General features: G+C 39.3%; 1 protein-coding gene across 2 annotated transcripts; it reads right to left on the bottom strand.

Annotated features, from left to right (window-relative positions):
* Window positions 1-29,764: 29,764 nt before the first annotated feature.
* On the bottom strand, window positions 29,765-31,847 carry LOC111906393 (transcription factor bHLH18). Of its 2 annotated transcripts, XM_023902155.3 has the most exons (5): window positions 31,728-31,847; window positions 31,558-31,628; window positions 31,020-31,448; window positions 30,494-30,886; window positions 29,765-30,145 (listed from the first exon to the last, which is right to left on the bottom strand). In XM_023902155.3, exons 2-5 carry the CDS (start codon window positions 31,588-31,590, stop codon window positions 30,083-30,085), a joined length of 918 nt encoding a protein of 305 aa, XP_023757923.1. In that variant the 5' UTR covers window positions 31,591-31,628; window positions 31,728-31,847; the 3' UTR covers window positions 29,765-30,082. The 2 variants fall into 2 exon arrangements, with proteins under 2 accessions (XP_023757923.1, XP_023757922.1); XM_023902154.3 differs by having other exon boundaries at window positions 29,765-30,886.
* Between the last annotated feature and the right edge of the window lie 40,242 nt (window positions 31,848-72,089).

The following is a 72,089-nucleotide window of genomic DNA, read 5'->3' as shown; positions in this document are numbered from 1 at the left end:
TTCCACCTATGGAGACATTTCCATAGTCCTATTTGACTATCACTTCCGAACAAGAGTTACCTCTTTTCAGAAAATGTCGATATGGTCCTACCAAAATTAACACTAGACTTCCAAATGTCCCTGAGCAACCAATCTTTGGCGAACCTCAGATTGTCCTCGACAATTGCTTAATCACTTTAGTCATATCCAGTTCTAGACTTTTCCCTTCTAAATGCCTTAAGCATTTGGAAAATTTAGAAAGGATGAATATTATAGCACATGAAATCGATCCTATATCCGAAGCATATGGGATACTATTCATGATGTTTGACATAAAGACATGACACTAGACCAGTCTTTTGCTACAATATTTTTTATTTGCCATGTTTTCAAAATTTAACTATGAAGAGGGATGCCGTAATCATAATCGAATTTTGAAAATGCAATATATATAGAATTTCTTCAAGTTGAACCATTCCAACACAAAATTCACATATATTCTTGACTAAAGATGATTAAAATCTCAATCTAAGCTTTAGAATTGACATGAAGTATAATTTCCTCTCCCTTAATTATAGCAAAACAACTTTTCAACCCCTGCAACTTCACGGATTGAAACTTTGTTTTCTATAATTAACATTGCTAGCTTGCAATACTAATCATAATAGTCATGCTCCCACTAACATGATGATTATCAGCATAACACTTATGCTCCCACTAGCTCTGACACATTTCCAGAAATCTGTTGGACTTCTGAAATTTAGATTCATACACCCTTTCTTAGATAGCTCACATGTGTGTCTAAACAATTTTCAGAACTATGAAAAGGGATGCCGTAATCATAGTCTTAATTGCTTAGGCATTTGCCATTTCTCACAAGTCCATGTTAGTGTGCCGGTTAACCACACGCGCTCCACTAATGACTTTTGAAAATGCAAATGACACAATTGATATCTACTTAAAATCTATTTAGTGAAAGCATTTCCTCACCATCATTTTCATGAATCGGAGAGAAACCTTATGACACTTAGATTTAATAGTGTATGAGTTCCTATCCATGCGAATTTGTCAAAACCATAATCACAAGATAAGGTTAGTGACAAATTCAGCCCTACATGGATTAAACTTATTCAATCTTAGTTTCTTGTCACCTTGGTAACACAAGGCCCACCAATGCTTCCAAGTTGAACTCTGATAACTCACATGTAAATTCAACTTATTTGAAGTAGGTACAGAAATAAGAATTATGTCAACACGATAGGTTGAAAACCTTAAGTCGTGTGCTAGTGATAAATTACAGGTTTTACTCTTGATTAAATCTTGAAACTCTTTCAGGATCTTTAAGGCTCCCACTGTCCCCTTGACATATAAGTTTTCCTAGTCAAGAACCATTCCTTGATAAAACAAATATTCAAGGGATAGTGCGGATTCTTATCAAGACTAACACTTCACACAATTGGTCTTAGTTGGTCTTTGTCTCATCCAAGACATCACAACTTACCAATCTCAAATGTACAAGAGTAGAAAACATTTTACTCTTACATTTGATAAGTGTTTTAAACCTTCTTTAAGACATGTCACTCAAATTACAATCTTGGAGTATGACTCCAAGACTTGTATTGGAACGAAGTATGATTCATCTTCTTGATTTAACCATTTCAACAATTTCAAGATCCCTTTTTCTTAGTCATAAGAATGCACTAAGACTTTCTTAGAGAACAAATTTTGATATGGTTTCTTAATCATTAAGATGATCACAAAGCTGATACTAAAGTACTCTCCCGTCCTTTCAGATTTGAGAAACTTTTATCTTTCTGCCTAATTTGATTCTTCTTATTCGTTTTCCAATGTTACAAAATTATACTTAACCTTATAAGTATAATCATATTTACTAATCTTTAGTAAATCATGACAAATCAATCTTTGTGGTGGACCTTGACCAGCGCACACCCAGTGTACCTAATTCCTTAGTCCTTCAATTGACTCACATATACATGTGATCAAAGAATTAGTCTTAATTTTTCAAAGATGAAAATTCTCATTCATCATACAATACAACTTGTATGATTCCAAGTTTCTGTCCAATTGAAACTTGGGTGATGAAAAACTTTCTTCATTTGGTAAATTCAGACACTACCACAAATGAAAGAATCAAATCCACTTTCCAATATTGCTATTACTGGAAACATATAAGCAACAATTTTCCACCGATGCCATTGTAAGGATATTTTTAAAATAAATAAAATTAAAACCTTTTTTTCTTTTATTTTAAAACTTTGCGGAAAAACTTATCCTTACAATCCACATGAAAACCTTGTTGTTATCTATTCACAAGCAATATATTATAACTCTTAAGCAACAGCTCAAAATTCTGATTACCGAACCATGCGATCGAAACCCATCTTCGCAATCAGAATCAGCATATACTTACTTTAAGCTTCCTATCTTTTCTTTGATTCTTAAAAGACATCAGCATGTGACCCATTCACATTATGTAATAAGAATCTCCAAATAGGAACTTAACAGAGTTATACAGTGTATTTTACCCGAAGTAGAGTCAAACCTCTTGACTTGATCAACCTTATGACCTTTCAGGTAAATAGGGCAGCTTCGCAACCAATGCCCCTTTCTTTGGCAATATAAACATATGGAGACCCTTTGATAATGGCACATGAGACTATTTCAGACTTAGCCTTTCTCTTTACCATTTGGTCAACCGAGTTGACTATGGCCGATCCCTTTCCATTGGGAAGAGAAATGCTTTTCTAGATATCCAATGCTACCATTGCCAATGTCCATTTAAGGTTTGGGAAGTTGATCTTCTAACAAAATTTGCTTTACTAGTGTTCCAAATCATTGCTGATTCCACAGCACAAAACAAATAGATAAGATCATTAAGGCTCGTGTCATAGTCTGTCTCATAGTAGTCCCAAAGTGACCCGCTATGTTACTAAGAAAGTGATTGAACATCCAACTTTCACGAGACTTTGACACCCAACTCTCCCGTCTTGTCAATATGTGACTACATCTCCAAGATGTGACCACACCAAGACCTTAACTTGCCAATAGGGCTTGAGTGACTTTAAACTTTTCAAGAACTTGTGGGTGAGGGAGAATAATTGGAGGAGATAAAGGAAGTGAAGCATGATGTTGAGGAACATCATCTTCAAGAGATTTGGGAAGATCATAAATGTCTAAACCAGACATGTTTTGGGAGATATTCAAGATAGTTGATTTAAAGTCCTTAATATGACACCCAATATGAAATATTAAGGCTAGGACCCAACAAACTATTTTATAACTTAGAAGAGGGATGCCGTAATCCAAGCTATAAAATATTTGAAGGTAGGCGAATGACGATTCACCAATTTCCACCATGAAAAACGAAATAATTTATTAGGTTTTAATTGGATTTGAAATTCCTAGATCTTTTGAGATTCATTGAACTTTTCAATGGCATGTTTCAATCTCGAGTGTGCCCTCTCAAATTTTGTGGCTGGGATGCCGAGGATCACAAAACAAGGTGTGAATAACCATACCAATTCACTTGGTATCCTTAATATTATCACCTAATCAATGTGCCGGTTAACCACACACGCTCCATTGATCTATGACAAACATTAAGTCACCCTTCGTGGTCCTTACTAGTCCAAGTTAGTGTGCCGGTTAACCACACACGCTCCACCAACGACTTGGTAAGGTACAAAGTGTGAATTCCATGGGTTAGCACCAAATTCACATTTTTCCTAAAGTAACTAAGATTGGGAATTATTAAGATTTTAGTTACTTTAGTATTTATCATTAATACTTTTAATGAAGGGAGAATTTAAAGTCATTGTCCTACCCGTTCGGCTAACGACCCTCCACCAGTCAAGCAAGCGGTGGGTGAGAGTAGACACCCATTAAGTCGCCATTTTATAGGCAACAACCTTATACCCACCTTATAGACCGGCTTCGTGAATGAGGCCTACTAACGGTAAAACGACTTGTTCTTATATATATATAATAATTAACCATTAATGTTATAAATAGTATAAGTGTTGAATTTTAATTTTTTTTAAAATTCTAAGGGCTAACTTGGAATTAAAGTATTCATAAGTGAAAACTTTTCAAATTCCAAAACTTGAGGGCAAGTTTTGAAACTATTCAAAACTAATTAATTCCATAACTTATGTGTTTAAAGTAGTTTTAATCCAAAAAACTCTTCAAGTTCCATAACTTATGGAAGACTTTAAACTAATAAAAGAATTAATCTTTTCTTTATTTTTATAACTTATGGAATTAATTAAGGTTACACTTTATTTATTTATTTATTTATTAATGAAGTGACTCTTGAATTTCCATAACTTGAGGACAAGTTATGGTGTCATAAAAAAAAAAAATTCAATGACACAAGACTCTTCATTTTGTAACCATTACCAACTTTTATGAGTTTTATGAGTCTTTAATGTGACTCTTCATGTAACTTGAGGACAAGTTACACAAACACATTTTGTACTCAACTCTTAGATTAAAATGGATTGAAAACAACTATTTCAATTAACTTTTCTATTAATCTAAGCAACTCATAAGAACAAGATAATTCATATCAAACTTCTTCATGTAATTAGTCTAAACCTTAAACTAATACAAAACATGAATCTATTGACAATTATCTTTGAAAATGGATTAACATGAACATTACCACATTAAAAAACAAGTTTATAAGTTCAAAAACAACGTAGGGTAATGTTCCTAGTCCATTTCTAGCCAAAAACCTCGAAAATATGCTGTCTGGGGTCCAACTCGTCGAGTGCATGAACATAACTCGGCGAGTTGGATGAATTTTGCCTTGGACTCGTCGAGTCCCTTCATGGACTCGGCGAGTCTGCTGGGCTGACAGCATCACAACTCGATTTTTCAGCTCCATTTGCAAGTATAACAAGAAAACATGCCTAGGCTCTGATACCACTGTTGGGTTTTGAGCATTCTAACACTCCTAAGTGTACATGCAACCCTAAATACCTTGGATCTATGTTTTCTCTATTATACATGCAAATAAGAATATCCAAGGTATCATCCTAATCTATCATACAAAACATGAATATAACAAGATAAAATACATACCTCTTTGATGTATAAAGTCTTCATGAAGCTTGAGTGCCTAGCCCCAATAGTGTGGAAGCCTCAAATGGAATCACAGTTATCAAAACACTTAGAATAACTTGAGAGAGCTCTACACTTCATGAAATCGGCTAGCCCTCTCTAGAATAATCCTAGTGGCCGATTTTTGTCAAGAATAAGATCATTATATAGTGTTACAATTAGGGTAAATCCTTAATTGTCATGACTTTCCATTTCCTTGGATCCATGGGTTCAAATACACCATGGAGCACCCATGGACCATCCTATGGGTTTTAGCCCAACTTGATTATCCATGGAGCATTAGCCCACTATATAAGTATGGATGATTTACACAATCAACCCACATATTTAATTAGTCTTCTTTTGATCACTTAATTAATCCTAGATTAATTCTTGATCAATACTAATTAAACAATCTTATTATTCTTATTATTAATATACTAGAACTTATAATATATTAATAACCATAAGTGTCTTATTTCTCTCATTATAGTCTATCTAAGTGCATGAAGGTTTGCAACCCAAATGGACCATGCCGGGTCGGGTCAAGTCTTACCAATTATAGTTATGGACTTAGACATTAATCCAACAATACCGACGTGCGTGGGCCCTTTAGATCCACCACAAAGGTTGGGAACCGCTTCTACGTGACTTTCACCAATGATTATAGTAGATATGAGTATATTTACTTAATCAAACACAAGTCAGAAACGTTTGAAAAGTTCAAAGAGTTCAAACATGAAGTGGAGAATCAATTGGGCAGGAAAATCAAGATGCTTCGATCCGATCGAAGAGGAGAGTACCTAAGTCTTGAATTCCATGACTATCTCAAGGAATGCGGAATAGTTTCGCAATTGACGCAACCTAGGACACCACAGTTGAATGGCGTTGCAGAAAGGCGTAATCGAACCCTGTTAGACATGGTTTGTTCTATGATGAGTCGTGCTTCACTACCTATCTCATTCTGGGGGTATGCCTTAGAGACTGCCGCCCATATCCTTAACCGAGTCCCTACAAACAAAGTTGCCAAAACACCTCACGAGATGTGGACAGGGAAAGCTCCCTCGTTGGCACATATCAAGGTTTGGGGCTGTGAGGTTTTCGTAAGACGAGAAACTCACGACAAGCTCGAACCTCATAGTGAGCTGTGTATTTTCATCGGCTACCCGCAGAAATCCTTTGGATATCTCTTTTATAGGCCGAGTGACAATATTGTCTTTGTTGCGAGGAGAGGGGTTTTCCGAGAGCGAGAACTCATAAGCCATGGAGACAGTGGGAGGCAAATCGTTCTTGAAGAGATTCAAGAGTTGAGTGATGATGGAACCTCTAACGCTGGCGCTCAACCCGAGGAGGAAACTCTGGTTGAACCGATTGACGAGTCCTTACCTCTTAGACGTTCCGAAAGAGTTAGTGTTCAACCACAGTTTTATGGTTTTCATATTACTACCGAAGGGGACACGTATATTAGTGATGGTAAACTAATAAATCTAGATGAACCTGATAGCTATAAAAAAGCCATGGCAGCCCCCGAGTCTGTAAAATGGAAAGAGGCGATGGACAGCGAGATTTAGTGCATATATGACAACCAAGTTTGGAATTTGGTTGACAATGTGACCGGACGTAGAGCAGTTGGGTGCAAATGGATCTTCAAGAAGAAGACCGACATGGATGGGATTGCGCACACGTATAAGGCACGATTGGTGGCGAAGGGCTTTACTCAAGCTCCCGGAGTTGACTATGATGAGACTTTCTCGCTAGTTGCTAAGATAAAATCTATTAGGGTGATGCTAGCCATTTTATGCGTTTCATGATTATGAGATATGGCAGATGGATGTCAAGACCGCTTTCCTTAATGGGAAGCGGTCTGAGGATGTTTACACACCTCAGCCAGAGGGTTTCGTCGATCCGAAGCATCCCAATAGAGTGTGCAAGCTTGAGAAGTCCATTTATGGACTTAAGCAAGCGTCTCGCAAATGGAATCTTTGCTTTGATGAGAAAGTCAAAGAGTTTGGATTTGTAATAAGTGAAGATGAATCATGTGTATATGTCAAGGTCAGTGGGAGTATATTTAGCTTCCTCGTTTTGTATGTCGATGACATACTGCTCATAGGAAACGATGTCCTGACTTTGCAGGAGGTTAAGTCCTGGCTCGGGAAGTGCTTCGCTATGAAGGACCTCAGAGAGGCTTCCTATATTTTGGGAATAAGGATAGTGAGAGAACGAAGTAAGAGACTAATAGGACTTAGTCAGAATACTTACTTGGATAAAGTACTAAAACGTTTTTGTATGCAAAACTCGAAGAAGGGAGAACTACCAATACAGACTAATGCCAAATTGAGTAAGACTCAAAGTCCGAGTATAGAAGTCGAGATAGCTGAGATGGGCCGAGTACCCTACGCTTCCGCAGTTGCCTCAATCATGTACGCTATGACTTGTACGCGCCCTGATGTGGCCTTTGCTTTGAGTATGGTCAGTAGATATCAAGGGAACCCGGGTAAAGCTCATTGGATTGCGGTCAAGAATGTACTTAAGTACCTTCGGAGGACAGAAGAATGGTTCTTAGTCCTAGGAGGGAGTGATGACTTAAAGGTGCGAGGGTATAGTGACGCAAGCTTCCAGACCGACAGGGACAACTACTGTTCGCAGTCGGGCTGGGTCTTTACCCTGAATGGAGGAGCAGTGACTTAGAAGAGTTCCAAACAAGAAACCGTAGCTGATTCAACGTGCGAATCAGAGTACATTGCGGCGAGCGAAGCGTCAAAGGAGGCGATGTGGTTGAAGAACTTCATTGGTGTTCTTGGAATTGTACCTACCATAAAGGAGCCTATGGAAATTTTCTGTGATAATGAGGGAGCGGTTTCATTGACCAAGGAACCGAAGGATCATGGTAGATCTCGACATATCGACATAAAATATCACTTTATTAGACATCGAGTAGAAGAAGGATACCTATAGTAAAGAGGGTATCGTCGGAGGATAACCCAACAGATCCGCTTACGAAGGGACTGAGAAGGGTTAAGCATTTGCAGCACGCTAGGAGCATTGGGCTGAAAGACGATATTAGTTTAGATTAGATAGTTTTGGAAACATGTAATAGATAAATGTAATTGACATTTGATGATTAAATAAAGGAGTATTATTTATAAGTAAAGCTACTGTCTTATGTTAATTGTTTAACTATTGTTTCACTTTGCATGTTTTGACTTCCTGAATATTTGAGTTATTAAGAATAATCGAATTATTCGAATGGTTCACAATCATTCCTATGTTGGAAGTAGGTATGAATGAAGATTGTCATGAATTGGTATGTAGATTGTCTAAAAGGTATTAGACATAGCAGAGGTTTGTTGCAACGTTCATGAGTGCTTATGAACAAGTTTTGGGCATTGGAATAAACCCGCGCTTGCTAGAATCACTTTATGGAATGAGACGCAAGTGATCGCAAGACAATAATATCATATGGTCTTAAAACCAAGATATATGATTTATTGTTTATTAATTGGTTGTGCATCGATAATGCAAAACCGCATCAGTAAATTGATGTCATAAAACACATTGTTGTGTATGATTGATTAGTAAATAGTAAATGCATATAAGTCGAAGTTTATCTGTTACCTTTATCCTAAGAGGGTAAAAGCGATATCAGGGCCCCTTGATGATTTGATTTTAACTTATGTGCGGGGCCCGGTCAGGGCTGAATTGATGTGTTCAATTAAGTTCTATGTCAAATGAATCTGAGATCGAAAAACCAATTGCTGGACAATAAGTTCCATAGGATTGTCCGCATAATATCTAAACAGAGGACTGTACGATCCCTTATCTAAAGGACAGGATACTAATAAGATCAGAGTTTGACAGCGTCTTTGAGAGCTACGATTGCTAATCGGATTGTGTTTGCATATATAGTTACTAGACTTATCTAAGTGGGAGACTGTTGGATTAGTGTCTAAGGCTATAACTTTATTTGGTAAGTACTTGACCCGGTTGTGCATGGTCCTTTTGGGTTGTCTTCACCATAGCAACTTGACAGGATGATTTGTTAAAAAAGAAGAGATATTATTCTTAATATATTATGAGAATAATATATTAAAGGAATAATAAAGTTATTTGATTAATATAAGTCATATATTAATTGAGAATTAATTTGATGACTTAAAGAGGTTAATTGAATAAAGGGGCATAAACTGTCAAATGTGTGATAGTTGTGTTTCAGGCTATGTATCCTTATGGATATAAGGGTGGACGGATTTTAAGGTTGGAGGACCATAAAATCGTCCAACCCTAGTATCTAGGAGGATCTTGGATTGCTTAGGGCCTAAGTTATTCAATTAGGGTTAAAGGTGAAACCCTGGTAGCTTATAATATAAATAGATCCCTAGGGTGAGGGAAATCGGCACTCATGTAAGGCAAGGAACCCTAGAGCCGATTTCTCATTCTCCTCTCTCTCTCTCTCTCTAAAGATCATTCTCTTGCTAGTTGGTGTTTGTAAGCCATTAGAAGAGTGACAATTGTGACTCTAAGCTCCAAGAAGAAGAAGTATCAAGCATGTAATCCAAGGTATTGTTCTAGATCATAATTCATTTGATTAGAATCAATTGTTTACATTAGATCTAGTATTGTAAGTCTTGGATACAATTCATGTTCAATTAGAGAAACCTAGATCCAAGCAATTTGGGTTTGCATGTGCACATATGAATGTTCTTATGGCTCAAACCCATCATTTTTAACGTACAAAAAGGATAGATTAACCTAAAACAATTAAATTATAACTAAAATAAGTCGTTCTCTGGCAACGACTCCGAAAATATGATGTGAAATTTATATACTAACAATTTTAAATTTATAAACCTGACCTACTTACTTAACTAATTCCACTTAGGCAATGTGCCTAGTCAATATTATAGAATCGTTTAGGCAAGTCAGGTGTGTTGAAGCAATAAAATAATGATCGATAGATTCAGAATAGTTTAGTTAAATCAAACAATAAGAACAAAGATTGAATGTCATTGAAAGTGTTCCGAGTGCTTTATTATCAATATCTTAGAAGAGTTCGAATAGAACTTTTCTATAAAAACATGTAGGGATTTTAAAACATTCACCCTAAAACAATAATGCATGTTATATTTATAGTCTTACCCTAGCACCATAATGACGGATGGATAGACCTAATCTGATAATAATAAAGACTAAACACATGCATAATCAATATTAACACAACACAATAAATATCCTAAAAGTATCCCGCTTTGTGTCAATAAGGATGGAAGATTCTTCAGTGTTGAACACGCTTCGGAACCTTGAAAAGTTTTGGCATTAAACCAAGAAAGGTGTTGCCAACTGAGTACCACTTTATATTATCTGCGAAGCAATTTTTATCTGTAGCATCATTTTCCTTGCATTGACCAGTTATCCCTACAATGTACTTCAAACAAGAAGAAGAGTAGAGATGTTTGTCCGGCAAAGAAAATAAGCATTTTTGAACATTGGTACAATCTCTAGCACTTTGCTGAAACACCACACTCAAGTTGTCCTTTTCAATTTTTCCAAGCCTCATCTTGAAGACACCATTTAGTGCTTCTTTTGGTAGCACAATGGGTTTCTTTCACAAAACATCCGCTATCTCCACATTTATTTTTGCAACTTCGTGAATGTAGGAGATCAACATCCTTTTAAGATGTGCACGATGGGTTTGAATTTTTGTTCATCCTTTAATAAGAGATGGAACAAGGAAATCCAATCGTAAGGATTATGGCACGAAAGACCAACAAGAGTGAATTCAAAGATTGAATTTCTTGCCCCTTGTGATGCTTTAAACCGAATATTAATAAAGCTCTCCATTTCAATCGGACCAAAGACCTTCACAGAAGTAATCTTCTTCGAAATACAAGTTTGATATTGGTGCTTTCCATGCTTGAGATAAATGGAGAAAAGTGAATGGTTTACGTCGTAGTTTGTAGTGGGAGCTTTGTCAATCTTATCAAAACAACAAAATAGGAATGCATTCGGAGTAATTGGTAGATCAAGCTATGAATCCAAAGTGTTCTCCGGATCAAACAAAGCAACTGGATCCAACCAGTAAGTACTTGGATTGTTGATAGCTTCATTCATAATCCGCTCCATGGTCCTGGGAGGGAAAATAGTCTTTTGAGTTTCTAATGTTACCTATGCATCGCGAACGTCTTTTTCACGAGCATCAGCTTCTCTCACAATTCACAGATTTTCATCAAGCTCTTTATCATGAGACTTTCATTTGAGCTTTGCACCTTCATCCTCTTCTTCTTATTCATCATCATCGATCAACTTTCCATTGCCTTTCGATCTTGAAGCTTCATTACCCTTGGAATCATTTGGAGTCGGTTTCTGTTCATATTCACCAGAACCATCAACAACTGGTTTCTTGACTTCTCCCCCTTGTTTCGAAAGTGAGCTAGACTCCAACACACCTTCTATACGTTTGAGCTTTGAGAAGAAGGGTTTAAGCATATCGGACAGATGTTGGGGAATGGAGACCGTGAGTAAAGAATCACGAGTCTTGATGAGATTTAGCAAGTATTGATTAACTTCTCCAACACAACTTTTTATCAAAACCTTTTCAAACTTGAGCTCCTCATTCTGCTGTTTTGCATACGAAAGTTGCACATAAAGAACTTTGATCTTCTTGGTTTTCACTGCAAGTTTGTCCATAGGCGAATTCTCGATAGCAAGGTACTCTTGAAGCTTATCAGGCCGGGAAGAAATAGAAGTTTGCAACTCAGCATTATCAGCCCGAATTTCAGTGCGAACCTTCGCAAGAGCAGCTTTCTCGTAATGACCTTATTCACAGCTTCAATATTTTTGTATGAGGATCGTCGAAAATCCACCATAAACTCAGTAACATGATTCATTAGTTTTTCGACTTTGTCGGTCGCCTCATGAATGGTCTTTTCTGAGTTTTCTACAGCTTTGGTAGAGACATCGAGACTTTTGGAATGCTCCTTTGTGAAGGTCTCGATTAAAGCTTTGACAGAATTGTAGGAGTATTTAGTGATTAACAAATTTTTGGAAGACTCAAGTAGAGTATCCAATTTTTCATTGAGGGCTTTGAATTGCCCCTTCGTCATAGGTGCATCTTCATCATCACTTGATGGTTGAACATTGAATGGGCTGTAGTGGAAGTCTATGAAATCATCTTGATCGTCACCAAAAATCATATCAGGATCATCATTGCGTAAAGGTGAGATTTGGCTAGAACTATGACCGATCGTAACACCAGAAGTACCTGCCCCCATATCAGATATGTTGACAGTTACTGGTAATGACACGCGGTTATGGTGGTGGATTTGGTATAAAGAGGAGTGGTTTGAGCAATGAAGATTTGTGGTTGCAAGACTCCCACAGATAGATTCGGACATGGAGCAATGGTTAGTGGTGTAGATATAGGTGTAAATGTAATAGTAGGAGAAGGTGGAGGAGAAGGAACATGAAAAGTTTCATTTGGCGAGGGAAAAGAGGTAGGAATTGGAGATGTCCTTTATCGAAGTCTGAGTAGGAATGGGCTCCGAGACCATTGGTTCCGAACTGACTGCTGTGTCTTCAGTTTCACGCTGAACTTGCTCTTTTCTCCAGACGTCAGAAATGGTATGAGAATCTGAATCTTCTTCAACGATTGGAGTGGGTAATCGCGGCTTATGAGCACTCTTTTTGACTTTCTTCTTGGAGTTTGAGCTGGTTCGGAAGGACCAACCATCATCTTTCAGTTACCTCCCTTGTTAGGCTTGTTCGCTTCCTCCAAAGCCTTTTGCATCTCATGTGTTAAAGGACGAGGACCTGATGCGGGTGTCTTCCGATACTTGTTGAGGAGCGTATTGTCTGTTAGAACACAATTGAGCATTGCCTCTGGAAGAGATCCAATAAAGGCAAACTTCGTAGGATCAAACACGATGAAGTTCAAAGTGTGAAAGTACAGAATAACTGTGATGATGCAATTCTGGAGATGTTTTACCGGATGGGTTACGTTGAATAAAATGGCGAGATTTCCCATGTAACCCATCCGGTAAAACATCTCCAGAATTTGCAGAAGAAGAGATTGACTCCGAATCAAGCAGATCCCTCACTTGAGAAAACCCTAGTAATCAGGTGAATCAAGACTTGGAGATTGATTTTTTGTGGGAATCGATCTCAAAGGTAATCAGAAATTCACCGTCCTGATAACTTGTATTTGAGTATGCTGTCGATAGATGAACCAAGGGGATATTCTCCACCATGGTGAGAGTTGCAGCCAAATGAGAGTGACGAAGAAACTTTATCATTGGTTGGAGAGAGACGACGAATTTCGATGAGTCAAGATCCAAGATGAGATTTTGGTTGGCGTTGATGTTCAGTAATCCCGAAGAAGCGGTTTGGTCAGCCACATATGGAGTTTTATATGAAGTAGCCATTGATGCAGAAGGAGAAGATGAACAATGTTTGAGAGAGAGAGAGAGGAGTTTTTCTTGCTAGAGAATTGGAAAGCTTTGAAAGTGGAAAATGATAATGAAGCGCCAATCTACCTTTTATACTGTGTGACAAATGAGAGAAATCCGACATTTGGCGCTTCCAAATCCCGTAAAAGTAGTCTAAAAAGTCGTGACAGCTAGAGTGTGTCAGGTGGCGTAACTGACAAACGTGACGTCAGGAGCCGTTTGAAAATTTCACGCGCCCAAATCAAAATCTTATCGCTTGACAAACGTGACGTTAGGAGCCGTTTGAAAATTTCAGAGTAATGACTTGGTGTAGACTTCCTGGTTGATAAAAATGTGACATCCCCATTTTCACGGCCAGAAAAGACCGATTTTGTTTATGCTTTATAAAAATCAGAGTTCTTCTTTTAATAAAAATGTTGCGGAATTTGTTCCCAGAAAAATACAATAAATACGTTATCAAAACATTTTCGAAGAAACGTATTTTATTTATGTTAAAACGTTTGGGATGTCATCGTCAATACAGAAACATAAACATAAACAGAACTTACAATTATTTACACTAGTGATCTACATCTCTTTAAATCTCTCAGTGTAATGTCACTTCATATCAACACCTGTGATACAAAAAAACTGAGTGGGTCAGGTTGGGAAACCTGGTGAGCACATATGGTTTTCAACCCACAATAATATAATTATTATTTTTAAACATCAAACAATCAACCCAATTACCCATTCCCATTATCCTCACATTACGTCCCTAAAACATCTAACACAAGGGACCTAGTCTAAGGACTATCATTAGGATGGACACTACTGCTAAGGGGATTCCTTGGCAATGAAAGTCCAAAAGGCAACCATGTGGAGGATGGAGTACATCTGGTGAGCACACAGTTCACACAGTTTGAATAAACACACAGTTCGAATAAACACACAGTTCGAATAAACACCTAAAGGTTGCGAGCCTGCTAGTGTTCCACTGGACTGTCTAGAATAGTCCGTGGTCGTCATCTATACTCCGCTAGATGACTAGATCATCAAGAACAGCTATAACGAGGCCTCTCATTATTTTATTTTATCACACAACAACTATTACATCTACCCATGTTTTACCTAACACATTTTGTAGATATAAAATACATATACAGTTTAAGTCATTGAAAACATGTATAAAACGTTCATCCAGCATAGATAGCAAGTATACAAATAATATACACACACAACACGTAATTTATATAAAATACATCATATCTATGTGTAAACTGAAAGTAACTATGCACTCACTTGAAAGGTGATGACTCAGCACTCGGACAACGCTTCGATACTCCCAAAACAATTTTCGTTTGATAAAACCTAGTATCGATACCACTAGGGTTTAGTCTAACGATAACCGCGACAAATTAATTGTCTGACTATTATTATTATTATTATTATTATTATTATTATTATTATTATTATTATTATTATTATTATTATTATTATTATTATTATATAAGCGTTAATAACACTCAATATAACTCATAATAATAGCCCAAATAATTATTTTAAGGACCTAATAACAATCCTATAATTATTTGAAAGCTATATTAAAAATTGCGTAAGCGTAGCACACTTACAACGAATTTTATCGAAAACCGGAACTTAATTGGAGCAGCGTTTCGAAAACGAAAGACTCCTTTTTCTCGGGACTCCGGGAGCCTCGGGGTTTCCTTAGGGTGCTAGGGGGTTTTTCCTAGGGTTTAGGGGGTTAAAATGGGCTAGAGAGAGAAAGTAATTTAGAGAGAGAGTGAGTTTTGGTGTGAAAATGAGGGCTGCCTTCGGACCCCTTTTATAGGCGCGAAGCTCGGACATTACGCTGGGCGTACCGAGGAGCTACGCTGGGCGTAGTCTCGGATATGGTTGCCAGCTCGCACCAGCTGGCTCGCACTCGGACTCGGAAGGGATAAGAGCGAAGGTACGCAGGGCGTACAGACTTCGGACGCAGGGCGTAAGCGAGAGGTGGCGTGTCGCAATCCGAAGCGACTTATGAGACCATCATCGGACGGTTGTGGTGCTGCCACGTCATCGATTTAGCAACAGACTTCGCAATTTAGAGTTACAACTTCAAAAATTCGTAACTTTCACGTACGACCTCTGTTTTCGATGTTCTTTATATGTACGAAAACCTTGTGACATATTCTACAACTTGGTTAAGATTATTTATTCTAAATAATCTTTTGTCGAAAAGTCGTTTTCGACCCCTATTGCCTCTAAATTGACTAGCCCGGATCTACGGGCGTTACAAAAAATCCCCTCCGAGCTCTGTCTAATATTTAAACCAAGGAAAAAAAATTAATAGGACCAATTGAGGTCATCTCAAATTTAGTCTCCATCAACTTTCAGAATTCAACAGTCAATCTAGGATTACTTGATCCGAAAATAATATCATTAACATAGATTTGGACGATCAACAGATGGTCACCATCTATCTTACGAGAGAAAGTTGGGTCGACCTGTAACAACCCGATATTTCAAGTAATGTAACAGTTTAGGTCAACTATTGTAACTAGTTTTTAAGTAATAAAGAGAAATTATTTGAATATTATATGCATTTAATTATTTTTAAAGATTTAATAAATATGATCGTCAAAAAATAAACTTGATTAGGAAGAATATAGTGGTAAAGATTGTTATAGGGATTCTGAAAATATAAAGAATACCGAAATCCGAGTTATAACGAAAAAGTGATGACCTAACGCAGTTCTGCGACAAAATCGACAAAACGCTGAGTAGCATAAAAAGTGAGTTTGCAATAAATTGCTTTTTAGCCTCAGATATCTAAATAAAAGTCATAAAATACGTTAAACCGTGAAAATAAATAAAAAGAACATCCAAATCTGACTTCATGTGAAGAAGTTATGATTTTTCTAAGATTCAACATAGCAGTACACAGCCCGAAATATGAAATAAAGATCGAGCAATTTTTAGCTGACACAACCTAAACGAGAATCAAAGATCTCGTCAATAGTAGTACAACGATAAAAAGACAGACAAAAACGGAAGTCAGATGAAGAGGTTATGAATTTTTTACGGACTTTTCCTGTCCCGGCCTGTTAAAAATATAACTTTAAAAATAAAGTCAAAATTTGTCGATGGAGTCTAAATGAAAGTTGTAGAGCATGGTCTCACCTACGCGTGGATATAAAGAACGTCATAAACGGAGCTCGTATGCAAAAGATATGAATTTTTGAGGTTTGAAAAATAGAAGTACGCCCCGCATACAAGAGTACGCCCAATGTACTTGGAAGCTAGGCCTCAAATTGACCACGCCGCCTCTTTCTTCGCATGCAACACGTGTCTCGTACAATCAACATGTCCGAAACCGGGTAGACACTACGCCCCGTGTACGAAAAGATTACGCCCAACGTAATAGCACTAGCCTCGACGCGTATCTTGAAGCCTCGCCACGACCGAAACTCGGAACCCGATAAGATATACGCCCAACATACCGAGGATCAGACCCCTCCTATAAATAGGATGTGAGGCCTCTGGGTTTTGTTTACAAATTTCAAAACCTCTCTTTTCTTAAACACTCATTTAAGCCTCTCTAAACCCTACGAAGTCCTAGGAACCTCCCTACCACCTGAAGCAAGCTCCGAAGCCCCAAAGTCCTCTATCTTTTAGCTGAAACTCTGCGCACGTGAAGCCGACTTTTCATCAAAAGCTCTCAATTTCATCAAGTAAACTCCTTCCCAGAAACGAAACGCGGCCCGAATCACCACCTATCAAGTAAGCTCATACCCCTACATTTTCATGTCTTTTCCTACGTTTTACGGAGGGGGGGGGGGGTATACCAGTAACACAGGGAAACTTGTGTTAAACTACAAATCATTGTTTTCTTACAGTTTATATAACTATTACGTGAAAACATTTTCATACAGAATAGCTTATGACACAACAATTATCAATTCAAATGAAACATACATTGTAAATTATAATAGGTATAGTCTGGGTTACAATCTCATTATTGTACCCTTTCAGGGCAAAGAAACAATTATATAAAAATACGATTATTTTTATATTATAAACATAACAAAAGGAGCAACAATTTATGTATGAATATTTTGAATAACAAAACACGTATACCGTTGGAAATTTGTGAGACATCGTCTTCGTTATACCTACGAAGGTATAACCAGAGTCTCCTCCTAAAGACCATGATACTTGTGTATAGATCTACACGGGATTGATGACCCCACACCCTGGCTGTTAACTACAGCACGGCCGGCAGGTATGGGTGACAAATATCAAACATAACGACGCTTGAAGAACGTCGTGGCAGGAAAATCATTTGTTATCACGGTTATGAAAACTCACATGATAAACAGAAATACTTTATTTTTACGTGAAATTAATATTTATATATTTTATGTAATTATTCAGCGCTTCAAATTGTTTTATCTTCGAATAAAACTATATGTTATGGAATTAAGTATGACATATATACTTATACTTTTCAGTATTGGTATACACAAACAAGTTTACAAATTAGCTTTAAGGAAAATATAGGATTTTTCGGGAAAAGATACGATTACTACAAATAAACAGCTTACAACTCAGTTTTATAGAAAATATTAGATTTTCTAGAAACAACTGTGATTTAATCTCGTTTTATGGCATATATTTTCATATAAATGTTTATGAACTCACAAACTTAAATGTTGACACTTTTTTATTCAAATAACTTGTATTCTTAGGAGACTGGTAAAACAGGTACAACCATGAACTTTTGAAGATGGAGTACTATTGACTCATGTCTTTTAACTATTGTTTATACATTTTGGTGTTAAAACACAATGTTTTGAATATATATATGTAAACATTTATATTTTATAATTGCATGGTTGTTGTTACATTGATTACTATTATGCAATTGTTGTGATACTATACATGACGTCCTCCACCCCCAAATGTTTCCGTCGTTCATGTTTGGGGGTGTGACAGATTGGTATCATAGCATTGTTTATAGTGAACTCAGTATATCAATTCATAAAAGATATACAACTATAAATACAATGGGGACGAAGTGCTCTGACTACAAGTATACTTTTAAAATATAAGTATTATACTAACACTCACACATACAAAAATAGTATCACAGTAATAACTATATAAACGTATTTGGATGTTGGACACTGCAGTTAAACCCGGATAGTTATGTAATCATATCTGGGATAAATATTGCCTGATCAACTATAGTTATTTGAGATATGATCAACATGTGTTTGAGAGTGATGGTAGTGTTGCGACAAGTCTAAAACATTCCAAACTCTACTCATACAGAAGAACTCTAGAACAGAACACAAATTTCAAATACTATAGGAGTATTTTGTAATATTATAAGAACTACATTATTTCTATGCATCTTAGGTTTTAATTTCTCGTATAGACTTTATGGCTGGATATCCTCCACCTGGAGATCCCTACTTCTCTGATCAAGGGAATTATGGATGGATAGAAGAAGATCCAGAAGAAATAGTAGAAAAGGAAGAGGAACCAATGAAGGAAGAAGAGGAAGAAGATTCTGATGGCAGTGACACAACACCTGAAGTTTATAACCCCCCACCAACCGTTCAACACACCGTAATAGGACAAGATTTTCAAGGACCAACACCAGCATGGGCCGCATACTTGCACCACTGGAGTCGACAACAACGACAACGCCCTCCTTGCGGGATTGAAAAAGGGTTTTTTGACCTCTTTGAAGGAGGTTCAGCCGACAGGGCTCTCCCTATCATAGCACACCGCATTGCTCGCCAAACTTATCATGCGCGATTTCAATAAACCGAATCCTTGAAGTAAATGCAACTGCCCATATTAACATTGCTGATATTTGTCGTCTAGATGAAGTTCATGACAAAACCCGAACTCACACCGAAGTACTACAAGGACAAGTGGATGCTGCCGAAGATGAATGAAGAATACTAAGGGAGCATCAGATTGCCCTGGAAAGGCGTTTAATAGAAACAGAACACCAGGGAGCAGAGTCTAGTGTTCGGAGTAGTACTCGCCACAAGTAGTATTTATACTACTTCTAATTTTGATATAATCTAGGACTTCAGATATATATGTTAATACTAATCTTATCTATGTAAAACCGAACCCTGTTAGTAGACTTCTATACTAATCAGGGAAATGAAATGCTATCAAGTTTTATTTAAACTTTGATGTACTTTAGACCAGTAACAAGGTCAAACTTTCCAACAACATTATGTATCAATATACATCTAAGTAGAGATGGATGATAAGAAAGTAATTAATACCTCATGGAAATATCATGAATTTCCAGGAGATGAAGCATAAAAGAAGTCTTCATCTTTAGAAGGAAATATCCATACTTTGAAGCACCGAAAATCACTACACCACTACTTAGATCATCACTATATCTACAATTATGGAAAAGACACTTAAGAATACACTTTAAAGGGTCTTGGAGGCTGAAAACTAGGGTTTAGTGGCTTCAAAGTGAAGTGATTCCTAGATTTTAGGGTTTAACTTCTTTAAATACATGATAACTTTCATTCTAGGCCTCTAAAGTGAGAAAATGACCCCATGACCCGTATACATGATCAAGAATCATTTTCTTGAACTTTGCCAACCCCCCCCCCCCCCCCCCCCCCCCCCCCCCGAAGTTAACTTTAACCCAGCTAAAAGGTAGTTTTAACATGTAAACATAACAAAAACTACCCTAAATGATGGAAACAAAAATCTGGGTCGTTACAATCATCCCCTCCTTAAGAGGTTTCCATCCTAGCATCAAGAATTGGAACGAATAGGCGAAGATAACATGCCCTCATGTTATCCTTAAGCTCCCTAGTCTTGTAACCTCTAGGTTTGTTATTACACGAGACTTTCACGAGATTCACCGTCTACATAAGTGGCTAATTGGTTTCACGTTCCAAGATTGCCTCGGGTACCTCCATTAATCATTTCGACTCGTCAAACCGCAACTCATCCAAAGTTAGTATGTTGCGCTCCTCGGCTAAACGCTTTTATAGGTAACAAATATGGAAAATAATATAGATTCCCTCTAGCTCTAGCGGTAACTCCAACTTGTACACTTGATCACAGACACACTACAATAGAACAAGCGGACCGATGTAATGAGGTCCTAATTGGCCTCGCTAGCCGAAGGGAATAATTCCTTTCTGTGGTGAGACTTTCGACATTACTTTCTCGGCCACCTCAAAGGTCATTTTTAGTGCTTCTAAGATAAATACTTATTTTTTCCTTTCACATGCCACACACAAGCGATCACAAACTATCTTTACTTTATCATCAATAATTAGTATAATCTCTGAGCTCGCAAACTGTTTCTCCCTAGATCCAACCAACATGTAGGAGAACGACATATCCTCCCATAGAGTTCAGTGGAGCACTTGGAACTTAATGAAGCACTTGGGATTCATGGAGCATATGATAAATGAATGGATCATTTGAGAAGATAATGGATCTCCTCACAAATGAATGGATCTCATAATAAAGGATATTATATGCCAAAGTGACATCAGACGCCATCAAGTGACTTGATATGCCACTAAGTGACATGATATGACACCAATTGACTTGATAAGCCACCAAGTGAGTTAATATTCCACCAAGGGACATGATATGCCACCAAGTGACTTGATGTGCCACCAAGTGACTTGATATGCGACTAAGTGACATGATATGCCACTGAGTGACAGGATATGATACCAAGTGAGATGATACACCATTCACGTTTGTCAACCAGAAAAGACCGATTTTGTTTATGCTTTATAAAAATCAGAGTTCTTCTTTTAATAAAAATGTTGCGGAATTTGTTCCCAGAAAAACACAATAAATACGTTATCAAAACATTTTCGAAGAAACGTATTTTATTTATGTTAAAACGTTTGGGATGTCATCGTCAATACAGAAACATAAGCATAAACAGAACTTACAATTATTTACACTAGTGATCTACATCTCTTTAAATCTCTCAGTGTAATGTCACTTCATATCAACACCTGTGATATAAAAAAACTAAGTGGGTCAGGTTGGGAAACCTGGTGAGCACATAGGGTTTTCAACCCACAATAATATAATTATTATTTTTAAACATCAAACAATCAACCCAATTACCCATTCCCATTATCCTCACATTACGTCCCTAAAACATCTAACACAAGGGACCTAGTCTAAGGACTATCATTAGGATGGACACTACTGCTAAGGGGATTCCTTGGCAATGAAAGTCCAAAAGGCAACCATGTGGAGGATGGAGTACATCTGGTGAGCACACAGTTCACACAGTTTGAATAAACACACAGTTCGAATAAACACCTAAAGGTTACGAGCCTGCTAGTGTTCCACTGGACTGTCTAGAATAGTCCGTGGTCGTCATCTATACTCCGCTAGATGACTAGATCATCAAGAACAGCTATAACGAGGCCTCTCATTATTTTATTTTATCACACAACAACTATTACATCTACCCATGTTTTACCTAACACATTTTGTAGATATAAAATACATATACAGTTTAAGTCATTGAAAACATGTATAAAACGTTCATCCAGCATAGATAGCAAGTATACAAATAATATACACACACAACACGTAATTTAGATAAAATACATCATATCTATGTGTAAACTGAAAGTAACTATGCACTCACTTGAAAGGTGATGACTCAGCACTCGGACAACGCTTCGATACTCCCAAAACAATTTTCGTTTGATAAAACCTAGTATCGATACCACTAGGGTTTAGTCTAACGATAACCGCGACAAATTAATTGTCTGACTATTATTATTATTATTATTATTATTATTATTATTATTATTATTATTATTATTATTATTATATAAGCGTTAATAACACTCAATATAACTCATAATAATAGCCCAAATAATTATTTTAAGGACCTAATAACATTCCTATAATTATTTGAAAGCTATATTAAAAATTGCGTAAGCGTAGCACACTTACAACGAATTTTATCGAAAACCGGAACTTAATTGGAGCAGCGTTTCGAAAACGAAAGACTCCTTTTTCTCGGGACTCCGGGAGCCTCGGGGCTTCCTTAGGGTGCTAGGGGGTTTTTCCTAGGGTTTAGGGGGTTAAAATGGGCTAGAGAGAGAAAGTAATTTAGAGAGAGAGTGAGTTTTGGTGTGAAAATGAGGGCTGCCTTCGGACCCCTTTTATAGGCGCGAAGCTCGAACATTACGCTGGGCGTACCGAGGAGCTACGCTGGGCGTAGTCTCGGATATGGTTGCCAGCTCGCACCAGCTGGCTCGCACTCGGACTCGGAAGGGATAAGAGCGAAGGTACGCAGGGCGTACAGACTTCGGACGCAGGGCGTAAGCGAGAGGTGGCGTGTCGCAATCCGAAGCGACTTATGAGACCATCATCGGACGGTTGTGGTGCTGCCACGTCATCGATTTAGCAACAGACTTCGCAATTTAGAGTTACAACTTCAAAAATTCGTAACTTTCGCGTACGACCTCTGTTTTCGATGTTCTTTATATGTACGAAAACCTTGTGACATATTCTACAACTTGGTTAAGATTATTTATTCTAAATAATCTTTTGTCGAAAAGTCGTTTTCGACCCCTATTGCCTCTAAATTGACTAGCCCGGATCTACGGGCGTTACAAAAAATCCCCTCCGAGCTCTGTCTAATATTTAAACCAAGGAAAAAAAATTAATAGGACCAATTGAGGTCATCTCAAATTTAGTCTCCATCAACTTTCAGAATTCAACAGTCAATCTAGGATTGCTTGATCCGAAAATAATATCATTAACATAGATTTGGACGATCAACAGATGGTCACCATCTATCTTACGAGAGAAAGTTGGGTCGACCTGTAACAACCCGATATTTCAAGTAATGTAACAGTTTAGGTCAACTATTGTAACTAGTTTTTAAGTAATAAAGAGAAATTATTTAATATTATATGCATTTAATTATTTTTAAAGATTTAATAAAAATGATCGTCAAAAAATAAACTTGATTAGGAAGAATATAGTGGTAGAGATTGTTATAGGGATTCTGAAAATATAAAGAATACCGAAATCCGAGTTATAACGAAAAAGTGATGACCTATCGCAGTTCTGCGACAAAATCGACAAAACGCTGAGTAGCATAAAAAGTGAGTTTGCAATAAATTGCTTTTTAGCCTCAGATATCTAAATAAAAGTCATAAAATACGTTAAACCGTGAAAATAAATAAAAAGAACATCCAAATCTGACTTCATGTGAAGAAGTTATGATTTTTCTAAGATTCAACATAGCAGTACACAGCCCGAAATATGAAATAAAGATCGAGCAATTTTTAGCTGACACAACCTAAACGAGAATCAAAGATCTTGTCAATAGTAGTACAACGATAAAAAGACAGACAAAAATGGAAGTCAGATGAAGAGGTTATGAATTTTTTACGGACTTTTCCTGTCCCGGCCTGTTAAAAATATAACTTTAAAAATAAAGTCAAAATTTGTCGATGGAGTCTAAATGAAAGTTGTAGAGCATGGTCTCACCTACGCGTGGATATAAAGAACGTCATAAACGGAGCTCGTATGCGAAAGATATGAATTTTTGAGGTTTGGAAAATAGAAGTACGCCCCACATACAAGAGTACGCCCAGTGTACTTGGAAGCTAGGCCTCAAATTGACCACGCCGCCTCTTTCTTTGCATGCAACACGTGTCTCGTACAATCAACATGTCCGAAACCAGGTAGACACTACGCCCTGTGTACGAAAAGATTACGCCCAACGTAATAGCACTAGCCTCGACGCGTATCTTGAAACCTCGCCACGACCGAAACTCGAAACCCGATAAGATATACGCCCAACATACCGAGGATCAGACCCCTCCTATAAATAGGATGTGAGGCCTCTGGGTTTTGTTTACAAATTTCAAAACCTCTCTTTTCTTAAACACTCATTTAAGCCTCTCTAAACCCTACGAAGTCCTGGGAACCTCCCTACCACCTGAAGCAAGCCCCGAAGCCCCAAAGTCCTCAATCTTTTAGCTGAAACTCTGCGCACGTGAAGCCGACTTTTCATCAAAAGCTCTCAATTTCATCAAGTAAACTCCTTCCCAGAAACAAAACGCGGCCCGAATCACCACCTATCAAGTAAGCTCATACCCCTACATTTTCATGTCTTTTCCTACGTTTTACGGAGGGGGGGGGGGGGGGGGGTATACCAGTAACACAGGGAAACTTGTGTTAAACTACAAATCATTGTTTTCTTACAGTTTATATAACTATTACGTGAAAACATTTTCATACAGAATAGCTTATGACACAACAATTATCAATTCAAATGAAACATACATTATAAATTATAATAGGTATAGTCTGGGTTACAATCTCATTATTGTACCCTTTCAGGGCAAAGAAACAATTATATAAAAATACGATTATTTTTATATTATAAACATAACAAAAGGAGCAACAATTTATGTATGAATATTTTGAATAGCAAAACACGTATACCGTTGGAAATTTGTGAGACATCGTCTTCGTTATACCTACGAAGGTATAACCAGAGTCTCCTCCTAAAGACCATGATACTTGTGTATAGATCTATACGGGATTGATGACCCCACACCCTGGCTGTTAACTACAGCACGGCCGGCAGGTTATGGGTGACAAATATCAAACATAACGACGCTTGAAGAACGTCGTGGCAGGAAAATCATTTGTTATCACGGTTATGAAAACTCACATGATAAACGGAAATACTTTATTTTTACGTGAAATTAATATTTATATATTTTATGTAATTATTCAGCGCTTCAAATTGTTTTATCTTCGAATAAAACTATATGTTATGGAATTAAGTATGACATATATACTTATACTTTTCAGTATTGGTATACACAAACAAGTTTACAAATTAGCTTTAAGGAAAATATAGGATTTTTCGGGAAAAGATACGATTACTACAAATAAACAGCTTACAACTCAGTTTTATAGAAAATATTAGATTTTCTGGAAACAATTGTGATTTAATCTCGTTTTATGGCATATATTTTCATATAAATGTTTATGAACTCACCAACTTAAATGTTGACACTTTTTTATTCAAATAACTTGTATTCTTAGGAGACTGGTAAAACAGGTACAACCATGAACTTTTGAAGATGGAGTACTATTGACTCATGTCTTTTAACTATTGTTTATACATTTTGGTGTTAAAACACAATGTTTTGAATATATATATGTAAACATTTATATTTTATAATTGCATGGTTGTTGTTACATTGATTACTATTATGCAATTGTTGTGATACTATACATGACGTCCTCCACCCCCAAATGTTTCCGTCGTTCATGTTTGGGGGTGTGACAGATTGGTATCATAGCATTGTTTATAGTGAACTCAGTATATCAATTCATAAAAGATATACAACTATAAATACAAAGGGGACGAAGTGCTCTGACTACAAGTATACTTTTAAAATATAAGTATTATACTAACACTCACACATACAAAAATAGTATCACAGTAATAACTATATAAACGTATTTGGATGTTGGACACTGCAGTTAAACCCGGATAGTTATGTAATCATATCTGGGATAAATATTGCCTGATCAACTATAGTTATTTGAGATATGATCAACATGTGTTTGAGAGTGATGGTAGTGTTGCGACAAGTCTAAAACATTCCAAACTCTACTCATACAGAAGAACTCTAGAACAGAACACAAATTTCAAATACTATAGGAGTATTTTGTAATATTATAAGAACTACATTATTTCTATGCATCTTAGGTTTTAATTTCTCGTATAGACTTTATGGCTGGATATCCTCCACCTGGAGATCCCTACTTCTCTGATCAAGGGAATTATGGATGGATAGAAGAAGATCCAGAAGAAATAGTAGAAAAGGAAGAGGAACCAATGAAGGAAGAAGAGGAAGAAGATTCTGATGGCAGTGACACAACACCTGAAGTTTATAACCCCCCACCAACCGTTCAACACACCGTAATAGGACAAGATTTTCAAGGACCAACACCAGCATGGGCCGCATACTTGCACCACTGGAGTCGACAACAACGACAACGCCCTCCTTGCGGGATTGAAAAAGGGTTTTTTGACCTCTTTGAAGGAGGTTCAGCCGACAGGGCTCTCCCTATCATAGCACACCGCATTGCTCGCCAAACTTATCATGCGCGATTTCAATAAACCGAATCCTTGAAGTAAATGCAACTGCCCATATTAACATTGCTGATATTTGTCGTCTAGATGAAGTTCATGACAAAACCCGAACTCACACCGAAGTACTACAAGGACAAGTGGATGCTGCCGAAGATGAATGAAGAATACTAAGGGAGCATCAGATTGCCCTGGAAAGGCGTTTAATAGAAACAGAACACCAGGGAGCAGAGTCTAGTGTTCGGAGTAGTACTCGCCACAAGTAGTATTTATACTACTTCTAATTTTGATATAATCTAGGACTTCAGATATATATGTTAATACTAATCTTATCTATGTAAAACCGAACCCTGTTAGTAAACTTCTATACTAATCAGGGAAATGAAATGCTATCAAGTTTTATTTAAACTTTGATGTACTTTAGACCAGTAACAAGGTCAAACTTTCCAACAACATTATGTATCAATATACATCTAAGTAGATGATAAGAAAGTAATTAATACCTCATGGAAATATCATGAATTTCCAGGAGATGAAGCATAAAAGAAGTCTTCATCTTTAGAAGGAAATATCCATACTTTGAAGCACCGAAAATCACTACACCACCACTTAGATCATTACCATATCTACAATTATGGAAAAGACACTTAAGAATACACTTTAAAGGGTCTTGGAGGCTGAAAACTAGGGTTTAGTGGCTTCAAAGTGAAGTGATTCCTAGATTTTAGGGTTTAACTTCTTTAAATACATGATAACTTTCATTCTAGGCCTCTAAAGTGAGAAAATGACCCCATGACCCGTATACATGATCAAGAATCATTTTCTTGAACTTTGCCACCCCCCCCCCCCCCCCCCCCCCCCGAAGTTAACTTTAACCAAGCTAAAAGGTAGTTTTAACATGTAAACATAACAAAAACTACCCTAAATGATGGAAACAAAAATCTGGGTCGTTACAATCATCCCCTCCTTAAGAGGTTTCCATCCTAGCATCAAGAATTGGAACGAATAGGCGAAGATAACATGCCCTCATGTTATCCTTAAGCTCCCTAGTCTTGTAACCTCTAGGTTTGTTATTACACGAGACTTTCACGAGATTCACCGTCTACATAAGTGGCTAATTGGTTTCACGTTCCAAGATTGCCTCGGGTACCTCCATTAATCATTTCGACTCGTCAAACCGCAACTCATCGAAAGTTAGTATGTTGCGCTCCTCGGCTAAACGCTTTTATAGGTAACAAATATGGAAAATAATATAGATTCCCTCTATCTCTAGCGGTAACTCCAACTTGTACACTTGATCACAGACACACTACAATAGAACAAGCGAACCGATGTAATGAGGTCCTAATTGGCCTCGCTTGTCGAAGGGAATAATTCCTTTCTGTGGTGAGACTTTCGGCATTACTTTCTCGGCCACCTCAAAGGTCATTTTTAGTGCTTCTAAGATAAATACTTATTTTTTCCTTTCACATGCCACACACAAGCGATCACAAACTATCTTTACTTTATCATCAATAATTAGTATAATCTATGAGCTCGCAAACTGTTTCTCCCTAGATCCAACCAACATGTAGGAGAACGACATATCCTCCCATAGAGTTCAGTGGAGCACTTGGAACTTAATGAAGCACTTGGGATTCATGGAGCATATGATAAATGAATGGATCATTTGAGAAGATAATGGATCTCCTCACAAATGAATGGATCTCATAATAAAGGATATTATATGCCAAAGTGACATCAGACGCCATCAAGTGACTTGATATGCCACTAAGTGACATGATATGACACCAATTGACTTGATAAGCCACCAAGTGAGTTAATATTCCACCAAGGGACATGATATGCCACCAAGTGACTTGATGTGCCACTAAATGACTTGATATGCGACTAAGTGACATGATATGCCACTGAGTGACAGGATATGATACCAAGTGAGATGATACACCATTCATGAGGAGGATGTAGAATTATGGAGAGGATGCACCAACTTGGTGTCTAGATGCGTCGTTTGAGAAGATAGGGTGCTAACCTTGAAGATGATGTGCCAACCTAGGAGTGGATGCACCATTTACATGCCTGATGCACCATCTTGATACAAGGATGTGCCATTTGTTTCCTTGACATGACAAGGTATCCCTTGATGAGCTGTATGGTATGACATCCTTTATGATGCTCAAGATTTTCCAAGGGTGCCATGACGTTGAAGATGTTCAAGGAATACACCTTGATGCGCAAACATGATGGATGAAACACCACTAGTGTTCATGATGTGTAACTATGGCTCATGATGCTCCATTATGTGTGTTGTTGATGCTAATGGGTTATATGACATGGATGAATGTTCCAGAAGATGCCGGCTGGCGGATGTGATTGGTTGACACCTTTTATTGGCCTATGGGCCAATAGTCTTGAACCATTAGAGTCTTAGGTCTGACTTCTCAAGAATAAATAGAGATGCATGTTAAGTCATGTGTCTTTTCTTTGTCTCCTTAGTGAGTAGGACGAATCTATGTTGGTTGTACTTGTAATCTCTATTTAAGAAATATGTGAATTAGGAATACTCCTCTCCTACCCATGGACATAGTTCAGCTTGACCGAACCATGAAAATATTATGTCTTTGTGTGCTTTAGGTTTTGTGCGTTATCGAAATTACTTCCTAACAAGAGTCATTAGAACTTTGCAAGTGACATCAGATTTGTTATGACTCTTGAAAATATCATCTGTTTCCCTAACATGTGGTATCAGAGTTATGGTTGGTGTTCTGTTGATTGAAGATGACATCTCACAAATTCGAATTTGGAGCATTTCATTGGTTCGAATGATTTCACTTTGTGGAAGATGAAGATGAAGGCACTTCTGGCTCTTCTTTCCATAAGGTAAAATTACATTAATTTAATTAGCATTTTGTCATGTAAATACACTTTGTTAATTAAGTGAATAAAACCGAAAGAAACAACACGAATCATGTGCAAATATTCATTAGCCTTTCACAAGAAACATACATCATCAAATTCAAGTAAAACAAAGAGAATGAGCTGGCGATTTCATTTGCATATGATCACAAAGGTATATTGATGAACGTGTTCAACCACGCAAAAAAACTTACAAATCCTGTTGTGGAATACTCATGAAAACATTCCATCTAACAAAAAGAGGAGGAAATAATCCACGAAAAGCATCCTACAGTTCGAGTTACAAGCTCCTCTACTACTTCTGGAGTACTCGAAAAAAACCCAAATATGGGATGAGAATGTTCTCAAATTTCCTCCTTCTGAACTATGATATGGAAACAGAAAAATGACTATATAACGATCTTCAAGTACATGGAAATATTGAACTACTAATTGTGTTCATCAATGTTCATATAACTTGCTGTAGGTTCTTTACAAGTTCTGCTGTTGTCATACAAAAGTCATCCTTAATCTGCACAAATAAAAGAAAACGGAACTTCTTTTTAGATGCATACAAATATTACTTTCCAATCAATTGTGTACAAAAACATGACACAGAAAAATACTAAACGTCAAATATATAACTTTCAGAATTTTTGGGGTTTAATTCTATAGGAGATATAACAAAATTTTTATATCATATTTCATTTCTTTACATGTTGTAGTCGTATAACATCCAAATGGTTTGTTAGCTAGCCTCCCAAATCATCACATAAACTTCCGCAACATGTAATCACCACACTATTAAATATTAGATATGGGGACTAATTTCACTATTGTTATCATTAATCGTGATTAGGGTTTCAGAATTCATGTATACCTGAGCAACAATATTGATTAGAAGTGTGGTCTTCGCAAAAGGCATCGCACTGCTACTGATGATCGACAATCCGAGGTTTTGCATCTGGGTTAATGCTTTCGTCAAGGAAGAAAAGTTTTTCTGACACTGAATCTTTACAAGCACACTGCTTCCTGACATCCGAACTTCAATCTCAGGTGACAATTTGGAAAGATGAGTATTGTCTTCAGAGTTCGTTTCATCAGATGAGTAGTATTCATCATCACTAGTACTAAGCCTAGACCTCCTTATGGAAATAACAGATTCTTGAACATTCTTTCTCTTTGTTCCTGATAATCCCTCAAGTTCCTTCACCCGATCTTGAAGCTCTTTTATGTAACTAGATGCATCTTCAAGCACAGATGCCTTGTCCATCTACAAAAGTTGAAACAACACTTACTTCATCGCTATTTTCTTAATGATTTATATGTTTTGAGTGTGTTAACAAGTTCTTAAGACAAATAAGAACTCATCTCAAGAGTTTTATCGTAAAAAAGAAACAAAGTACCTTCTTAAGCTTAGGGATGAGGGAAGATAAGGAAATGAAGTGTCGATTCAACTTTTCTCTTCTCTTCCTCTCTGCCAAAACATGATCTTGTGCCTGAATCGGATTTCTTGAAATTATTGGAATCTTTGTGGCACCACTAGCTTCATATCCGAGTGAATCATTAATCTGGAGCATCTCGTTTTTAGGTTTTAGATCTCCAAAAGATATGGTGAAAGTGTTGGAAGAGGGAAGAGTAGTAGCAATAAGGGGTTCTGGGGTTGGAGATTGTTTCGGAATTACACTGCATCTTTTCTGAAAAGATTGGTCGATAGTTGTCATGTTTTCTGTATTGCATTCTGAGGAAAATGAATCAACACTGAAGTTATCAATAATAGTGTCATAAAGTTGGCTTATCTCATCACTATTCATGAATCCTATATCTTCCGTTTCCTGCAATAGAGATCCAAAATTCCATTAAAATAAGTTAATGAAGACTATATATATATTTTTTAGTGATAAGGGTTGAATATACGCAAAGCAATCTGAATGTGTTGCTTACCATTTCTGATAACCATACTGGTGACAAATCCATTAGTACTTGCGATCTTAATATGTTCAACTCTAGGTAACCTGCAATAATATATACATCCAAAAGTTAATTTAAAAACGGATGATACAGAAGAAAATTTTCGTTAAAGTGAGAGTGATGAGATGGGATAAATTTTCTACCTTTCAATGAAGGAGAAGTCTGCTTATTGTCAATTCAATTGAGGATGAGAAGAAATTCCTTTGTTTTTATATTGTAGCTAGAAGACTTGTTTAAGGTTGTTTATTCAACCCAGGCATGTGCAAATGTAAACTCCGTGTCTCGATAAATGGTATTTCTTCTCACTTGCTTCCAGAAAACGTGCTTTTATTTATTTATTTATTTATTTATTTATTTATTTATATACATATTTTAATCCCATGCTTAGATGTATGGTCAAAGTAAGCCAATAACACGCTATGGCCTTATGGGCGATCACCTAGCTATTTGAGTCATATATGGAAAACGGGTGTGAGTAGGTATTCTTTTGCTTTTGCTTCAAAAGTTTATTGCGTCGTTATAAACCTCTCCGAAAGATCAGGAAGAAGATTATCTTTCATAAAGGGAGGCGCAAGCAATTGATTATGTCAATTGACTTTTGAACAACATAACAGAAAATATATGAATATATTCAGGTCTTCTTATATCTAGAACATAGTTGCTATATAATTAGTTTCACATATAACTAAAATACATATTATATAACACGTTGAAGGAATCCTTCCGTCCTTATGTTCATCGTTTTTCTATGTCTTTATCTACTTGATAGTTTGAATTATGTGTTTATTTATTTCGTGACTTGGTATTTACATATCTCTTTTGGTATAATTAATGAATTAAGTCTTTGACTCTTAAATTCCACATGGTAGCATGTCGATTAGTTAGGATGAATAATCTCCCATGCCTTCCATTTGTGGCATCTCGAACCTGTGGTTAATCAAGGAATTCATGGGCAGGTTGGGGTGGGGGAGGGGAGACTAGAGATTTTAGGGGTGGAGGCGGGGCCGGGGGAACAGGAAAATTTTGAGGTGGGGGAGGTGGATGCAACCACCATCCCGTTTGCCCCCTTTAACATCCCTACACTCACATAATCCATATATACATACAAAGATAATAGAAATGAGCCTATCTACACAAATGTAATGGGCTAACTAAAATGAGCTAATATACATAATACAAGATACACTAATACATCCCTACATTTTGAGGGGTAGTAGACGAAAGAACACTAGTAATAACATTAGTAAAATGAGCTAATGTAAACTGGATCTAGTTTCGAAGCCGAAAGGTCTCAGTAACAACATTAGTAATAGCTCGGTATTCAGCTTCTGCAGTTGGTATGGAAACTGTGGCTTGGCGTTTTGGAGGACCATGAGACAATGTTGTCGCCAAGATATACACAATAACCCCTATTGAACAACGTGAGACATGACATCTCTCTAATCTTCGTTTAAGTAGGCAATGTCACCAGTGGTGGAAGACGAGTGAATATGTAGGACGAAGTCAATGGTGCCTCGTGTGTATCTAGGGATGCGCTTGAGAGCATGAAGTGTGGCTCTCGGGGGTCGTGCATGTATAGATAGATTTACTGAACAACAAAAGAGATGTTCGGGCGAGTGAATGTGAGGTATTGAAGGTTGCACGAAAGGTTGTGGTAAAGAGTCGTGTTAGCAGCAAGAGGACCATCATGAGATAGTTTCGTTTGAGACTTAACTGGGGCGTGATAGGGTTGCACGTTGCCATGTGAGCATGATATAATAATTTCAATGCATATTTCCGCTGAGAAAGAAAAACAGCCGATCCTCTTTGGGTGGCTCAAATAGAGAGAAAGTATGAAAGGTGCCTTAAGTTACTCATGGCAAACTTAGTAGGCATCATGTAAATGGTGCTCTGATGGAAATCGGATGAGGAGTTTGTCAATATAATGTTATCAATGTACAATAACAAATAAGCAATTGCATCCTCTATCTTGAAAATGAAAAGGGATGAATCAATTTTGCTATAAGCAAAGCCGATTCTGGAGATGTACTATGTGAATCAGTGAAACCAAGCTTGAGAGCCCTGATCAAGACCATAAAGAGACTTCTGAAGGTTGTAGACATAATCTTGATTAGTGGATTATCGAAATCCTAGGGGATAATGCATGTACAAAGTCTCGTGAAGAAAAGCAGTCTGATTGGTAGTTGTCGGTTTAACAATCTGAATAAACGTCTCATCACAATCGATGTTGGGACGTTGGCTCTTCCCATTGGCAGCGAGGCGAGCTTTGTATGTGTCAATATTGCCAACATTATTAAACTTTTTCTTAAAAAAGCCTCGTTAGCTCTTTAAGGCCATAGACTAACATTTGGGCATTGGTGATTCAGTGGTAACATGAAGATTAAGGTGATGAATGAGTTTGTAGATACCAAGGAGAGATCTAGTGACCATTGGGTAAGTGGAATCCGTAAGAAATTAAACGGGAGGTGTAACATCTCAACAATGAACACACATTGAAACTTTTCAAAACAACCAATTTACTAAAAATAAGTGTTTACATAGCCATTGCTTCCAAAAGATTATTCAAAATCAGAGTATCCTAAGATTAACAATATAAAACCAAGAATATGTACCATCACGCCTTCGCCTTGCCATGATCCTCAGAAGTACTTGAAACCACAACTAAAAACTGTAAGCCAAAGCTTAGTGAGTTTCCCTAAAATACCACTACACAACATACAATCAAACAGATAATGGGTCGACAACCTCATGGTTGGATTACCCTGACCCACAACCCTACGGTTGGTATGCCCAATACATAACAGTTCCATATTCTCCTGGTTGGATTACCCCGTCCCACAACCTTTAGGTTGGAATGCCCAGTATAGTCTCAACCTCAACATACTATGCCGACATGTACATAACAATTAACATAAAATCAACAACTGATAATCATATAACCAGTTGAAAGTCTAGCAGGAAGATCCACAAATTACTAATGTATAGCAACATCCTAGTTACCAAGATACATAACCAATAGGAGCCGAAATTGATGCCTTCGACCCATAAGAATAGTGAGGAAAAATCGCCTCACATTCTGAAGAATAGCTGAACAAGATACTGCCCCAAATACCTGCCCTACATGTCACATAATCAACAGATAGAGACCAAGTCTTAATTATAGCTCAAATACTCACAATACCCTTAAGTTGAAAGTGTCAAAATCAACAAGTCAACCCAGCCGAGTCAACACATACGAGTCAACTCAACCGATTCGACTCAGGCTTCGTACATGGGGCATATGACTTCTCCGAGGCATCGAGGCCAGATCTATGTACGCGCAGCGTACCCTTCGGTACACCCAACGTATGCAACCGTCCCCTTCTTAACCTATTAATAGCTTATTTCTCCGACTTAACACGCTCAATTGTAGATCCAAGGCTAAAATACCATCAAGAGTCATATAGTTTCCAACTTTATGACTTTTCATGTCTATTAAGTCCTTATTACATAAAATCTCAACATCTTAATGACTTCAACTTTCTATAGCATGCATGGAGGAAAACTAATCACCAAGACCATATTTTTATGACTTAAGACCCCTAACAAGGTCTGAAAGGACGACTTATCTGGTCACGAGCATGGAATACTCAAGAATCACCATATTTAGGACCAAAAGTGCCCTAAATGATGAAATGAGTAGAACTAAAAGAGAGAGTAATCAAGCAAGGAGCTTTTCCCCTTTTGGAGGTAGCTAACAAGTGAAGAATCCCAAATCTAAGTTGCTTCCAAGCTTCAAGGTCCTTGCACCAACTTCTTATTCTTCAAGAACACCAACAAGGCACACAAAAAGAGCTAAAAAGCACTCTTCTTAGTTAGTGTTTGCTAGAGGGTCGAATTATCAATTCGAGGCTGTTGAGGAAATGACAAATAAGGTTACACTAATGCTTATATACGGACCAAAATCTAAAAATTATGGTTTGATGTTTCATTACGTACACCCTGCATATGTGGTGTATGCCCAACGTACTAGGGTCCACCCAAGTACACCTAAGTTACACAGCATACACTCAACGTACTACCTCCCAGCCAAAATTACCGAAATTCCACTATGGGCCAGTCATGCAATCTTTTCAAACCTAAGGGCCAAAATGCAATGTTCTTTTATACTCATCGGGGTGTTACAATTCTCCCCCACTTGAACTAGACTTCATCCTCGAGGTCGGCTGTCGCAAATAATGCAGGGTAATGCTCCCGCATATCCGCCTCTGGCTCTCAGGTCAACTCCGAGCCTTTCTGAGGTTGCTACTAAACCTTCACCAAAGGTATCTCTTTGTTGCGCATAACCTTCATCTTTCTCTCCAGTAACGCTACCGGCCTCTCAATATAATTCAGGCCCTCATTGAACTAAATATCATATAAAGGGACCACTGCCTCATCGTTCAACACATATTTGCATAATTACAAAATGTGGAAAGTGTTGTGAATCTGGTTGAGCTCACTCGGTAAATCCAATCGGTAGGCCACCCTACCTAACCTAGCAATCACACAGAAATGTTTAATATATTGGGGACCTAATTTCTCCTTCTTCTTGAAGCGTATCACAACCTTTCAGGGTGAGACCTTCAGTAGAATCATATCGCCGACCTAAAATTCCAATGCTGATCGGCGCCGGTCGGCATAACTCTTCTGCTGACTCTGATCAGTCTGTAGTCTTTGCCTGATCTGCTGAATATGTTCTATGGTCTGAAGGATTACCTCAATCTTTCCCATGACTCTGTTACCAACCCCCCCCCCCCCAACAAACTAGGGTACGTAATCTTTGACCATACAGGAGCTTAAAAGGTTGGGCACCAATGCTGGAGTCATAGTTGTTGTTGTAGGGAAACTCCGCAAGAGGTAGGTAGAAATCATAATTCCCACTAAAATCTATAACACAAGCTCGCAACATATGCTTAAGTGTCTGAACGGTCTGCTCACTCTGGCTGTCGGTATGCGGAATGTAAGCAGTGCTGATATGTTGTCTCGTACCCAGTTCCTCGCATAACTTCTTTTAGAATCGAGAAGTGAATAGAACATCTCGGTCTGATACAATGGAGATCGGAACCTCATGACGAGCAACAATGTCCCAAACATCCACATCGGCCAACGTTTTGGCCGATGAGCTCTCTCGAATCGCAAAAAAGTGGCCACTCTTTGTTAATCGATCAACGACGACCCATATAGCATCAACTTTCCATGGGAACCATGGTGATCTGTTCCCACCTCCACATGGGAACCTCCAAGGGTTGCAACTTTCCATACAGCCTCTAATGCTCAACCTTGATCATTGTACAAGTCAAGCATGTAACACTCATAAAAATTTGCACCGATTTAAAACATTTTAATTCATTCAAAAGCCATTAAGTTGTTACAACTTGTTTTCAAAAGAGTTTAAACATCAGAGTATCCCCAGAACCGAATCACAAAATCAAAAAGTATGAGGAGCGGTACGATCATGCCTTCGCCTTGCCACGATCTCCTGAAGTACCTGAAACCAAAACACTGCAACTGTAAGTTCGAAAGCTTAGTGAGTTACCCCCAAAATACCAACCACATATAACCATACTCATATCATATCACAATACTGAACACCCATGCATATCGAGTCTACAGTGTGATTGGTCCGCCCGTACCGTGCCTTAAATCCACCTAGTCCACTATCTGAGTCTACAGTATGACTGGTCCGCCCGCACTGGGCCTTCAGTCAGCCTGGTCCACACTTCGTGCCTCGGCACGTCTGGATCGCCCTCTTAGGGTCTTTAGCCTATCCGGACCGCTCGCTGGGCCTTCGGTCTATCCGGTCCGCCCTGTGTATGTTGGCCTACAACATAAAGCAGGACCCGCCTCAACCCAACCCCAGTCAAACAACCATGTGCATATAAAACAGTTAATCACATAACAATCCTTAGCCAAATAATGAATCTATCAGATCATGCAACATAACAACATCCTAACCAGGATACCGACCTAACCAGTCACCAACATAACATTACCCTATATACCAGGATATCGACCTTAACCAGGTCACTAACATAACACCATCCTAAAACTAGGATGCAGATCTGGCAACTCAAAAACCTAACAAACAAATACCCAGATTCCCATCCGATTAAGGGCCAACCTTGGTGCCTTAGACCCTGTTGATATAGTAAGGATAACTCACCTTGCAACTGCTGAACCGAATCACGAAAGCACAAACCCGAAGCACTACCTTTAACTCCAACACCTATAATCATCAATGATCCAATGACATAAATATCCAAAAATTACCATAATACCCCTGAAGGTCAAACTGGTCAAAGTCCACCTTCCTGATTGACCCTACTCGCCGAGTCAACCCATTGACTCGCTGAGTTCCTAAATTCAGGAAACTCTCATAACATGACTCAACTCGTCGAGTCACCCTATGACTCCTCGAGTTTCACAATCTCCGAGTCCTATCCTGTCCAACTCACTGAGTCACCACTCAACTCACTTCTCTGAGTCTAACCAGAAGATGTTGGGGGTTTTGCACTCTGACTTGCCGAGTCCAAGAACAGACTCGTCGGGTCCACGACAATCTTCATCAGACTCTCTGAGTTGTTCTTCCATTCGTTGAGTCCAAGCTCATCACATATGACTCGCCGAGCTCACCCATGCGACTCGCCGAGTCACTACACGAATCAAAGCCTGAAGCCCTAGCCCAACTCGCCGAGTCATCTCCCAGACTCGCCGATTTGATAAGGGTATTCCCATAATCAAAAGATATAAATCTACTCCTTTTCTCCAAACAATAGATCTGGGTCCCTAGAGTGCATTAGCAACATAAAGTTGCTACCTTTACGTGCTTGATGTCCCATAATTCCAAAAACCAAGTTAGAAAGGAACTTAACTCATGGGGAATGGCTTTTACATAGCAATTAGAAGGGCTTTTTGCATATTTGATCCAAATAGAACTCAGATCTGGAGTTTCAGCTCCAGATCTAACTCATGCACCAACATTTCATCATATTATCTCCAAACAAAGCCTAAAACTCCTTGAAAGATGGATTTATAAAGGAGAAAGCCAAGGATAATGATTCATTACCTTTAAAACAACCTCCCACTAAAGAATAAGCCGAATCTCCCCAAATCTCCTTGATCCAAGCTCCTTGATCTTCAAGATCTCTTCACAAAATCACTTATCTAAGCTCCAAATTGCTTCCAAGGACTCTCACTCACGATTTTTGGATTTCTGGATCTCAAAGGAAAGTAAGGGGGCTGAGGGTAGGACATTAAGTCCTTTAAATAGGGTGCAAACCCTAAGATTAGGGTTTTCCTCTTCCAGAACTGACTCATCGAGTCCAGCCGTCGAATCGGCGAGTCAGGCCACTTATCACGTGCTCTTCGCATGCTCCGACTTGACGAGTCATAGCTCCAACTCGCCGAGTCCATCCTTCTAATAACACTTTACACCCCTAACCTCTTGCTTCTAAACTTGGGGTGTTACAAAGCACCTCTCAACATACCATGCTATCTCCATCTTCATACACAACCACTAGTAACTTAGCCCAAATCTCGATACATCTTCGTGGCTTGGGAATGTATTTAAAAGCGAGAATTATGAGCCTCCTCCAAAACTATCTACCTGATCCCACCAGAAACGTGAACCCAAACCAGACCACACCGAGTCAACAATCTCCGACTGTCGGTGGCAAACCTGGCGATCTCGCCCCATATCCTCTCCTATTTCTAATTCTCCTTCTTGACTCTTTTGTGCCTGAGCTCCTCTGATAACACTTTACACCACTGAACTCTTGCTTCTGAACTTGGGGTGTTACAATTCTCCCCCACTTAAATTAGGCTTCGTCCTCAAAGCCTGCTGCTGCACACAATTCCAGATGTTACTCCTACAATGCATCCACTATCTGACACCGACATAGATTCCTTCAAACACTACTATCGAATCCCTATAAAATCCATCTCTTCCCTTGCAGGGTCCTGGCAACTACTTCAAGCCGACACCGACTTCTTTTCTCTGATGACAACACTCATCAACTAAGTGCCACCCGACGATACTACCATATTCCCGACTTGCACCCACTTCCGCAGCTTGCGAAAATCGGATACCATATTAAACCACTAGACTCTACCATAACTCTAAGCTATCATCCTTGTGTCAAAAATGATGACAACCCGGGTGCGCGCAATATTGGATCTCAACCAGTTCTCCTCCCGAAACTAATCCCTTTTATGTCTTAAGATAACACATCCTTCAGCGTCCAAAGAACTCCCATGGACAACCAGCTAAATCACATAAACACTTATACATGGCCCAAACAGCCTCGGGCTGGAATTCCAGGTACATCTATGACAGGTACAACCATCCCTCAGATACCACATACATAACTCATGACTACAACCATACTTGGATCCCAAGGATCTATCCGTGCACCACTTCAGAACTCCTCTGATTCGACATCAACGCTAATCATTTCACATCCTCAACGGACACCTAACCCGGATGTGCTTCCATACAACTAGTATCATCTCAGTGCTCACTATCAATAACTGAAATACTTCGATCATCCATTTACACTACTGCTTTCCCTTCAGATGACCAACACTCCTTCCGGGAGCCACATACCTTTCCCTTCTATTCTTCAAGAAAGTCTACTCAACGACCTTTACAACATCAACAAGTGCCATGGTGCTAAAACTCCACTTTACACCACCCATGGAGAGCAACTGCTACTCCTTGACTCCCATATACTCTGAATCCGATCACACAGCTAACGTAGCCCATACATGGCCTTTAGCTAACTCCATCATCATGATCAATACTTGGGGCCAGACCTTATCGATTGCTATTTCACAGCGACATACTCACTCATTCCCCGCATACAGGTCTACTAACACATACTGAGTCTTCAGCATGACTGGACCGCCTTACCAGGCCTTCATCTTATCTGGACCACTCTCAGAACCTTCAGCATGTCTGGACCGTTCTTCGAGCCTTCGGCTTGACTGGTACGCCCACCAGCCTTTAGTATATCCGGATCGCTCAAAAACTGTTGCACATCACCCTGAACCATTCTTTCCGGAAATCTCTCCCATGCAGTCTGTTCTAGCCCTCTAGGGGTTCCGATCACAAGATCCGTTCTATGATTTTTTTACCCCGGCCTAATCCTAGGCCTCACGTCGATCCACTACCTTACCTAGAACCATGGTCTGTTCCCTGCCCCATGTGTTTATCACCTGCTCTAACCATACCACACTCTCAGCTAATGACACTGCTAAATCCACACAACTAACCAACCTTGGATGCTTGTTGTTTCATCTGAGAATTTTCCAATTCTCCCCACTTAGTGCACCAACTACTAACTATCGATCGAAAAACCGGCATGACTCGATCGACCCCACTTGGTATCGACCCCTTCTCCATGAACCGATTCTCTCTGGAGAGAGAAACCTCCACAAAACCTCTCTCCTATCATTGCACATCCCAAACTCAAAGGAAGTTAGAATCTCAACTGAACACTTCTTACATCGCAGCTGCTATTCCTAGCAATGAGGTCATTTATCTGATCCTTCTATCATCAATCCTCCTGGACACTGACCGACTACCACTCCTGACTACTAAGATCCTCAATCATACTACAAATCATGCAGAAAAAGGCAGACAGATTAACAATACCACACAAATAACAAGATATCAAAATGGATACATACTCGCAGCTGCATCTGGATCTGCCCTGACTTCTTTTGCTATAAGTTGGAAAATGCGTCCCTGAGCCCTCGGAGGCTCCGCTCCACCCTGACCCCCGCCCTTAATCCTCAAATTGGCCAGTGCTGGAGCCTACACCGGTCTTGCAACAAGCTGTGGACAGTTGGCCCTCAAGTGCCCAACCTGATGGCAATGATAACAAATCCTCATATCCTGACCTGGGGCCGACTGACGGCAATCCCTCGAATAATGCCCCTCTCTCCCACACTTGCGACACGTACCACCAGATCTGCAAACTCCGGCATGACCCTTCCCACACTTCTCACAAGTGTGGCTGCTCTGACCCCCAGTCCTAAAGTCAACGGTTTTAGACCGTTTCGGCGCCGACTGCGACTGCACCAGGGCCTGCCTCTGCTCTCGCAAATGCAACTCAATCTCCAACTCATGCCGCCTGGTGGCCTCCTGCAATTCTAACAAGTTATCACATCTCTGCATGGACACAAACAGCCGGATATCCCTCTTGAGCATACTCAGATGTTGGGACATCTGAGCTTGCTCCGAAGCAAACTTCGGGCAAAACATTGCCCTCTTAGTGAACATCCTAGTGATTTCCGTCACCGACTCTGAATCCTGCTTCAGCTCCAAGAACTCCTGAGCCAACCTCTCTCTCTCTCAACCCACGGGACATAACGAGTACTGAACATTTCTAGGAACTGATCCCACGTAACCGCAGCCCGCTGCACATCAGAATAAGATCTCTTAGTCAACCTCCACCAATACTTCGCTCCGAGCCTCAAAAGGTTCACAGCACACCTCACCCTTTGATCCGTCGGGCATGAACACGTGAAGAAACAACCCCCACGTCTGACAATCACTTCATAGCAATGATAGGATCCTGAACTCCATCAAAGGTAGGGGCTTCGCATTATCAAAGTCCCGATACTGAAAACCTCGACCGATTCCTCCCCCTGCCGCTGCTACAGCCGCTGTAGCTGCCGTGGCCGCCATCTCTGCAAGAGCAGCATAGCGCTCATCAAAGTACTCAACGATGGCGGTCTTGATCGACCCAAAAACTCTGGCAACTCAGCCCGGAACATGGCAGCAACCTCATCATGCAGGATCTCACAAAACCTGGCATCCAACTCATCCGTACTCATCTGACCAATGATCTCAGGTGGTACTGGCCCATCCTGACCACCGTCTCCTAATCCCGATCTTCAACCGGATCCTGTCCGAAAACGTCTCATAATTGCCATATTGCAATACACCAACAAGACCCTTAGACACATCACATACCCACCGGGGGAACTATCTCATAATCGATACCCTAGAGAGTTGGACTTCCTTGCTACGCGTATGGGTCTTGTGCTTTCAGTAGTACGGGCCCATACTACCTTCCACACCTACCCATATTTGTCTCAAGTATCACCAGAACACCCTAACCATATACACACACACGGCGAGCGCTCAATCCTCATTCCTAGAGGAAAGCTGAATATTTCATATAAGGAAAACCCTATGCTACTAGGCATTAGATAATTAGGCAATTCTACCATGCAATTCCTGAAGATCCCTAGCCTAGTACTAGCATGTTGTTCTAACATATCACATAATCAATTAACTAGTATGGTATTTTGGGGTCTACTTACTGGCTCTGGATAATCGTACCCTCTGCATCCTCCTTTACTTATTTCGAAAACGTTTTGAAAACCATTTTGAAAATCCCTCCTTGATTTGAGATTGGATTCACACGAATGTTCCTCTAATTCACTCAAACCAAGGCTCTGATACCAAATTGTAACACTCATAAAAAATTGCACCGATTTAAAACATTTTAATTCATTCAAAAGCCATTAAGTTGTTACAACTTGTTTTCAAAAGAGTTTAAACATCAGAGTATCCCCCGAACCAAATCACAAAATCAAAAAGCATGAGAAGGGTATGATCAACCCTTCGCCTTGCCACGATCTCCTGAAGTACCTGAAACCAAAACACTACAAATTCGCCTTGCCACGATCCCCAAAATACAAACCACATATACCATACTCATATCATATCACAATACAGAACAACCATGCATATCGAGTCTACAGTGTGATTGGTTCGCCCGTACCAGGCCTTTTATTCACCTGGTCCACTCTCTGAGGCTACAATATAACTGGTCCGCCCGCACCGGGCCTTCAGTCACCCTGGTCCACTCTCTAAGCCTCGGCATGTCTGGACCGCCCTACTGGGGCCTTCAGCCCATCCGGACTACTCGCTGGACCTTCGGTCTATCCGGTCTGCCTTCGGTATGTTGTCCTACAACATAAAGCAGAACCCGCCTCAACGCAACCCAGGTTAAACAACCATGTGCACATAAAACAGTTAATCACATAACATTCCTCAGCCAAACAACAAATCTATCAGATCATGCAGCATAACAACATCCCGAACAGGATACCGACCTAACCAGTCACTAACATAACATTACCCTACTGTAACAACCCGAAATTCGTATCACTATTTGTAACCCTTTTCGTAACTCATTTCGATAACCCAATCACCGTTTCCAACTTCGTTTCCGATTTCCACCATATAATTAAGTCATAAATGTGTAATTTATATTATGACTTAATGGGAATCCTAATACCTTTAGAACTCATTCAAACACCCCATATTAGTGATCGGATCATTTCTAGAATCAACCATATCGAGTTACGACAACTTGATCGGGTGCGACCAAAAGCCCCGTCTAAAGCCGGTATCGGGTAGAATTTCACCGTGTCCAAATCCCGAACACTATTTAAAGTGTTCCAAGCCTTCATTTGAAGCTTTTACTTCATTTCACAACTCTCTCTCTAACCTCTCTCCTCAACCAAAGATTCAAGGTCCAAAACATTGAATTAAGGCTCCAAATCTTTGAGGTAACATCCCCAACTTGTTGTTTAACCTCTTAGGCCTTCAAATTCATGTTTAATTTATCATTTTGGACTTGGAACATGTGTTCACGGCCAAGAAGCATGCTTGGGCCGTAAACACATAAAAACATGGATTTTTGAGCAATTTAACCCTTCCAAACCATCATTGGGACTTAGATATGACCATAAGGCTTGCAAAACCGGACTTAGAACACCCTATACATGGATTTTGAGGGACAAATAAGAGTTTACGGCCAAGGTGCATGCTTGGGCCGTAAACTCCTCATTCATGGGGAGTAAACTCATTTAAACATGTTAGAAAGCCATACAACTACACCAAAAGCCTTGGAATAAATCCTAGAATCATCTAAAAATAGTTTGGGGACCTTAAACATGTCAAACACCCTCCAATTAGTTGTTTACGGCCAAGGCACCCCAAGAACATGTTCATGGGCCGTAAGCTCCTTTATACACGTCAAATGATACCCTAAATTCATACCAAGGCTTGGAAAATTAGTTAGAATCACATATGATTAAGCTAAGACCATTAAATCACTCATTCAAGGAGAGTATAGGAGTTTACGGCTGTAAGTTCCATGCTTGGTCCATAAACTCCCTTAAATAATGTCATTGGTGATTTAATTTCCATCCTATGCCTTAGGTAAAATTGTACCAACTCCTTCCAAGTGTTATTGACCCATTAAGCACCATAAACCTTGCCAACATGAGTTTACAGCCGTGAACTCATGTGTGAGTGGTGTATAAGGCCGCAAACTCCACTAGAAGTTTACTCTTGAAGAGTAAACTCAATTCCCAAGTCCCTCGTATCATTACACGTCCGTAGATGTCACCCGGGTCATTCCAAACACTCGTTTTGAAGTGTTTTCGCTCATTGGAGTGTAATATCATATGTAATTAGAGTTTATAAATCTAATTAGATATATTTGTATACCATTTCGTATTACATAGGAACCTTGCATGTTATCAAGCCTCGATTTGACACTTAGCATCCGGAACGTCGCATTTTCTCGTTTGGTGAGTTCATACCCCTACCCTTTTTCAATGGTTTTTAGATGTTTTCAGGGGGGGGGGGGAATACAAGCAAGAGTACAAGAGTAACTTGTACTTAAATACATTATTTCATTTACATGGTTCATTATTCGTACATTTTTAAGAATTGAAAACCTATTAACAAACTGTTTCAACTTGTAGAGTTGTTTGTTCAAACCGATTTTTAATTCTTAATATATACTGTCATGTTCTATACTTCACAATTGATTGTTCACACTTAGATTGATAGAGATCACAAAACATCTGTATTGTCCTCAATAAAAGACCTAGGCTCGAGTGAAAAAGGCAAACATCATTAGAAAACACAAAACATCTGTATTGTCCTTAATAAAACACCTAGGCTCGAGTGTAAAGGACAGACACCCTTAGAACTTAGTTAGTCATAAATACTACTTCCCTAGACGAGAAGTAAAGAGTAATCTTAAAGATTGGAGACACGTCCTCTGTAACACTTCCTTGGCACGAGAGAGAGGAGGACTAACCCTGTAACCAGAATCTCCAGGAGGGTGAACGTGACTTGAGTGTATAGATCTATACGGGACTGACAATCCCGCACCTGGCTGCTAGCTACAGCCGAACCGAAAGGTTCAAGGGTGACGAAACTCATAAAAAGGATACTGGCCCTGGCCCGAGTCATATCTAGTCTGAGTATGGTTAAGGACTCGCAATCAAGATTATTAACATTTTACACTTATTTATTAGTTTTATGTAGGTAATAAAACTAATGTACATTTAAGGATAATTGGACCTTCAGGAGACTTCACACACACACATTCAGGAAAACATGGGGTTTTCCTAGGGATAACATTGAACATAATCAGAACCGGTAACAGTTCGCACACACAGAATTAGTAATAGTTCACATACACACATGTAGGAAAATGTAGGATTTTCCTGAGTAACAGTAGTACATAATCAGAAAAGTGTAACAAGTTAGATAAATAAACTTATCAATTCACAAGAACCATCATGGTTTTCAATCTATATTTTCATGTATATCAAACTATCTTGTATCTAGTTCGGGATGGTAGTCCCATGGTATTAAATCTATATTTTCATGTATATCAAACTATCTTGTATCTAGTACGGGATGTTAGTCCCATGGTTTTCAAACTGCTTTTCATCTACAATTCATGTATATCAAAGTATTTTATGTCTAATTCGGGATAGTAAACCCATGATTCTCAATATATAGTTCTGTGTATTAAACTATACTCTGTGATATCCAATCGGTCTTGTATTTAAGAAAATATGGGATTTTTCTTGGACAACCACTTTTTCAGGAAACCAAAGGAACTCGTACATTTTTCACAAAACAAAACCGCTTATGAACTCACCAGCTTTATGCTGATTTTCAAACCGCTTGTATTCTTAGGTTCACATTAGACAGGTACCCGACGATCGCTTTTGGCGAAGACGGAGTGTGTAGAAGACTCATCTCATTTTGTTCATATATACTATGTATCACATGTATAACTTTACTTTTGAAACAAATGTAAACTTTTCTATATGTAATGTAATGGTTGTTTTACTTTACTTACTATGTGCATTGGATTTGATACTCAACGTGGAGTCAACCCCGAAAATGTTTCCGCCTTCGGTTTTCGGGGTGTGACAGACTGGTATCAGAGCCCTTGTTTCTAGTGAATAAAGTATACCAAACCTTACATGGTATAAAACTATAAACATTAAGGGGCCTAAGTGCTCTGAACTAAAAGTATCCTTCAAAATATAAGTATTTTCAAAAGTATATAAGTATACCGAACCGTCGAGATCCGTAACTACAAGTAGAACAAAACATAAGTAAATGGGTGTTGTGTACTGCGGTTAAACCTGGGCAGTTATGTAGTCGTGTCTAGGATCAATATAGCCTGGCCAACTATATTCATTCAAGACACGACCAACATGTTCTTGGGAGTGACTGTGGTATGCGGCATGCCTAAAACTTACCCTAATACCACAAACATCGAACCGGCGTCGTAACGAATCATGAAATACTATGGGAGTATTTCTCGAGCCAATCCTCGGTAGAAATCCTCGTTCATGCATTGTTCTTTGATCATTCCCTTAGCGATAATTTTCCCGCTTAGATAACTCTTTCCTGCTTTATCGCTTATTCAACATATATTCGTCATATATCTTGATTCAATTCAGAGGACTTATCATCCTCTCTTCCTTGATCTTATTAGATCAAGATGCCTCCAAGAAGTAGACCTAGCTCCAAGACCAACAACCCTTCGCCACCACCTCCTCCCCAAATTGACCCTGTAGTTTTTCAGGAAGTTGTTACAGCCGCAGTGGCAGCTGCCATGTCTCAATGGAACTCTGGCGGTTCCGGTGGTTTGGGAGGTGGTACCTAAACCCAAAGCCAAGAAAGCAGTCAAGGACACCGAAAAGAGGGTTCCTATAAAGATTTCATGAACGCGAAACCCACGTCCTTTGATGGCATTGGAGGTGTCATTTCCCTCTCCCGATGGTTCGAGAAGATCAAATCCATCTTTGAAATTTGTGCATGCTCAGAATCTGACAAGGTGAAGTTTGCCGCCTGCACCTTTATCGACAAAGCCCTGACTTGGTGGAACGGCCGAGTCAAATCCCTAACCTTACCTGTAGCCAACGCCATGGGGTGGGAAGCCATGAAGGAACTTCTGCTGGCTGAGTACTGCCCTCGGGGCGAAATGCAGAAGTTAGAACACGAACTTTGGAACCTGAAGATGAAAGGTTTTGATATCACCACTTACACTTCCAGGTTCGACGACTTGGCATTACTCTGCCCGGGAATGGTTACCCTGGAGAGTAAGAAGATAGAGAAATTCATCTAGGGGCTGACCCAGCCAACAAAAGGAAACGTCATAGCTGCGAGGCCAGATACATACGACAGCGCCAAACGCTTAACACAAATCTTAATAGATCATAGTGATGACCTTGAGGAGACAGCTACCACTCCTGAGCCAACGGAGAGGAGTGGTGAGAAAAGAAAGATTAGGAAGAAGGAGAAAAGTCAGACATCGCAAGAGTCTTCGAAGAGGTAGCAAACGGTGGCAGTTCATGCTGTCACTTCCCCTGCAACTGTATCTGTTGTTGGATCCACAACTCGGAAACCTGCCAGTAGGTATGCTGGAACCCTTCCTAATTGTGACAAGTGCAGCTATCATCACCTTCCTTCCGGTCCATGTATAGAGGTATTTTGCAACAGTTGTGGCATAAAGGGTCATATGGCGAAAATCTGTAAGACACCAACCCAATCAACCAGTCAAGCTTCCGGAGCGGGCATTGATCGGGCCTGCTATGGTTGTGGAGAAGTCGGACATTACAAGCGAAACTACCCTAAGGCAGTAACATCTGGCAACATCGGAAGAGTTCTAGCGATAGGACAAGAGGAGACAGCCACCGATCCCACCGTTGCCACAGGTATATTTCCCCTCGTTAAATTTTATGCCTGTGATTGTTTTCGATTCTAGCACCGAAAGAAATTCGCTAACCATCGATTTGAACATCTTTTAAACCTTGTCGTTCGTGAGTAATCGAAAATGTATACCGTCAAGATGGTTATCAAGTGAGAATGAGAACGCTAACGTCATATCCGTAGATTGTATCCTCAATCCGAACAATTATTCTTTTCCGTTCGATCTAATGACAACCTTTTCATGAAATGCTTTGATGTCATATTTGGCATGTAATGACCGAGCCTCATTCGTGCTGTTATTCCTGGTTTCGAGAAAGCCATTCGTCTTAACCTTCCTCTGACCCGACTCTCATGATCTTCGTGCATCAAAGCTTAAAAATTTTTCCCATGTATTCCTCGTCCGTGTGATCATCGAGAAACGAGAAGTATGCAACTCTTTTCCCCGATGCCTTTTCCGAAGAATTCTTGAGAATTGTTTCCGAACGCGTAGTCAAGTATCGCATCGACCTAATCCCTGTAGTTACCTCGTAACCGAAACCTCAGTGAGGACGATGTATCCAAGACAGCAACCAGGGCTTGATATGATCACTACAAGGTAGTAGTGGTGCCCTTCAGTCGAACCATTTTCTTGGTCAAGTAGAGAAGCAAAGCAGTCATACTTGTGGACCTTTCTAAAAACTAAAGGCGATAAAGAATTAGTCGGCACCACGGACACCCATAGAAACCCGTCAATTCTTGGGCCCCGCCGGCTATGATCGTAGACCCACGTAGAAACTTCCTTTAGGATCATCGGATCTTTAGTTACTCTGCCACGTGAAAATGTACCTACTTGTTGGAAGTCTTACTCTGGAAAGACATAGTACGCCTTGGAAAGTGCGGAAAACTTAACTCGTGGACCATTAGACCCTTCGAGATCCTCGTTAGGAATCGATTCCATGGCCCTCTCCGAGCTATCTTCAGAACTCAGCAGCAACCATCTGGTATTCCACATCTTTGTTCGTAACGAGTGTTGACCTGACGAAACCCTAGAAATCCCTTGATGAGATCGAAATAACCGGAAGTCCGAACCTTCATGGATGAATCAATTGAGTTCATGGATTGATAGGTTGAATGTTCAAAACAAAGCCGCATCTCGACAGTGAGGGTTCACTGGAATGTAAAGCAGGGACCCGATTCCACTTGGGAGCAAGAAGACCCGAAGCAATAGATTCATCCTCATATCTCTTTTGACTTTGCTATCTGTCTTCAAATCTTTGAATTTTAGGACGAAATTCCCTCTAACGGGGGGATAATGTAACAACCCGAAATTCGTATCACTGTTTGTAACCCTTTTCGTAACTCATTTCGATAACCCAATCACCGTTTCCAACTTCGTTTCCGATTTCCGCCATATATTTAAGTCATACATGTGTAATTTATATAATGACTTAATGGGAATCCTAATACCTTTAGAACTCATTCAAACACCCCATATTAGTTATCGGATCATTTCTAGAATCAACCATATCGAGTTACGACAGCTTGATCGGGTGCGACCAAAAGCCCCGTCTAAAGCCGGTATCGGGTAGAATTTCACCGTGTCCAAATCCCGAACACTATTTAAAGTGTTCGAAGCCTTCATTTGAAGCTTTTGCTTCATTTCACAACTCTCTCTCTAACCTCTCTCCTTAACCAAAGATTCAAGGTCCAAAACATTGAATTAAGGCTCCAAATCTTTGAGGTAACATCCCCAACTTGTTGTTTAACCTCTTAGGCCTTCAAATTCGTGTTTAATTTATCATTTTGGACCTGGAACATGTGTTCACGGCGAAGGAGCATGCTTGGGCCGTAAACACATAAAAACATGGATTTTTGAGCAATTTAACCCTTCCAAACCATCATTGGGACTTAGATATGACCTTAAGGCTTGCAAAACCGGACTTAGAACACCCTATACATGGATTTTGAGGGACAAATAAGAGTTTACGGCCAAGGTGCATGCTTGGGCCGTAAACTCCTCATTCATGGGGAGTAAACTCATTTAAACATGTTAGAAAGCCATACAACTACACCAAAAGCCTTGGAATAAATCCTAGAATCATCTAAAAATAGTTTGGGGACCTTAAACATGTCAAACACCCTCCAATTAGTTGTTTACGGCCAAGGCACCCCAAGAACATGTTCATGGGCCGTAAGCTCCTTTATACACGTCAAATGATACCCTAAATTCATACCAAGGCTTGGAAAATTAGTTAGAATCACATATGATTAAGCTAAGACCATTAAATCACTCATTCAAGGAGAGTATAGGAGTTTACGGCTGTAAGTTCCATGCTTGGTCCATAAACTCCCTTAAATAATGTCATTGGTGATTTAATTTCCATCCTATGCCTTAGGTAAAATTGTACCAACTCCTTCCAAGTGTTATTGACCCATTAAGCACCATAAACCTTGCCAACATGAGTTTACAGCCGTGAACTCATGTGTGAGTGGTGTATAAGGCCGCAAACTCTATTAGGAGTTTACTCTTGAAGAGTAAACTCAATTCCCAAGTCCCTCGTATCATTACACGTCCGTAGATGTCACCTGGGTCATTCCAAACACTCGTTTTGAAGTGTTTTCGCTCATTGGAGTGTAATATCATATGTAATTAGAGTTTATAAATCTAATTAGATATATTTGTATACCATTTCGTATTACATAGGAACCTTGCATGTTATCAAGCCTCGATTTGACACTTAGCATCCGGAACGTCGCATTTTCTCGTTTGGTGAGTTCATACCCCTACCCTTTTTCAATGGTTTTTAGATGTTTGCAGGGGGGGGGGGAATACAAGCAAGAGTACAAGAGTAACTTGTACTTAAATACATTATTTCATTTACATGGTTCATTATTCGTACATTTTTAAGAATTGAAAACCTATTAACAAACTGTTTCAACTTGTAGAGTTGTTTGTTCAAACCGATTTTTAATTCTTAATATATACTGTCATGTTCTATACTTCACAATTGATTGTTCACACTTAGATTGATAGAGATCACAAAACATCTGTATTGTCCTCAATAAAAGACCTAGGCTCAAGTGAAAAAGGCAAACATCATTAGAAAACACAAAACATCTGTATTGTCCTTAATAAAACACCTAGGCTCGAGTGTAAAGGACAGACACCCTTAGAACTTAGTTAGTCATAAATACTACTTCCCTAGACGAGAAGTAAAGAGTAATCTTAAAGATTGGAGACACGTCCTCTGTAACACTTCCTTGGCACGAGAGAGAGGAGGACTAACCCTGTAACCAGAATCTCCAGGAGGGTGAACGTGACTTGAGTGTATAGATCTATACGGGACTGACAATCCCGCACCTGGCTGCTAGCTACAGCCGAACCGAAAGGTTCAAGGGTGACGAAACTCATAAAAAGGATACTGGCCCTGGCCCGAGTCATATCTAGTCTGAGTATGGTTAAGGACTCGCAATCAAGATTATTAACATTTTACACTTATTTATTAGTTTTATGTAGGTAATAAAACTAATGTACATTTAAGGATAATTGGACCTTCAGGAGACTTCACACACACACATTCAGGAAAACATGGGGTTTTCCTAGGGATAACATTGAACATAATCAGAACCGGTAACAGTTCGCACACACAGAATTAGTAATAGTTCACATACACACATGTAGGAAAATGTAGGATTTTCCTGAGTAACAGTAGTACATAATCAGAAAAGTGTAACAAGTTAGATAAATAAACTTATCAATTCACAAGAACCATCATGGTTTTCAATCTATATTTTCATGTATATCAAACTATCTTGTATCTAGTTCGGGATGGTAGTCCCATGGTATTAAATCTATATTTTCATGTATATCAAACTATCTTGTATCTAGTACGGGATGTTAGTCCCATGGTTTTCAAACTGCTTTTCATCTACAATTCATGTATATCAAAGTATTTTATGTCTAATTCGGGATAGTAAACCCATGATTCTCAATATATAGTTCTGTGTATTAAACTATACTCTGTGATATCCAATCGGTCTTGTATTTAAGAAAATATGGGATTTTTCTTGGACAACCACTTTTTCAGGAAACCAAAGGAACTCGTACATTTTTCACAAAACAAAACCGCTTATGAACTCACCAGCTTTATGCTGATTTTCAAACCGCTTGTATTCTTAGGTTCACATTAGACAGGTACCCGACGATCGCTTTTGGCGAAGACGGAGTGTGTAGAAGACTCATCTCATTTTGTTCATATATACTATGTATCACATGTATAACTTTACTTTTGAAACAAATGTAAACTTTTCTATATGTAATGTAATGGTTGTTTTACTTTACTTACTATGTGCATTGGATTTGATACTCAACGTGGAGTCAACCCCGAAAATGTTTCCGCCTTCGGTTTTCGGGGTGTGACAGACTGGTATCAGAGCCCTTGTTTCTAGTGAATAAAGTATACCAAACCTTACATGGTATAAAACTATAAACATTAAGGGGCCTAAGTGCTCTGAACTAAAAGTATCCTTCAAAATATAAGTATTTTCAAAAGTATATAAGTATACCGAACCGTCGAGATCCGTAACTACAAGTAGAACAAAACATAAGTAAATGGGTGTTGTGTACTGCGGTTAAACCTGGGCAGTTATGTAGTCGTGTCTAGGATCAATATAGCCTGGCCAACTATATTCATTCAAGACACGACCAACATGTGCTTGGGAGTGACTGTGGTATGCGGCATGCCTAAAACTTACCCTAATACCACAAACATCGAACCGGCGTCGTAACGAATCATGAAATACTATGGGAGTATTTCTCGAGCCAATCCTCGGTAGAAATCCTCGTTCATGCATTGTTCTTTGATCATTCCCTTAGCGATAATTTTCCCGCTTAGATAACTCTTTCCTGCTTTATCGCTTATTCAACATATATTCGTCATATATCTTGATTCAATTCAGAGGACTTATCATCCTCTCTTCCTTGATCTTATTAGATCAAGATGCCTCCAAGAAGTAGACCTAGCTCCAAGACCAACAACCCTTCGCCACCACCTCCTCCCCAAATTGACCCTGTAGTTTTTCAGGAAGTTGTTACAGCCGCAGTGGCAGCTGCCATGTCTCAATGGAACTCTGGCGGTTCCGGTGGTTTGGGAGGTGGTACCTAAACCCAAAGCCAAGAAAGCAGTCAAGGACACCGAAAAGAGGGTTCCTATAAAGATTTCATGAACGCGAAACCCACGTCCTTTGATGGCATTGGAGGTGTCATTTCCCTCTCCCGATGGTTCGAGAAGATCAAATCCATCTTTGAAATTTGTGCATGCTCAGAATCTGACAAGGTGAAGTTTGCCGCCTGCACCTTTATCGACAAAGCCCTGACTTGGTGGAACGGCCGAGTCAAATCCCTAACCTTACCTGTAGCCAACGCCATGGGGTGGGAAGCCATGAAGGAACTTCTGCTGGCTGAGTACTGCCCTCGGGGCGAAATGCAGAAGTTAGAACACGAACTTTGGAACCTGAAGATGAAAGGTTTTGATATCACCACTTACACTTCCAGGTTCGACGACTTGGCATTACTCTGCCCGGGAATGGTTACCCTGGAGAGTAAGAAGATAGAGAAATTCATCTAGGGGCTGACCCAGCCAACAAAAGGAAACGTCATAGCTGCGAGGCCAGATACATACGACAGCGCCAAATGCTTAACACAAATCTTAATAGATCATAGTGATGACCTTGAGGAGACAGCTACCACTCCTGAGCCAACGGAGAGGAGTGGTGAGAAAAGAAAGATTAGGAAGAAGGAGAAAAGTCAGACATCGCAAGAGTCTTCGAAGAGGTAGCAAACGGTGGCAGTTCATGCTGTCACTTCCCCTGCAACTGTATCTGTTGTTGGATCCACAACTCGGAAACCTGCCAGTAGGTATGCTGGAACCCTTCCTAATTGTGACAAGTGCAGCTATCATCACCTTCCTTCCGGTCCATGTATAGAGGTATTTTGCAACAGTTGTGGCATAAAGGGTCATATGGCGAAAATCTGTAAGACACCAACCCAATCAACCAGTCAAGCTTCCGGAGCGGGCATTGATCGGGCCTGCTATGGTTGTGGAGAAGTCGGACATTACAAGCGAAACTACCCTAAGGCAGTAACATCTGGCAACATCGGAAGAGTTCTAGCGATAGGACAAGAGGAGACAGCCACCGATCCCACCGTTGCCACAGGTATATTTCCCCTCGTTAAATTTTATGCCTGTGATTGTTTTCGATTCTAGCACCGAAAGAAATTCGCTAACCATCGACTTGAACATCTTTTAAACCTTTTCGTTCGTGAGTAATCGAAAATGTATACCGTCAAGATGGTTATCAAGTGAGAATGAGAACGCTAACGTCATATCCGTAGATTGTATCCTCAATCCGAACAATTATTCTTTTCCGTTCGATCTAATGACAACCTTTTCATGAAATGCTTTGATGTCATATTTGGCATGTAATGACCGAGCCTCATTCGTGCTGTTATTCCTGGTTTCGAGAAAGCCATTCGTCTTAACCTTCCTCTGACCCGACTCTCATGATCTTCGTGCATCAAAGCTTAAAAATTTTTCCCATGTATTCCTCGTCCGTGTGATCATCGAGAAACGAGAAGTATGCAACTCTTTTCCCCGATGCCTTTTCCGAAGAATTCTTGAGAATTGTTTCCGAACGCGTAGTCAAGTATCGCATCGACCTAATCCCTGTAGTTACCTCGTAACCGAAACCTCAGTGAGGACGATGTATCCAAGACAGCAACCAGGGCTTGATATGATCACTACAAGGTAGTAGTGGTGCCCTTCAGTCGAACCATTTTCTTGGTCAAGTAGAGAAGCAAAGCAGTCATACTTGTGGACCTTTCTAAAAACTAAAGGCGATAAAGAATTAGTCGGCACCACGGACACCCATAGAAACCCGTCAATTCTTGGGCCCCGCCAGCTATGATCGTAGACCCACGTAGAAACTTCCTTTAGGATCATCGGATCTTTAGTTACTCTGCCACGTGAAAATGTACCTACTTGTTGGAAGTCTTACTCTGGAAAGACATAGTACGCCTTGGAAAGTGCGGAAAACTTAACTCGTGGACCATTATACCCTTCGAGATCCTCGTTAGGAATCGATTCCATGGCCCTCTCCGAGCTATCTTCAGAACTCAGCAGCAACCATCTGGTATTCCACATCTTTGTTCGTAACGAGTGTTGACCTGATGAAACCCTAGAAATCCCTTGATGAGATCGAAATAACCGGAAGTCCGAACCTTCATGGATGAATCAATTGAATTCATGGATTGATAGGTTGACTGTTCAAAACAAAGCCGCATCTCGACAGTGAGGGTTCACTGGAATGTAAAGCAGGGACCCGATTCCATTTGGGAGCAAGAAGACCTGAAGCAATAGATTCATCCTCATATCTCTTTTGACTTTGCTATCTGTGTTCAAATCTTTGAATTTTAGGACGAAATTCCCTCTAACGGGGGGATAATGTAACAACCCGAAATTCGTATCACTGTTTGTAACCCTTTTCGTAACTCATTTCGATAACCCAATCACCGTTTCCAACTTCGTTTCCGATTTCCGCCATATATTTAAGTCATAAATGTGTAATTTATATTATGACTTAATGGGAATCCTAATACCTTTAGAACTCATTCAAACACCCCATATTAGTTATCGGATCATTTCTAGAATCAACCATATCGAGTTACGACAGCTTGATCGGGTGCGACCAAAAGCCCCGTCTAAAGCCGGTATCGGGTAGAATTTCACCGTGTCCAAATCCCGAACACTATTTAAAGTGTTTGAAGCCTTCATTTGAAGCTTTTGCTTCATTTCACAACTCTCTCTCTAACCTCTCTCCTTAACCAAAGATTCAAGGTCCAAAACATTGAATTAAGGCTCCAAATCTTTGAGGTAACATCCCCAACTTGTTGTTTAACCTCTTAGGCCTTCAAATTCGTGTTTAATTTATCATTTTGGACCTGGAACATGTGTTCACGGCCAAGGAGCATGCTTGGGCCGTAAACACATAAAAAAATGGATTTTTGAGCAATTTAACCCTTCCAAACCATCATTGGGACTTAGATATGACCTTAAGGCTTGCAAAACCGGACTTAGAACACCCTATACATGGATTTTGAGGGACAAATAAGAGTTTACGGCCAAGGAGCATGCTTGGGCCGTAAACTCCTCATTCATGGGGAGTAAATTCATTTAAACATGTTAGAAAGCCATACAACTACACCAAAAGCCTTGGAATAAATCCTAGAATCATCTAAAAATAGTTTGGGGACCTTAAACATGTCAAACACCCTCCAATTAGCTGTTTACGGCCAAGGCACCCCAAGAATATGTTCATGGGCCATAAGCTCCTTTATACACGTCAAATGATACCCTAAATTCATACCAAGGCTTGGAAAATTAGTTAGAATCACATATGATTAAGCTAAGACCATTAAATCACTCATTCAAGGAGAGTATAGGAGTTTATGGCCGTAAGCTCCATGCTAGGGCCATAAACTCCCTTAAATAATGTCATTGGTGATTTAATTTCTATCCTATGCCTTAGGTAAAATTGTACCAACTCCTTCGAAGTGTTATTGACCCATTAAGCACCATAAACCTTGCCAACATGAGTTCACGGCCGTGAACTCATGTATGAGTGGTGTATAATGCCGCAAACTCCATTAGAAGTTTACTCTTGAAGAGTAAACTCAATTCCCAAGTCCCTCGTATCATTACACGTCCGTAGATGTCACCCGGGTCATTCCAAACACTCGTTTTGAAGTGTTTTCGCTCATTGGAGTGTAATATCATATCTAATTAGAGTTTATAAATCTAATTAGATATATTTGTATACCATTTCATATTACATAGGAACCTCGCGTGTTATCAAGCCTCGATTCAACACTTAGCATCCGGAACGTCGCATTTTCTCATTTGGTGAGTTCATACTCCTACCCTTTTTCAATTGTTTTTAAATGTTTTCAGGGGGGAATACAAGCAAGAGTACAAGAATATCTTGTATTTAAATACATTATTTCATTTACATGGTTTCATTATTTGTACATTTTTAAGAATTGAAAACCTATTAACAAACTGTTTCAACTTGTAGAGTTGTTTGTTCAAACCGATTTTTAATTCTTAATATATACTGTCATGTTCTATACTTCACAATTGATTGTTCACACTTAGATTGATAGAGATCACAAAACATCTGTATTGTCCTCAATAAAAGACCTAGGCTCGAGTGAAAAAGGCAGACATCATTAGAAAACACAAAACATCTGTATTGTCCTTAATAAAACACCTAGGCTCGAGTGTAAAGGACATACACCCTTAGAATTTAGTTAGTCATAGATACTACTTCCCTAGACGAGAAGTAAAGAGTAATCTTAAAGATTGGAGACACGTCCTCTGTAACACTTCCTTGGCACGAGAGAGTGGAGGACTAACCCTGTAACCAGAATCTCCAGGAGGGAGAACGTGACTTGAGTGTATAGATCTATACGGGACTGACGATCCCGCACCTGGCTGCTAGCTACAGCCGAACCGAAAGGTTCAAGGGTGACGAAAGTCATAAAAAGGATACTGGCCCTGGCCCGAGTCATATCTAGTCTGAGTATGGTTAAGGACTCGCAATCAAGATTATTAACATTTTACACTTATTTATTAGTTTTATGTAGGTAATAAAACTAATGTACATTTAAGGATAATTGGACCTTCAGGAGACTTCACACACACACATTCAGGAAAACATGGGGTTTTCCTAGGGATAACATTGAACATAATCGGAATCGGTAACAGTTCGCACACACAGAATCAGTAATAGTTTACACACACATACACATGTAGGAAAATGTAGGATTTTCCTGAGTAACAGTAGTACATAATCAGAAAAGTGTAACAAGTTAGATAACTAAACTTATCGATTCACAAGAACCATCATGGTTTTCAATCTATATTTTCATGTATATCAAACTATCTCGTATCTAGTTCGGGATGGTAGTCCCATGGTATTCATTCTATATTTTCATGTATATCAAACTATCTTGTATCTAGTACGGGATGTTAGTCCCATGGTTTTCAAACTGCTTTTCATCTACAATTCACGTATATCAAAGTATTTTATATCTAATCTGGGATAGTAATCCCATGATTCTCAATATATAGTTTTGTGTATTAAACTATACTCTGTGATATCCAATCGATCTTGTATTTAAGAAAATATGGGATTTTTCTTGGACAACCACTTTTTTAGGAAACCAAAGGAACTCGTACATTTTTCACAAACCAAAACCGCTTATGAACTCACCAGCTTTATGCTGATTTTCAAACCACTTGTATTCTCAGGTTCACATTAGACAAGTACCCGACGATCTCTTTTGGCGAAGACGGAGTGCGTAGAAGACTCGTCTCATTTTGTTCATATATACTATGTATCACATGTATAACTTTACTTTTGAAACAAATGTAAACTTTTCTATATATAATGTAATGGTTGTTTTACATTACTTACTATGTGCATTGGATTTGATACTCAACGTTGAGTCAACCCCGTAAATGTTTCCGCCTTCGGTTTTCGGGGTGTGACACCCACATACTAGGATATCGACCTTAACCAGGTCATTAAGATAACACCATCCTAAGACCAGGATGCAGATCTGTCAACTCAAAAACATAACAAACAAATACCCCGTTTTCCCATCCGATAAAGGGCCGACCTTGATGCCTTAGACCTTGTTGATATAGTGAGGATAACTCACCTTGCAACTGCCGAACCGAATCATGAAAGCACAAACCCGAAGCACTGCCTCCAACTCCAACACCTATAATCATCAATGATCCAATGACATAAATATCCAAAAATTACCATAATACCCTTGAAGGTCAAACTGGTCACAGTCCAACTTCCTGATTGACCCTACTCGTCGAGTCAATCGATTGATTCGCCGAGTTCCTAAACTCAGGAAACTCTCATAACACGACTCAACTCGCCAAGTCACCCCATGACTCGTCGAGTTCCACAATCTCCGAGTCCTATCCTGTCCAACTCACTGAGTCACCACTCAACTCACTGCTCTCTGAGTCTAACCAGAAGAGGTTGGGGGTTTAGCACTCTGACTCGCCGAGTCCAAGAACAGACTCGCCTGGTCTACGACAATCTTCATCAGACTCTCCGAGTTGTTCTTCCACTCGTCGAGTCCATGCTCATCATCATATGACTCGCCGAGTTCACCCATGCGACTCGCCGAGTCACTACACGAATCAAAGCCTGAAGCCCTAGCCGAAATCGCCGAGTCATCTCCCAGACTCGCCGAGTTGATACGGGTATTCCTATAATCAAAAGATATAGATCTACTCCTTTTCTCCGAACAATAGTTCTGGGTTCCTAGAGTGCATTAGCAACATAAAGTTGCTACCTTTACGTGCTTCATGCCCCATAATTCCAAAAACCAAGTTAGAAAGGAACTTAACTCATGGGGAATGGCTTTTACATAGCAATTAGAAGGGCTTTCTGCATATTTGATCCAAATAGAACTCGGATCTGGAGTTTCAGCTCCAGATCTAACTCATGAAACAACATTTCATCATATTATCTCCAAACAAAGCCTAAAACTCCATGAAAGATGGATCTATGAAGGAGAAAGCCAAGGATAAATAATTCATTACCTCCAAAATGACCTCCCACTGAAGAATAAGCCGAATCTCCACAAATCTCCGTGATCCAAGCTCCTTGATCTTCAAGATCTCTTCACAAAATCACTTATCTAAGCTCCAAATTGCTTCCAAGGACTCTCACTCACGATTTTTGGATTTCTGGATATCAAAGGAAAGTAAGGGGGCTGAGGGGAGGACATTAAGTCCTTTAAATAGGGTGCAAACCCTAAGATTAGGTTTTTCCTCTTCCAACACTGACTTGTCGAGTCCAGCCACCGACTCAGCGAGTCTGGCCACTTATCATGTGCTCTTCACATGCTTCGACTCGACGAGTCATAGCTCCAACTCGCCGAGTCCATCCTTCTAATAACACTTTACAGCCCTTAACTCTTGCTTCTGAACATGGGGTGTTACAAAGCACCTCTCAACATACCATGCTATCTCCGTCTTCATACACGACCACCAGTAACTTAGCCCAAATCTCGATACATCTTTGTGGCTTGGGCATGTATTTAAAAACGATAATTATGAGCCTCCTCCAAAACTATCTACCTGATCCCCAGAAACTTGAACCCAAACTAGACCACACCGAGTCAACAATCTCCGAATGTCGGTGGCAAACCTGGCGATCTCGCTCCATATCCTCTCCTATTTCTAATTCTCCTTGTTGACTCTTTTTGCCTAAGCTCCTCTGATCAAATCTAAAAGTGGGGAATCAATGGATATACACATACACATATCTCCGACTGAGGATCCCGCCGACTTGCGGCTCAAAGCATTCATGACTATATTCTCTTTACTCGGATGGTAAAGGATCCCGCAGTTATAATCCTTAACCCTGTCAAGCTACCTACACTACCTCATGTTCAGGTTTGACTGGTCCATAAGATATCACAAAATCTTGTGATCTATGTAAACAACAAAATGGCCCATATAGATAATGTTTCCAAATCTTGATGGAAAATACCATCGACCCTAACTCCAGGTCATGAGTAGGATATCGTGCCTCATACAGCTTCAGCTGCTGAGAAGCATAAGTAATCCCTCGTCCCCTCTACATAAGGACCGCCCCCAAACCAGTGATGGATGCATCACATTATCCTCGACACCCTCTGTAAGTGTCAATACCGGGGTCTCACATAACCTCTTTTGTAGTGTGTCAAATGTCGTCTACTGCTCTGGGTCCCATCGAAAATCCACTCCCATCCTCGTGAGACAAGTGATTGGTATAGCAATTTTGGAGAAATATTGGATAAACCTCCAATAATATCCTGCCAAACCCAAGAAACTCTTGTTCTCCAAGAGAGATTTTCAGAACCTCCACTACTAGAAAACTGGCCTTTAATGACGCGCAAACAATGACACTCGCCGATAGAGGGCGCGCATTTTGTGGGTGCCCTAAAAAATAGTGTCAGTTTTGCAAAATTTGACAGATAGAAGACACGCATTTGTGCGTGCCCTAAAATTAGTGTTAGAAAAGAAAAAAAAAGGAAATGCGGAGGGCGCCTTTTATAAAATGTGCGTTATGTAAGTATGTCGCTTTATAATTTTTAAAAGAAACACGCCTTTTAGGCGGGAAATGATCGATTGAAAAAAATTCCCAAAATTTTGGAGGACCCGTTCATTCATTCCTCTCCACTTGCTGATGACCTTCATTTTCTCTCCCTCCTTCTCTCAATCAAGAAACCCTAACCTTTCTCTCTATTCACGAGCCAGTAATCACGACAAAGAAGATCAACAACAAAGACCAACTAGTACGATTTATCCCTAAAACTGGTACAACTTCTGCAAATTCCATGGCCGCTTTAATATCCATAGATACACTTTAAACCAATCTAACCATACCTTTGCCCAAAATGGTCCGTCTTCATCTTTTATCTTCGCATATGGCCCATCATCACATAATAATTAAGTTACTAGGGCTTTGAACCGGACCTCACATACTTCTTAGAGCTCACAACAGCTTCTCACATTTAGAAGCCCTTCCCGCTGGTAAAAAACCCTTCCGATGGACACCCTAACCCGATGCCTTAAGCAGCACCTCCACCGCCCACCACGTTTGTCATCATCTTCATCTAGGAGTTGTTCTGTTGCTCATCGGTGCCACATGGCTTCCCAGAATAAGTCGTTGAGAACACGTATTGTTCTAGTGATAGTCTTCCATCTCCAAATGACCTACAAATCTGCAACCAAAAACGTTACAACATTAAAACACGTATTGCAGATCCTGCTTCTTTGGACCGCAATGATTGGGCGTCGCTGATCTCTTCCAGGAGTTTCTTTTGACAACGATGGCATCAGTCAAGTACTTTACATGTTAATAGATTTCTAGGGCTTATGTATGTTTCAATTTATATGCAACTTCCCCAAATTAATCTAGAGAAACTTCTAGGGTTTATGATTTTTTAGGTAATCTGTAGTGATTAGGTTAATTTACTCATAGTTTTGATTAAGTTTTTTTTATCATCATGTCCATGTCCCTTCTCTACTGTGTTCCTGTGAGTCTTATACTCGATAAGAGGAAACTGAACGAAAAAATTCTTTTGGTTTCTGCATATATTTCCGGTAGAGCTCAATTTATGAATTTTATTTGCACTTCCAATGATAACCAATTTGTGATTCGTTGTTTCAGTTGTAAACCACCGTTTTGCTGAAACAGTTTTTGTCGGATTTTGATAAGCTTCCTCTTCTTGAAGGCAAAATACAGCCATGTTATTCCGACTAAAATGGCCATGAAACCAAATCCCATACCTGCGTGCATGATACCACATAATTGGTGAGTCTACATTTAACTAAGGTGGGTCCAATGACCCACTTAATTTTTTTAATTTAGTAAAATTTTAGTCATCTACCTTTAAAAAAAATTGAGGACCTATTTTTTCCTATAAACTAATGCAAGATGAATAACCATAAACTATTTCATGTTTTCAAATTTCAACCAATCATTTGACTTCATTCGATCATTCAGCTAAGGCACTGGATGATCCATTTAAGGACACAAAAACAATAAGATTACAACTGATTAATTACCTAGGGAGAATTTGATAACTAAGAACTCCGAAGTTTGAGGAAGACAACCTCGACCGTTGCTAAATTCATCTACAACGTAGCCATCTTTGCAAGAACACGAGTAACTTCTAGGAGTGTTGGTACAGATCCCTTTGCACAGGTTACTGTTGGGATCTTCACATTCATTGATATCTGTGATGATGGAATAAAAAATCAGTATAAATCAAATAGTTATATATAACAGAATTGAGAATATTTTGATTGTGAAAGATTTAACCTTGACAGCCTGGATCAAGATATGGTTGACCTTGATAGCCTTGATTACAAACACATCTGTATCCCGGAGCTCCGGTTTCAGAATCAATACAATGAGTATTTGCTTGGCAAGCCAAGATGCCGGCGTTTCTAGCTTCACTGCAGCTTCCAAGTCTTTTATTAGGGTATGTCTATCATTGATTATTTACCTATTACTTGCTTATGATTTGCAATCTGCACTGATTTCCAACTTTTTTATGCTATTTGCGTTACAATGTATCAGATTAAGAATAATTAGAAAATGGTCTCTGTGCTTTCTGATTTTCATCGTGTTTGATCCAAAATTGAAACTTTTTTAATTTTTGTCCTTATTTCAAGGTTCCATATCGATTTTTGTCCTTGGAACCTTAAAATGAGAACCAAAATCGATATGAAACTCTGAAATAAGTACCTGAATCAGAAAGTCTCGGGGAGCAAGGACAAAATGGACAGAAACCAGCTTCTTCCTGACAAATGGACTGCATGTTGTTTGTATGTTATGTTAATAAATTTTGTTGAGATATTTAGTTGGAAATTGAAGCTTCATGAATTCCTGAATTCTCTGTTTTTAGGGAATCAAACCACCAACAACAGTTTGATTGCAAAAGATGGCCAAGCATGTTAGTCAATACAAGAATTCCAGTGTTTTCGATGATGGTAATTTTTTTCTCTTTGATTTAATAATAATATTTGTTTCTAAAAAGATTGTGCAAGTATTAATTTGCTGATTGGATTTATTTATTTTTCTTGTGTTTCAGGTGTTGAGACCAGACCTGATGATGTTAAGGAGAAATTAATGGCAATGGATTTTTCTGAAGATGTGAAGTGCAAGTTGACTACTCAATTAGTTTGACATGGTTTATAAACGTTGTCATGCATGTATATTCAATGGCAGATTTGTCTCCTGCCTAGCCTTTGTCTACAATCAGGAATTTCCATAGGGGTATTTAGTCTCTGGAATAGAAAACAATCATTTTGCCTGGTAATTTGTGTTTGGTTATAAAATTACACAAATTACCATTTTACCCCTGCAAGATATGCTTATATTTCCTTACTAATTGGATGTGATACTTTGTGTACGGTTGGAAGGAACTGGAATTGGCCTTGTTGTACCTGAGAAACCTCTTGGAAAGTGAGTTGAATTTGATCTTCATCTTCTCTTTGAACATTCTTTCTTATAAAATTTTGTTTTATAGAATCTTTAATAGGAGTATGTTTGCTTAAATTTTATACAATGACAGGGTTTTCATGTTCAATGCTTGCATATTCCTTCTCATGATCGAACACCATTTGATGGTTATCATCTTCTCTTGTATTTATATTATGTTAAAACTTAAAGGAACCAAATGAGAGAGTAAATGACCATTTTACCATTATATTTGCATGAAGGGTTGATTAAAATTGTGGAGGAAAGTGTAAAGATTGATCAAAATTTGTCCCCAAATAAGCCGATTTATTTTCTTGGAGAATCTTTTGATCATGTGCTCTACCGATGTGATAGTGGTTTTGGTGTCTTGGGACTTCCCGTGGATCATATTCAACATTTCAGCTTGTTACCCGGTAATTAATTAACTGTCTCTATCTACATGCTCTTTCACTTCACCATTGTATCTATTTTTCTTTAGTAAAATAAATATTAGGTAAAAGCATGGTGTGTTGTTATGAAACAAACAGGGCTTGTGTAGCCGCTAGATGAAGCTTGTATATGGCGCCAAACAAGAGGCACCGCCACTGAAACTTTAGGAGCCAAGAACAAAGCTAAATCCACAGAGAAGGTTCAATTACAATTTACAAATTTGCCCTTCCGTTTTCTTAAATATTTTATTAATCCAATATTATCATATCTGTCATATCGTGTATGTATGTTTTGGGATCCATGTGATCAAAATTTCCCTGGTGCTCCAACTTTTTTGCCAGGTAAACCCAAGGGCTATTTGGTCATTAAAAAATGTTAAATTTTTATGGTGTCTAATCTGTTATTAAATTTGTAGTTGTGCAATTTGCGAGGCAGCATCCTGGTGGGCTTGGAGTTCCTGCTGTTGGCATGGCGTTCCCTGGCTACGTTACTCAGCCCAATGGAATGGGGAATTCAGAAATGACATGGTACTTTAAATATATATAAGTAAATAAATATTTAAGAGAATAATAGTTAGGTGATTAAATGGTTAAAATTGTGAAATTTTGTTGTAGGCTACCTATTTTGGCTGGTGCTGCTGGGGCTTTTGGCTGCTTCACCTTATATCACAATGGATGGTGCTTATCATGCTATGCCATCTGGCCAGACCTCTGCATTGCCTCCTACAAGGTCTGTTACTTGTCATTATGATTAACGATTCTGAGGGTATTTAGGTCATTTACTCAGAATTTTGCATTTTCAAGTTACTAGTAGATCACACTTGCTTGGCTAAATGTTATTTTGTATGCTTTCAAACTTTTCTTCTTCCTGAATTCTTTTTCTTTGTAAGTTTAGCCTTATTCTTTTCTTCAATTAAGTGTTGTCTGGAGAGTGTTGTATGAACAACAATAAATCAACATTTTTTCCTTCTTTTTCTTGTATGAACAATACATAGTCATAGTTTGACTTAATTAGTTGCTTATTTTGTTTATTAGTTGCTTGTTTTCTAGCTTATTATAGTCACTGATTAGTTTCTTGTTATGCTTAAATCTTAACAGCTATCATGGCAACCTTCAACAGTAGTTTTGGACAGGCACCTTCTTGCAAAAGATATCGCGTACGTGTTCTTCTGCTGCTATTGTGGATTCGGGAACATCCATGCTTACTGGTCCAACTGTATGTATCTCACGTGAAGCTTTTGCTAGAATTATTAATCTTAGAGATTTCAAGTTTTTCATATTTCTTGTATCTAATTAGTTTGTAAATTTCCGTTATAACTTTTAGTAATTTGTTTTATCTTTCCATGGAACGATTATTTGTATGACATTATATTTTGTGCAATGAATTGTATTTTTGTATATGATATTTTATTTATTAAGAGACATTAAATGAAAATTTAATTCACAAATTAGTAAATCTAGAAAAAATATTTTTTTAAAACATATAAAATTACGATACGCAAAAATGTGTGTCATCTTCATTTATGACATGGCCTTTCTTGACAGGGGCTTCCTTGATACGCAATGCGTGTCATAAACACGCGCGTCGTAAGGTTACGACATGCAAATGTGTGTCGTCTTCCTTTATGACAGTGCCTTCCTTGATACGCATTGCACGTCGTAAATGCGCGTTGTAAATGCACGTCATAAATGCGCGTCGTAAATGCGCGTCGTCTCTCTTTATGACAGGGCCTTCCTTGACGCGCATTTGCGCGTCGTCTGAGCGTTTTACGACGTGCAATGAGCGTCGTAAAAGGCTGTTTTTCTAGTAGTGCTCCCATGCATTGTGGCCTCAATCTTGGTCGGATATACTAAAATCCCGTTTTGGTTAACGAGATGTCCCAGGAAATGGACCTCGCGTAACCAAAACTTACACTTCGAGAACTTGGCATATAGCGATTCTCACGTCAACACTCCTAAAAGCTCTCTGAGGTGCTCCTGATGCTGCTTTCTGGTCTTGGAATACACCTGTCATCAATAAAAACAATAATTGATCTATCAGGCATCCGCCTGCATACCCAATTGATCAAGTGCATAAACACCACAGGCGCATTGGTGAGCCCAAATGGCATCACCACGAACTCGTAATTCCGATAATGAGTCCAGAATATTGTCTTTTCCACATCCCCTCTCTCACACTCACCTGATGATACCTGGACCTCAAATCAATCTTTGAGAACCAAGATGCCCCATGAAACTGATCAAAGAGGTCGTTAATCTACGGAGTTGGATAGCGGTTCTTCACCATCAACTTATTCAACTCTCAATAACCGATGCACATTCAGTGTGAACCATCCTTCTTCTTGAAGAATAGCACCGATGCTACCCACAGAAAACTGCTCGGTATGATGAACTTCTTTCCTAACAACTGCTGAAATGAGACGACAACTCCTGCATCTCAGGTGGTGCCAAGAGGTATGGTGCCTTGGCAATCGGAGCCTCACCTGTCACTAGGTCAATCCTAAACTCAACCTGCATCTTGGGAGGCATACTGGGTACTCCTCCGGAAATCCAACAACAAACTCCCTAACAACTGGCACATTGAAAACTGAGGCGTGCTCCCCTACCCAAGTATTAGTCACATAGGCAAGATAACCCATACACCCATGTTGAATATGCTATCGAGCCCTGCCCGCCGAAAAAAACCTTGATCCAACCCTAGTACCCTCTCAATAACAAGTTCTCTGCCACATGGGGTTCGAACTATCACTCGCTGACCCTAGTAATCGATCGTAGCACCAAACCTGCTCAGCTAATCCATTCTCACTATCACGTAGACATCCCCCATGGGGAGAGGGATCAAATCAATCAGATAAGGTACCTCAAAGATCTCTAGTACACAATCCTGATACACCAAAATCCCTATTAAAAGATCGAGCCACAAAGGACCGACTCGCACGAGAGTCAAATAACACAAGATTAGACAAAGAGTTCACTAAGAATGTACATATTAGATACATAAACATTAGCATACATAAATTAATTGATAGAGCAATAAGTAGAAACATAACAATCCTAACGTTTGGCACAGTCCTGGCCTCCTCGACAATGAGCTGAAAACCATGGCCCCGAGCGCTCTGTAGCTCTGCCTTACCCTGGCTCACATTAGTTATCCTCAAAGTAGCCAGCGCTGGAGCCTCTTGAGGATATGCTGCGGGTATGTGTTATTGATTTTGGTGGGAGTTAGGATTCCTACCTACCTCTTGAGGAGTTCTCCTACAACAATAGTTATCACTCCAACATTGGTGCCCTGCCTTTTGAGCTCTTGTATGGTCAGAGGTGTTGTACCCCAGTTTCTTGGGGAGGGGTTTGTCACAGGGTTATGGGATGGACCGAAGTAGTCCTTCAGACCACGGAGCTTATTCAGGAGATCAGGCAGAGATTGCAGACTGCTTAGAGTTGGCAGAAGAGTTATGCCAACTGGAACTGATTGGAGTTGGGTTTCAGGTCAACGGTATGCTACTTCTAAAGATCTCACCCTGCAAGGGTGTGAGACATTTCAAGAACAGGGAAATTCGTTCCCTGGTATATTGGGCCTTTTCGGGTGATTTTCAGGGTTGGAAAGGTAGGTTATAGGTTGGATCTAGCTGAGGAGCTCAGTCATATTCACAGCACTTTCCATGTTTCGTAGTTGTGAAAAGTGCATATTGGATGATAAGGAAGTGGTTTCCTTGGATGATATTCAGGTCGATGAGCACCTGAACTATGTCGAGAGTCTATTGGCTATGCTAGTAAGGAGGTTGAAGGTCCTGCGCAACAAGGAGATACGTTTGGTAAAGATAAAATAGCAACATCGAAGAGGCTCCAAGTGGACCAGGGAGCCGGAGGCATAGCTGGGGGAGCATTATCATGAGTTATTCGTTGCGGCAAACTTCGAGGATGAAGTCTAGATCATGTGGGGGAGAATTGTAATATCCCGATGATAAGGTACATCTAATTTTAAACATATAATATAATTGTTGCATTTTGGGTCCCTAAGTAGAAGGAAGTATACATTGGAAGCCCTAGTGGGATTTTGGTAATTTGGGAATTTTAGGAGTACGCCATGCACATGTGTGTAAGCTTAGTGTGTTAAGGGGCGCCTTCGTACACAGGGCGTATATAGGTATGTAGGGTATACGTGCCATGCATACAAACCCTTAACTTTTAGGGTTTGGCTAATATTTAAACCCCATTATGGCTTCATTTCCCCTCACCTCATCAACCTCCATCCCCATTGAGGTGTTTTGCAACCCTAGTTCATCTTGAGAAGCTATTTAAAGCCTAAGAGTGTGTGTTTTTGTTCTTAGAAGAAAAAGGAAGGAAGCCAAACTCATCTTCGAAGAGTAAAGCACTTTGGATGTGGGGTTTCTACATCATTTGCAACCTCTTTAAGGTATAAATCTTGCAACTTTACCCCTTTATGATATAGATCTAGGTTTGGATGTCTTTATGAAACTTTTTGGTCCCAAAATGTTAGATATTGATTACGAAATGTTATTGACAATTAAGTTACCCTTTTAGAGCCTAGGAGGGGTCTTAAGTCATAAAAATGAAGTCCCAATGGTTGGGTTTGCTCCATGCATCTTGTCAAATGTCTTAATGGATTAAGAAGTTACGTTAAGCACTTAATAGGCATGAAAAGTCATAAAGTTGGAAACTTTATGACTATCGAGTGTATTTTAGCCATGGATTTGAAATATAGACATAAGATCTTAAGCCATTAATCTCTTAATGAGTTATGAAGCCTCTGGAAGTACGTCCTGCATACTTGGAGTACGCGCAGCGTACAAGGTCAACCACCCCGAAGGTGGTCAACATGCGAGTACGTCCATCGCACCTTCGGAGTACGCCCTACGTACTCACTATGAGTTGACTCAGCTAAGCTGACTTGGTTGGGTTGACTCGGGGTGGTTGAGTCAGTTGACTCAGTTGATTTATGGAGTTTTGACCAGTTTGACCTTGACTTTAACCAAGTTTGACCTTATGGGTATTTGGGTATTTTGGGGTTTTATTGGAAATTGGTCATTTGGTTGGAATAGGTGTCAGATAGAGAGTTAAGATTCAAAGTCGAAACGTCATCAAATTTTTTTAGTTTGTGAGATGAGTCTTCCTCACTGTACTTACGGGTTAAAGGCACCAAGACTGACCCTTTAGATTAGATATCCTGTTATGTGATAGTATGTTATCATGTTGTAGTGATCTATTGGATCCGTATCTTGGTATATAGGATGATGCTATGCTTAGTGATATGTAGATCTATGTAATTGTCTGTTGACTGATTTTATGTTATCTGCTATATATGCACATATTTGGTTGGCGGTTGAGGCTTTACTACTTTGTGTATAAGCCAACAAGTCGGGGGCATATCAACCCGATGGTTGATTGGGCTTGAGAGTATTCCATCTCGAGGATGGCAAGACCCATTGTAAATTGGCATTCCAACCCGATGGTTGATGGGCCTTGGATATTCCAACCCGATGGTTGATGGGCCTTGGGATGGTTGACTTGATCCATAGTGTATTGGCATTCCAACCCGATGGTTGATTGGGCCTGGGGGTATTCCAACCTAATGGTTGATTGGACCGACATGCTATTATCTTATATGTTATTTGTTTATGTGTTGGTGCTTTAGGGGAACTCACTAAGGGTTGGCTTGCAGTTTTTGGTTATGTTTCAAGTACTTTGGATGACCGTGGGAAGGCAAAGGCATGTCCATACATATCTTCTTGTTTATGACTTATGATTTTAGGAGACTCTGATGTTTGAAATGTTTTGAAAACAATGTTTTTATACAATTTATGAAATTGGGTTAGTTTTAAAAGTTTAAATATTTTGTGATTTTTATGGGTGTTACACGCCTAGAGTACACAACATACGCTCAAGCAACTACTTCCTGGCCAAAGTTACCAAAATTCCACTATGAGCCATTCTTGCAATCTTTTCAAACCCAATGGCCAAAATGCAATGTTCTTTCATACTTAAGGTTATAAAATGAAAATAAATCATTATCGGGGTGTTACAAGAAGAGGGGGGGGGGGTCTCCAATGAGACCAAGGAAGAGGGTGTAGGGTCGATGTTGGGAGAACCAAGAGGGGGAGTGGATTGTGAGGAAGACTAGTGAGGTAGATCATAAGAGATAAGAAAGTTGGACTCGGAAGTGTCTAGAAACTCAAAAGATGGATCTTGATTGGGAGACATGGATTAGAACGGAAATAATTACTCGTCGAAAATGATGTGTCGATAAAAATGATCTTCCAAGAGGCAAGGTCATCTTTTACCTCTAAATCTATTTTACCATAACGAATTATGCATCTTATACTAGATAATTCATTACACTCTAAACTCTATTGCATTAATTCATCCCTCTAACTAGTTAGGGTTTCAAACCCTAACTTTCCATATATGGATTTCACAATGAAAATCATATACAAAGCTTATTCAAAGATTCTAAAAGCTCTCAATAACATAGTAATTGAGCTATAATTCTACTAACTTTAACAATGTAACCAAACTGAAAATTTCACTATTAAAGCTCAAAGCTTTATAAAAAGGAGAAATCATTACCTCAAGCGGAAGAGGATGTTTCAATCCTTCATCTCTAGCTCATCTTGGCATGCTTTAGTGTTTAAAATCACCATCTTGCATCTCCAAATTGATTAGAAGAGTTTTTAGGGTCGAGAATAAACCCTTAACATACTTAAATATGTTTACAGATCTTGTAACATCAGGATTTTCAGAGACATTATTGTGTATGTTACTCTTGGGATTGGAGGAGGGGCTCGACTAGTTGAGGGACCAACTCGCCGAGTCGAGTCGTGTTGATTTTGCGGATTAATGAGTGGACTTCACGAGTCAGAGGAGGGACT

This window comes from Lactuca sativa, chromosome 4, assembly GCF_002870075.4.
Source record: "Lactuca sativa cultivar Salinas chromosome 4, Lsat_Salinas_v11, whole genome shotgun sequence".
In the NCBI taxonomy this organism is placed as follows: Eukaryota; Viridiplantae; Streptophyta; class Magnoliopsida; order Asterales; family Asteraceae; genus Lactuca; species Lactuca sativa.
The sequence above is the reverse complement of the archived record's forward strand: the minus strand, read 5'-3'. Positions and strand labels throughout refer to the sequence as shown.

What these genes read in the sequence shown, in the direction of transcription:
- LOC111906393 (XM_023902154.3), bottom strand. Translation starts at nt 31,590, where the DNA reads ATGGATTTGTCACCAGTATGGTTATCAGAAATG. An exon ending in CAGTATGGTTATCAGAAATG is followed by an intron (nt 31,449 to 31,557) that starts GTAAGCAACACA and finishes TCTCTATTGCAG; the next exon opens with GAAACGGAAGATATAGGATT. An exon ending in TCATCCCTAAGCTTAAGAAG is followed by an intron (nt 30,887 to 31,019) that starts GTACTTTGTTTC and finishes CAACTTTTGTAG; the next exon opens with ATGGACAAGGCATCTGTGCT.